This window comes from Scardinius erythrophthalmus, assembly GCF_964197995.2.
Source record: "Scardinius erythrophthalmus genome assembly, chromosome: 20".
NCBI lineage: Eukaryota > Metazoa > Chordata > Actinopteri > Cypriniformes > Leuciscidae > Scardinius > Scardinius erythrophthalmus.
The window spans coordinates 20,398,130-20,470,218 of NC_138240.1; the positions used below are offsets into that span (position 1 = coordinate 20,398,130).

Below are 72,089 nucleotides of genomic sequence, written 5' to 3' on the forward strand. Positions count from 1 at the left end.
ACACCGTGTTATCCTCTTTTTAAAATTTGCACCCTGTTGACTTCAATGGGGGAGCATTCAACCCTGTTTCCTGTTTTCGGTCGAAGTCCACAGTAATCGATTGTCGAGTTCACACGCATAGGTTTAGTTACCTATGATCACGCGCGTGAACTCGACAATCGATTACTATGGACTTTGACCGAAAACAGGATGTAAATACAGGTATGTGCGCTGGCCGAAATAACAAAATTTTTATTCATATCTTTCACATCAGTCAGATTCACTCGTGTTCACTCTGAAGGAATCTCTCACATTAGCTGTGCACTTGTAATGACACATCATGGATGTTAAGAGGCTAAAAGCAGGTTTAAAATTGCCCCATTGAAGTCAACAGGGTGCAAATTTTAAAAAGAGGATAACACGGATGTAGGCAACACAGATTTTTGTCATTGTTCTCTGTATTGACAGCACTCCAAATTTACAAAAAAATGTTAAAATTGACCGGAGTTCTCCTTTAATTAATAAACATAATAGTGCAGAATCAGAAATATTTAATTGATAATGATGGTGAAGAGGCTTATATCTGTGCCTCTAGACTAGAGCTCAGAGTTCAGAAGAGGGTGATGAAGCGTCAGATGGGACTGCACGCTAGTTTTGGGCTCTTTTTGAAGGGGTCGATTTCGATAGAGGCAGTTCATTGATATTCAGGGATTTGACCTTTTAACAAGAGCGGGTCACTGAGGTTAAAATAGCCACGCCTCTGTCCGGAAAGCTCTTCCTTCAAATGCACATACATCCACACACACCCTATTTCTCCCTATAATATAGTCAAGTACACTGTTAAAAATAAAGTTAAGTACAACCAACATGGGTGTTTAAGCCATTTCAACTTAAATTACATCAAACTGACTTAAAATATTTGCTTAACTTATTTTGATGAGTTAAAGCAATGTAGAATATGTTGTTTTAACTTATTGATTATATATATTTTACAGTGTACAGACAAATGAATAGTTTCAAATAGCAAGGATGCATTAAATTGCTATTTTACATGCATACAGGCAGAAATAGTGTGTGGAGCAAAAGACACTATTTGTCACTGTATTAGACTTTTCATCGACCTCCCTTCCTTATGTTCAATCTTTCTTTTTACATGCAACATGACACATCGCATAACATTTAACAAGTAAAATCTTGTTTCTTAAGAGATAATGTAAGAAGTAATAAATAAATTTGTAATTGATATGAAGTCGCAATTATGAGAAATAAAGTCACAATTAAAGGGATGGTTTGGAGTAATTTCAACCTAGGGTCCTTTGCACCATGACCTCGAGCCAAACACCCCCCAGAAGCTTTTTTTCCCCTTGGTCGAACATTATTAAAGTTAGAGCTTATTTCGAGATATCAGCTGTATGGCTTAGTGCAGGCGCTAATGGCTCCAAATTTGTATCTCGTAAATTACCCCACTAATAATGGAAGAATGGTACCAAACTTCTACAGTAGTACAAATAGGTTCTGTACTCATAAAACGAGGCATTGGGAAGTTTGTAAGTACATCAGGAGTTTATTTAAAAAACACTTGCCTGACGGCTCATGCTACTGCTAACCCCGATGCCGAGGTCACTTCCGTGATTTGGGAAAGCCTGTAAAAGTCCTGGCAGAAAGCGATGCATAAGGATGTAGTGTAACGACGACCTGTTCCAGGAATGCACTAATATTTTGTTTGTAGTACCAGTTTGCAACAATTATTAGTTAACACTAAGTTGTCAACACTTTGGAAAAAATACCAAAAAATATGGATATACCAAAAAACTTGGGTGATCGCGCGAGATTCCGCACAGAGCACGACATCTATTGCCGGAAGAGAATACCGGTAAAGTAGTGAAGAAGGAGCAAGAATCGAGAGAAGAGCAGAAGAGATCAACGAAATGGCAGAGTTTGAGTTTAGCATCGAACGCGACGATGAGTGGCTCAATTTCGAAGGTCGCCCGTACCTATTCGAGCCTGAATACACTGACGAGGAGCTACAACTAATGGAGGACTTTTACAGGCTTTTCCCAAATCACAGAAGTGACCTCGACGTCCGGGTTAGCGGTAGCATAAGCCATCAGGCTTCTGGGGGAGTGTTTGACTCGAGGTCATGGTGCAAAGGACCCTAGGTTGAAATTATTCCGAACCATCTCTTTAAGGAAAAGGGTCACAGAAAGAAAGCAAGCAAGAAAAAAAAAGATGTAATGAGAAAATGTGACCTTCAATAAAGGAACAAGAAATCAAACAGAATAGTGTGATGGAAGTATGCTAATAACGGAAGGCAAGCCATTACCCTTTGGCCTTCTGTAGTTTTATGTGCACAAATACACACTGACATGTGCACACAACACACACTTTGGACTAACAGAGCTGGCACTAGTTAAGAGGAAGCCGTAACAGCTGCTGCTGTGGCATCTGTGACTAGATTCCATTTTTCACTTGATTAATTCCTCCTCACAGTGGACACTGCACACACACACACACACACACACTCAGTCATTTCTCAGCTCTGTAATTTAGACTGCTGACAGCTTAATTGCTGATCAAATGAAAAACCATCAAATGTATTAAATCTGGTTGATTATGTTTTTGCCCTATCTTGTAAGTATTGTTTTACATAAGCCATACATCGTAACGTAGAAGCTTGGTTTTATTTGTTAAACTAATTATGTAAAATAACTAAACGAACACCTGTTCAGATCTCTACAGTAATGCTTTATTCTGGCTAGTGCTCACTTGAATGGATAACCGACCTTGAAGGAGTTGAGCTTAAACCTCGGTATAGACTCAGCTGTTGTGTTACATCAGCAATCCATTCTCATCCACAGATGTCAGTTTAGCATATGTGCTTCTCCATTAAGCTGAAAACAACACTCAATACCACTATTGTGAAGGAAGAGATTTGTAGAAATTTGAATGGAAGGTATTGTAATCTTCAATGTGGCAGCTGTAGGATGTGATTGGTAAAAGCAGCGTCTTGTCTTATTGCTCTAAAATACACGTGCATTAGAATGATTTAAAGAATAAATATTTCTTAAAAGATAAATTGAAATGTTATTAAAATATGCTTAGCCAATAATAATTGTAATTATAATTATATTCATTTATATTTAATCTAATTCAAATAATGAAAATGGTATTATAAATATATAATTATAACAAATTTAATACTAAATAAAAACTTTGTGCAAAACCACCCTGAAAATAACTGCACTAATTGGGCTGTTGCTTTTCAAAAGGAAGAAATGGCAGTTGCGATAGTCTTTTCTTCCCTACGTCATGATAGGGTGCGTCTCAATAAGCTCCCGTAACAGACTGGTTGTATAGACTACACTATAACAAAGATGAAAGTCAAAAGTCCTTAATTAATAATCCACAATGATTAAAGAAGATGACGACAGGCAAAGTAACAACCATCAAACATAGACAAGACAGGACAAAGACCTGAACAAAACAGGGAGTGCTTATACTAGAGCTAAACGAGGGAACTAATGAGATAATTGATGGCCAACAGGTAAATACAATAACTAAATCAAACACACAGGAAAACTGGGCCAAACTAGCAGACAACAAAGGTAGAGTCAAAACACAAAGAAACTTGACAATAACCGAACACACCCGTGACAGACAGCTCCCTATAGTTCAGTAGTCAGGGCACTGATCAGACCATTTAAGGGGTGTTTCAATCACAAAATCCTTCCAGTGCACTGAAACGTTCGCTCCCTAAAAAGTCCCACAATGCACCGTGAAAACCAGGGAGCATCGATGCTCACTGTTCCCTTAAAGGGATAGTTCACCCAAAAATTTTAATTACCCCATACTCACCCTCAAGCCATCCTAGATGTATATGATATTCTTCTTTCATACAAATACAATTGGAGTTTGTATTTGTGGAAAAAAATGCCCTTGCTCTTCCAAGCTTTATAATGGCAGTGAATGGCCGTTTCTGTTTTGAAGTCCATCAAAGTGCATCCACCCATGATAAAAGTGCTGCACACAGCTCCGGGGGGTTAATAAAGGCCTTCTGAAGCGAAGCAATAAGTTTGTGTAAGAAAAATATCCATATTTAAAACTTTATCGACTAAAATAACTAGCTTCCGGCAGACGGCATACGCAAGTCGACTTACGCCAAAAGAGTAACACTTGACGATGTATGACGTATGTAGGAGTAGCGTAGGCTTTGACCTCTCGCGGTTCAAACAAACAGAGCTGGGCAACAAACTCAAGCTCCTCCGACATTTCTCTTTAAACATTGTCGTTTTAGACTATTCACTGCCATTATAAAACTTGGAAGAGCCAGGACATTTTTTAATTTAACACCGATTGTATTCGTCTGAAAGAATTATGTCATATACACCTAGGATGGCTTGAGGGTGACTAAATCTAATTAAAATTTTTGGGTGAACTATCCCTTTAACGAAAGTTAAACGAAACTGCTAAACATAAATCATGTGAGCCAACTCACTACACATAATGACACATGGTGTTTTTAAAAAAATGCAAACCATTATTTAATTAAATTTTGTAACATGTAGTTCTATCACATACTGTATTTTGGTTCTGTTTTCACTGTTCTGGGGTGCGTTTCCCAAAAGCATCATTAGCCAACTATGGTCACAAGTTCCATTGAACTCTACTGGTAACTACGGGAACTTGCGACCATATAGTTGGCTTTGGGAAACGAACCCCTGGTTTGCCTGAATTCCCTGTGCTTATTAGGGTACGTTTACATGACAACGATATGCTTAAAACTGAGAAGTTTTTCGCGTACAGAAGACACCATTGTCAAACGATCCCCATTCACATGGATCCGCGAAAATGACTAAAAACGCTGTATTTTGCAGCCAGGCCATTAGCTGTGCATGATGTTATCATTTTCACAGTTTCATGTTTTTGTTGTTTACACAGAGACCGTTGTTTTCTGTTTTTAATTGAAAACCACAGAAATCGCCATGATGGCTTTCGTCTTGGGCAGCCCAAAATCGTACAATGTGTACCAGGCATTAAAAAGAGACTTTGATTGTGGCCATCTTTTTCATTTCTCTGACGGAGTGAGATCTGCTAGCGTTCAATGTGGCTTCAGGCACTGATGCTTTGAAATGAGTAAATATGCTTAAATTACCAAAGTTGAGGGTTCATCGAGAGTAGTATGTCAACACACCAAGACACGAGTCAAATCAACAGATATTACTTTCTTTTGTCTGTACAAAAGATGAGTCCCACTGATCCTCAAAATTATTACAGCTTCTGCCAAGGAGCGTTTTAACAGGTTCCAAGGACCACGGCTTACTTTTTAAATAAAACATAAACAAGGAAAATATCAAACCCATTAATCTTTCATTAAGCTAGCCTGGATAAAAAAGAATCGCTTAAAGTATCATTCGTTACCATCACTGCGAGAGCACATGCCCCCCTGCTAACTTCAAAGGCTTTTCTCAAAGAAAAAAGAGAGGATAGAAAGAGTGGATGAGAGAAAAAGAGAGAGAGTCAGTTAGCTAGCTGTTCGCTACTTTGTGTTTGGCAGCGAACCAGCTTGTGGTCGCGTTTTTATCTTCTGAGAGAGAGAAAGACAGAGAGTGAGATTGTTAGCCTCGTAGGAACATTATCAAGACAGTTCCTTATAACACACACCCACTATAAACAAAGCACAGCATATAGAGCCCAAAAGCAAAGACAAGCTGTCTGCCAGTGCCACCATAGCAATATAGATCTATTCATGTTAGAAAAGATGAACTTTTATTGCTTTGGTGACCTGGAAATTTTACATATGCATTTTAAAAAAAAAAATTATGTACAATTACACATTGTGTTCATTGAGTACTTCATGCGACCGTGTGTGTCTTTAATTTGTTGACCTCATTTCATACCTTTTGTTATAATTTCCTGTCTTAGCTCCACCTATTCCCTTTTGATTTCCAATTAGGAGAGATCCTTTTTTTTTCTTCATTAAGCTTGCGACATGTAAACTTTGTTGTAAACAAAGTTAGAGAAGTCCCTTTCGAATTAACCCACAAATTCTACCCAGCTACCTAAATAAATTCAACTGGACATTGATGCAAAGTGCACATTTTGTAGATGCACAGCTTTATATTCTTCTTTTTTATCTTTGACTTTTAGCAAAGTTCCACATGCGTAAGTGTAAATTCTATAAAAAAAAAAAAAAACATTTTATGGCATGTCTATGTCTGAAAACAAACAAAAATATTCTTATTTATTTATTTGTTTGTACGTTCATTCATTCCCCTTAAACTTCCATGCAACAGAGAGAACGAGAACCAAACAAAACACTTCTTGGTACCTACATTAATATTTATCATATTATCATATTGTAATTCTGTTTGCTATTGGTAATTGTATTAAAAAGTAATTCATTCAATTTAAAATCCTTTATATTTCATTTTTTTCTCTTAGTTTTTTATATATATTTACATTTCGGTTTGTGTGCTGTACAGTTTTGTAGCCATGGTCACTATAATTATGTCAGGGAGTGTGACGATTTTTTAATGTTGTTTACCTCATTAGATATATTGATGGTCTTAATCTAATTGTTTAAATTTGATATGGCTCTTTTGGGTTTTTTCATTACAAATTCTAATTTGTCTTATAAATGGCAAGTTGACTCATCCACGACTCACCATTTATTCGGATAAGTCCAAGAGTTATTTCTTTAAATCACGTTTTCTCAATCACTGTTTACTTAACACTATAACTCAGACTTAAATTTTGCCTCAAGAGTAGCTTGAATTTAGTAGCATGAGCCATCTCACTCTCTCCCTCTCTCTACAGTGCTTCCCTTTGAACCTTTGTCTCCATGTATCATTAAAAATGTAAATCAGACCCCCATCCTCACATGACTCTCACACGCCTCTCAACATGTTATGCGTTGCAGCTGTAATGGACTGGAAGCTGTGTTTCTTGCTTTGATTTGGCTCACAGACCGGAGAATGGGCAAACGCTTCAGCTATCACACCTGTGCCAGTCTGATACGAGCTGCTTGGAGTGCCCGCTTTGTAGCTGTGCCAGACTGGGAGAGATTGGGGCTCGTGCAGCAATCGTCCGTGCTGGTAAAGCGGGTAAGGTTATGATGCTCCTAGGGTGCCAAGTGGAGCAAAAGTGAAGTATGATGATCACTGGATGAGTGGTTATCCATGTCAGGCATTTTACAATGTCAAGTTAGCAAGTCTTTTTTAAGTGTCAGTTTACATGAGAGTCATCATATAAGACAGTATACTTTGTTGTAAATATCAGTGTTGGTGAGTAACTAACTAAAAGTAGAGATGCTACTAACTTAAGCTGTGTAGCACTACCAAACAAATATGTTTATAATGTCACATTACCATGAGATAATGAAGCACGCTCTCTCTCATGTAGTGCTTGTCAGTCCGAATCACAGTGAATCTGTTCACTCTAAACAGTCCTCTCTCTCATATAACTTTGGGAGGCCCAACTCTTTCCAGTGATTTGGTTCATCCTAAACTGTCTCTCTCATATTGAACAGTTCGATTCATTTAAGTGAATCAGTTTGTCATAAATGTTTCTTTCTCATATAACATTGTGAAGTCTGATTCATTAGTAATCAAGTTTGACCTAAACAGTCCTCTCTCTCTCTCATATTGAACAGTCTGATTCATTCTAGTGAATTGATTCGTCATAAATGGTTCTCTCTCTCACTCATTTATTGTTAGCAGGTCCAATTTATTAATATTGAATCAGTTTGCGCTCATATAGGTCAAGGTCAAGGTCACTTTTATTTATATAGCACCTTAAAACAACATTACTGCTGACCAATGTGCTTCACAAAAAAACAATAAAAATTACAGACGTAAAAAATTCATAGTATAAAATTTTAACTCACCAAGACTACATATCGAACACATATAATACGAAATACATATAGATTTGAGAAGGGTGATTCAAGTGATTTGGTTCGTCCTACGGGGTTGTTCAATCTTGCTCTTGGAGGGCCAACGTTCAGCACAGTTTATCTCTAAAAAGCTTCAACATTCTTGCCTGGAAGTTTCTAGTGAGTCTGAAGACCTTGATTATGTAATTTTGATTAAATGAAATACATTTTCTCATATGTATTTTCTCGTTATTTCATCTGACTCCATAAATAAAAAGGTTTTAATGATATCTGTGCATCATTAAATGTGAATGAATGTCTGACTATTCCTTTTAACTCTTTACTGCAAATAATGAGTCCGTTAGAATAAAATCAAATGTTTACAATTTATTATGTCAGGTAAATATATCATGCCAATTACAAAATCAATTCAAAGATAATCAATACAAATGATCAAATGCTCTGGAATAAAGAGAAGAGATGCGAACCCGACATTAGGAAATACATGATGCTGAAGTCTTTGAGGTCCTTCAACATCACGGGCTGATCTGAGGTACATTTCATTATATAGACAGAAACTTCTTTCACATGGAAACATCTGCTAACAATGGGAATTTACATTCAGAGTTGACACCTTTTGGGAGTAGGAGACCATTTGCCTAGAGACCACCTTCCTTTGTGTGCCAGTTATCTCTAAACTCTTAAAAACCTTATTACCTTTTGTTTTACTTATTTGGAAATGAGACATTTGTACCAGTCACACTGAGACATTTCAAACGATACCAAACATGTGTAATACTGTATGATAATTATTCACATTATAGATTCTTGGGTGAATTTTGGGGATCTCAGCATGAGGGATGGGGAGTGGGGGAAGAGGGGAAGAGGGGAAGAGATGTATTCTGAGGTGAGACTTTGTGTCTCAAATGGTGATGCTAACTTCACAAGAGTTCAAATGTTAATTTCCTTTGTTCTCTCAGAGGGGAGGTCGTTCTTCAACCAGTTCTTCCAGTTTCTCCAGCTTACAATTAGCTGGTTAAGGTGAGTTTAATTAGGGCTGGAGCTAACTCTGGCCCGCCAGGAGCAGGTTTGAACACCCCTGGTTTAGGAAGAACCAAATCACTTGAATGAATTGGCGTTCTCAATTCTATATGAGAGCAAACTGATTTAATATGAATGAATAGGCTTTATGTCAAATATCTCATGAACAATCAGGAAAACAGGTCTCATTGCATCAGCTTGTCTGAAAAAAGTGTTAACGGAAGTAAGAACTGACAGCAATATCTATGAACCACATTAAAGGTAATCAACTAACCTGGCTAGTTCTTTTTATTGTTGCGTTTTCTTCGATTTAAATATTGAAATGTTAGTGAGAAGAAGAAGAAAAAAACTTTTAGATATCAATCTGTGTGTGGACACTTATGCTCATCCTTGCTCGCTCCTTTGAATATGTTAAGGATAACGACTCTATATTTAACGAAGCACATGCGAAAGACCTGAATCGGAAGCGATGCAACCTGTTTAACAGAATACAGAAGTTTGTTGCGCATAACCCCCATCGGACTTGCCAACAATATATGAGTGAGAGAGAGATCGGTTTATGAAGAATCGATTTACTAGAATGAATCAGACTGTTCAATGCAATATGAAAGAAAGGACAGGTTAGGATGAACCGAATCACTAGAATGAATCGGACTTCACAATGTTATATGAGAGAGAACCATTTATAATGAACCGATTCACTAGAATGAATCAAACTGTTCAGTATTAGAGAGAGGACAGTTTAGTTTCTCTCAATATTGCTTTCATACATTAATTGATTCACAAAAACGGTGTTCTGTTTATGATTAAAAAAAAAAAGATTCCCCGGTTTGAGTTGCATTTTAGGTCTTTTTTACAAGCAATATTTAGTTAATCTTTATGTTTTCAACTTATAAATGTATGAAGTATATTTAATCAAAGTTTGTATCAATAAAAACCTATATTAAAGGTTTGGATCATATGGATTACTTTTACAATTTCTTTTTGTACTTGATGTGTGGAAGTTTTGGTTTCATGGACTTTCGATGGATAGACAAAAATGTGAAAAGGCCTACTCCTTTTATTGTAATTTCATTATTTCAAGTCTGATGTTGTAACCAGAATTGTTCATTCATTTAAAAAACTCATTATTTACTGTATATGATGTTGTACATAATAACAAAAGGTTACATTGCTCTTTATATCTTTATATCAGTCCTATTACACCTCCCATATACAAACTTTAAACAAAAGCATGTTTTCGTATGCTGTTTCAAATGAGGGGTAAGGTTGAGGGAGTGGACTCATCAGAGCTCACTGGATATTTCCTGTTTCTGATGGAGCTGAAAGTGGAAAAATGTTTTTGTGATTGACGCCCAGCCTCCATTTCAACACTATGATTAGCTCAAGAATGTGTTCGGTTTAGTCTTGGTTGTGTCGGATGGTTTTTGGTAGTTGGGTGGGTGAAAGGAGGGAAACGGAAGGGTGCTGAGATTTAATGAGATTCTGGAACAGTGGGGGAGATGGTTTTAATTACTGCCGAGGACTCGTCCGGAGGGGTGGAGGAGATGGGTGTGTGTGTGCGTGTGTGTGCAGGGGCTTTGCTGTGTGTCTTAGGGTGGTAGTTCACACACTGCTACAGGAGCATGCTGAGATCCACTGCCTTTGATGCTCACTTCTCTGTGGCCTTTCTCCGCTCTCTCCCACACTTTTTTCCTCTTTTGCCCTGTCCTTCGTACCCTGTCTCCTTACAGCTCATTGTAACTTCACAAAACTTTGCTAAGGCCATGGTTTGGACTAAGAGAAGAGACATAAAAAGGCTTAACTTCAATGACCTCCAAGTTTCTGTCAGTACTTTGTGGGGGACAAGAAGAAATCTACTGGTTAAATATACAGTTTAAAAAACTTGTCAAAAAGGGCTTGTTATATGTTGAAAAGACTAGCAGCTCATGGGGTGCTAGATATCTTAACTATAGATACACCAGCAAGTATTTATTGGTCAACCAGCTTCACCAGAAAGATAATGCTGCTAAATATTTTTGCTGGTGAAAAGTGTGACTATGATCCACTCGAAACCACCTCTAACCATCATAAACCAGTCTGAAAATGCTGATCTAAGCTGGTATTTTTACACAGGATGGAACTTAAAAGGTTTCAAATGTAGAAGCACAAACATTTTCATGCTCTGAAGGCACATTTATACCACAATATTTCAAAATGGCATGCCCACATGAGCCATAAATCAAGACTAAAAATCCAGTGTGTCATTTCAGATGAATCAAAGTGAATCAAACTGTCTCCTGCAGTACAAAAAGCTCCTAAACAATCTAGCTGACAGTTGATTCATGTGAATTGGTTGCGTAGTTCAGTCCCAGTGCCCTCAGCAGGAGTCTGTTGCTACGCTCCGTGCCTCTGTTCCCCTCTGCCGCCCAACTGTGTCCCCACTCTTTTGTTGACTTTGAAAAAAGATCACATAGCTTCCCTGCTCAGCGTGGGGGGAACAAGAGAGAGGAGGGGGGCACGGCAGGGCTCTGCTATGGTCAACATGAGATCCTCCATCCTAAGCAAAAACTCGCACTCCTTCCCCTCTACACAAAAGAACAACAGTGAAGTAAGCTAATGTTTGTGCATGCGGGCCTCTATTTGAGGTTAGAGATACCAGCGTGGATAGGATCTCATTAGGCACTTTCAGCGTTTCATCAGACTCACCAATCAGGTTCTCAAGTTCTGAGGTCACATGTCTTGAACGTTTGAATTGGAGCAAGCGGGTAAAGGTTTGGATAGTTAGCACTGAAGTGTTAGCTCCTGCTGGTAGATGTAGTAACTACATCCTCTGGTACTAAAGTATCTTGTTACATCCTGTTTTCTGATGAACATTATTTTGCAAGAAACATTTACTTTGACTCTTGTATTATACATATGTGGGGGGTATGTATATTTGCTTTTTGAATAATAAATTTTTTTTTGAGCACCAGATATGCATATTAAAATGATTTCTGAAGGATCATGTGACACTGAATACTGGAGTAATGATGCTGAACAGTCAGCTTTGCCATCACTGGAATAAATTACATTTATAAATATATTAAAATAGACAAAGTTATTTTCAATTGTAATAATATTTCACAATATTGTGTTTTTACTGTATTTTTGATCAAATATATCATAATATATTATATAATAGTAAATATTTTAGCATTTTATTTTATTTTTTATTTTATCTATTTATTTTTTTATGCTGCTTAGTGCCAATTTTGCAGATTTTCTACCATAATACAAAAAAGGGCATATTTTCTCTGTTTGTGTTTAAGCTTAACAGGGGTTTTCAACTTTTTAGATCAAACTCACCGGCCAATACATTTCTAGTAATCCTAAAGCTTGATTAGCTTGTTCAGTTGTGTTTGATTAGGGTTGGAGCAAAACTCAGCAGGAAAGTTGAGAACCCCTGGCTTAAAATTTAAAAGACAAATGAACAAAAAACCTCCTCAAACCATGTTTGTTTTCCCCCGAGGGATGTAGGCACCCATATCAAAAGACTCAACCCTTTCTACTTTTGGCAGATGTTTTGAACTGACATGGAGTTACCCTGTTTCTCAACAGCAGCTATTATTAAAGAATGACATAACTGATCTCAGGTCAGCCTAAATAGGGCATAAACACTCTATAAAAGGGTGACCTTCTCTGGTCTTTATCTTACTCTCCCCTATTCTCAACGCATCCCTCCTGCATGCCCACAGACCCAGAGCTGGTCAAGGGCACAGTGCTGAAGGAAGTAGCATGTGCCAAGAAAAACATATTTTATCTACAGTTGAGGAAAGCGTGCACTTGGGCGAGCGGGCCCGTCTTTTGTTTGTGTGTATGATTAAAAACATTTCCAGTTATTTCAATAAAAAACATTAAAAACATTTCAGTGGGTAGAACATAAAGACCGATAATTGCCTTATCTGTGAGTGCAACCCACATTGCAAATCCACCCCCCAGTGGTAAAAGCCAGCAGGACATTTTCATTAGCTGAAATATATTCTCAGATAGAACAACATCTAAAGTGAAGCTGTCTGAAGCTGCTATAACATGGAGCAGATTACTGTGGGGTTCTGTCAAAGAGCACAGCTTGTTTCTCTTCCCCCCACCCTTACTCTTCTTCACTTTATATTGAGTGTTGCTAATCAGACTGACACCTTGAATGTGCGGTGATAGCCGAAATCTGTCATAACTGATCAGTTTCATCCTCATTTGGGTTGTTAGTATTGCAACCCCACTAGCAGGGATTGTATAGCAACAGCTAAACTGATTCCTAGACTAATAGATTTGATGTATTGCTTTAGCATTTGGTGCACTCATTATATTTCCCCTCTGAAAAATTTTACATAGTATTTTTTAAAATTTTAATATTTGAGATGAAATGAAGACCCCAGTCATATCAGGAACCTAATAAAAGCTGTTTTGTTTTACGTCTCCTTAATGGTGGCACCAGCTGAATTGGTAACCATCCTGTTGTTGCATGTTTTCCTTTTGTGGAATTAATTAATTAATTCTGACTGCAAATAGAGTTTTATTCAAAGACATTGGTAACCAAAAACGTCTGCTTTTGCTTTCCTGTTCGTCAACATGACAAATCCACCTGAAAAACTTGAACCCATTGCAAAATCTGCATCGAGAGATCTTTCGCCCTCCTCGTGTAGATTACTATTCCTATTGAAATAACTGGATTTCGCCCACAAAAATTCACCAAACAAATGTGACCGCACTTTAAGATCGACAAAAAAATTACTGAGAGCACCTTTAAGAGTATTCAAAATCGGTCAAAACTGGATTGGTCCTCTTCTTTTAAACATTTTGTAAATTAATTCCTCATATGACATCAAAGTTAACATACCCAAAGTCAGTTAAAGGGATACACACACACATTTTGTGTAACAAAACAAAATAAATATGTTTTTTGTTATATATCATGGTGCTACGTATAAAATGTATTCATACAGTTTTTTCTTCCTTTATAGTGTTCATATAGTAGATGTAATGTGATTTATTGAAAGCAATGTGATTCCTTGTATCTAGTGCCTTACAATTACTCACATTACAAGTAACTTTCAGAAGAAAATTTGCTTTTAGGATCATGCTAACATCCATCAAAGCAGAGTCATTTAATTCAAACAAAAGCATGGTGAATTAACTGAACTTGGACATATTAAGAGTGTCCATTGTAGTCATCAGCTTCTAGGAGGATTTTTATCTCAAAGGCCATTTGTTTCCACTTATTAGTTCAAAGAATCCCCTTCATGTTGGTCATTGCTGTTCAGCATGAAGATAATGCAGTAATTTGGTATTTTTTTATAGATTAAAGGCAAGGAGCATTTGGCTTATCTTGCAAATTCTGCCCTTTTTCCATGTTTTTTTCCTTAATTTTTAGAGGTTTTGCTTATTTGAGAAATGGAGCATTTGATCACACGGTGCTTAATATGTATTAGGAAGGCAGAAAGGATGATGTCTGTGTTTTATTCTGCATAACCACAGAGTGCTTAAATATTTAAGATTATAGAATACTTAAAATATTTTAAATGCAACTTTTGACCACATATGATTTTGAGAGACACACAAATAAATGAGCATACATTGAGATTTGACCATGAGACATTGTGCCAGTATCAGATAGCATTACATCAGGCTACAATGGGACCTGATTTCCATTAGCTGATTAATATCACCATCTACAATCCAGATCAAGCCAGATTGCTATGTTAATCAAGCTTTTGCTCTTATTATTTTATTATTATTTATATACTGTTATAGTTTTTATTAATATTTTAAATATGTAGCTTTGATATTTTCAGTTTTCCTTTTTATTTTTGATTAATTTTGTTATGTGCTTTTGTCAATTTTATAAGTCTTCGTTTTTTTTTAAATAATACTTAGGAATTTATTTCAGTTTCAGCTTTAGATTAATGCATTTGGCAAGCGCTTTTATCCAAAACAACTTAATATTGCATTCACGGTACACATTTGATCAGTTCTTGTTTTCCCTGAATCAAAGCCATGACCTTGGTGTTATAGCGCCATGCTTTAGTCTTTGAGCTAGGATGTTTTTGTCAGGTTTTAGTTTCTATTTATTTAGTGTAATGCTTCAACTTAAACTTTTTTGTGTTTGTTTTAAAGGCAACATTTCTTTAAATGTTTAATCTAATATTTATGCTTTATTTTATTAAACTGATATATTTCTAATAATGTTATTAGATAATTGTTTTAGTTAATAACCCAGCTGACCAGTTCGTCATCATTGCATTGAAGGACCAGTGTGCATTTTATTTCAGCAGAGGACTCACTAGGGACTAGGGATATTGAATATATATTGGTAATAGATAGATAACCAATAGATATTGGTGTGTTTTTTTTTTTTTTTTTGGCAAATCTGGCTGATTGGTGTCATGGGTTGCCATGTAGTTAAATCCCAAAGACAATGCGTGATGCAGAATGACCCTACCACTTTTAATGAACACAAAGATATATAAGACTACACATAAGTCACATTACATTGATGAGAGACAATGAATAGTGGAGAACCGAGGGCTTAAATATGCTGAGGATGGTAATCAATGGAACACAGAACAGGGGGCGTATTACCTAAACTTTCTATCTTAAAGGGATAGTTCACCCAAAAATGAAAACTCATTTACTCATTTACGTCAAACAGGTTCGGTTGAGCTTGTTTATGTTCGCTGATCAATGTTTATATGTGAATAAAAGCCTAAATTAAATCTGTTCATCATATAAAGCAGTCAAGTCTTCTCTGGAAATATGGACTAAATCGTATGGACCAAATATTCATATGGATTTGTTTCACGATCTCTTTATGAAATTTTTGAAGCATCAAAGTTTCAGTTGCATAGCCATCAATGGAGGGACAGAAAGCTTTAAGATTTCATCAAAAAGATCTTCATTTGTGTTTTGAAGATGAACGAAAGTTTTACAGGTTTGGTGAGTAAATTACAGAATTTTTTATTTTTGGGTGAACTAACACTTTAAATGTGGTTTTATGCACACTGCAGTGACCAGTAATCTGCAGCTAACAGCAATTTGCGCTCTTTTTTTCCACTTAGTAAAGCACATTCCAAAAACATTGCAGTCCTACTGTACGTTTACTAGAGATATAACATCACATATAAAACATTATTTACAAGACGAATGCGATAATCCACAAGAAAACTGAGTGTAACGTAAACTGACGTCACTGCCATTTTATGATGGTGCCTCACATGATTCAAGTTAGCCGTTACGCGTTTTCCAAGCCACAGACCCTCTCATCTCCCAATAATTGATTAATAATATAATACTGAGTTACTGATTCGTCAAATGTGAATGTGTTTCAGACAAGATTACCACTAATTTCCATTACTGACATAGTCATAGCTTTAGAAAAATCACCTGGCTTCATTTGCACGTTGGTGGGACAACTTCAATCCAACATTCCTGTGTCTTTCTCTATCTCACTTTTGGACTGGTTTGGGGCCTGGGAGGCATTCATCATCCCACCAGGCAGGGGGCACCTTTACTCTACGCCTACTGCTGCTCACGCACTCTCCTCTGTGCTTTTCTTCTTAGCTCTTTTATTTTCACTCCTCTTTAAGGTCTTGCCTTTTCGCTGTGTTTTGAACATTTTAGGGTAAGTGACTAAAATAGTGCATTATGTCTGCTAGGTTTTCAAATCAAAGAGTACTGACCCATTTTACACACCCATTTTGCTAACTCTATGTCTAATTAGAATATAGATTAATAATGTGTTATGCACCCTATGTTTTTAATGTCTCTTGTTCTTCTGTTTCAGGTTATACATGTATTAAACTTACGTCTTCAAGATACCGTCAGAGGTCTTCTCTCTCAAATCAAACGAAAGAAAAATCATTACAAGAGATCGAAGCTGTCCTTTTTTCACAAATAGCATAAAACCATATAACTTGTATTGCCAACATTGGTGCGTTTTCTGTCATGTCACCAAATAAAGAATTAGAAAAAAACCTTCATTACTATGACTATTTCCAATGTGTGAGTTTGTGTGTACTCACATGGTGACATTAATCTACTGTATCTTGTTGTTGGTGGTGGTAAATAGTGATGGGAGATTTAGCTGTCTAGCTGAATCCCACTGGACTGAATCACTAATCATTCTTAGATCTTGACATGAAAGCCAACCATAGATCTGCCTCCAAAATGCCCTTCAAGATGCCAAGTTCCCAGTCCAAAGGATGAGGGTGCGAAACTGATGGACGAGGGTGTGAGGCTTCTCTGGAAAGGAGAGAGAGAGAGAGAGAGAGAGAGAGAGAGAGAGAGAGAGAGAGAGAGAGAGAGAGAGGTTGCAGAATACTTAACATTTGAATCATTAATCTTTCATCAAAGTCTGAGAGGCAAAAAAGAGGCGGGCTACATATACATCATTATGAAACAGAAAGCAATGGTTGAGATTCAATAAAGAATAACTAGAACATGAAAATCCATTTATCAGGTAGTGGAGCTTAATTCAAATACCATTTATTAGAATGTAGAATTTGTTGGTTTGTTTAGAAATGTTCTGGATGACAATTGAGCTAGCACTTTGTTCCAGATTGGTTATTTTTAGGGAAAAAATCTTTCTTTGGAACTTAGGAACATTACTTTTGGATTCTATTTTTAACCATAAACTAACATTTGTAAAACTTTCTGAAAGAAAAAAAAAAATACGAGTTCACTAGGATACTCTTACTCTAAAAAAAAAAAAAAAAAAGAAGAAGTTTGCAGCTTTAATTGATGGAATATATTTTTGCATCCAAAAACATTAATCAGGGCCAAATGTGCAATTATGTTGCATACATTATTAATCGTGTATTAAACCTCACAAAGCAGCATCAATACAGCAGTGAAAACAAGATGCATTGCCTGATAAATGGCAGATCTCTCATGATACATGCTATGACCTTTTTTTTGTTGTTGAAGATATCAAGGGAGAAATCATTCAGCATTTGTGTCAACGTCTATTTTTGTACATCCCAGATCTTTTTCTGATCTAGCTTAAATCAAAGCAAATGATGGATGATGTAGCCGATACAGACACCTTTACACCGCAGGAGCACGAAAGGAACATTCTGTAACTGCTGAAATCTTTTGGATGAGTGAATGATACATTCAAAGTAAATAATTTCTTAAACGTTTTATAAGGAACTTAGAAAGTTTTAACCCTCAATACTGAATCCGTTTTTTAAAGACATCTCCGAAAATAGAAATCAGTCAATATTACGATTTTCAAAGCACGTTTTTCCTCAAATTTAATTGTGATATCACTCTGTGTTGACTGGAACAATCAATTGTTTTGTGTATTTGAACGCCATCTTGTGGTGAGTGACGTGATTTACGTGCGCCTTTCATATTAACGGGACCAGGTGACCCCCGTAACAGGTAGTTTTTTGTATCCTTCCAGATAAAATAGTTTTCCTCAACCTTTCCCATTCCATTTTCATCTAGCATTTCTATCAATAATAAGTAATTGAGACTTGAAAATACTGTAGAACACGACGAATTCTGAAAAATAGGAACTAATAAAAATTATGAATCTATTTAGCGGCGGAGGGATACAGGTGAAATCAGGTTAACGAGCTGACTGAAGTTAATTGAACGTCATTTGGCGCTGATCGAAGAGAGGGTAAGAGTCAGTCGACGATTTCTAAGACTTCAATGACTTTATACATATATAATTAGACAGTGTATTGCTCCTAACAGTTGCTAAATTGTTTATTTTCTTATAAACAATGAAAATACCTTGTAAACTGTCTTAAACCATCAAATTTAGATTGTCATGTTTTGTCAGTTTCTGGCAATCAAGTCATTACTAACGTTACATCAATTGCACTAAATCATATACACGATGATAGAGCACTTTCATTAAGTATTTAGGTGATATATATGCATTTCGAATCGTTCAAGTTAACTTTTTTCAGCAAATAAAACTTTTTTTTGCAAGCGCAGCAAATCCTTAATAACGTTATAAGATATTAACAAAAATAAAATATTTAATTAAGTAATAAGGTTTAGTATTTCTTTTAAAATACAATAAAGTAACAGTGTATGATATTTACGTTAAACTATTATGCCGTGCTTATGCATTTTACAGGCCTTGACAGGCCTATATAACGTCACTCATTAAGTGCGAACTTGTCAGAGAACTCGTTATAACTTTGACAATAAAAGTGCACTTTTTAATATACAAGGAAAATTAAGTTAATAAACGTTAATGTTGTACTATTCAAGAATTTGAATTTAAACAGACATTCTCTGGTTTAAACCTAATTAAGACATGATTTGAATGTCACGTGGCCGCTGCGCGCCATGCACGAGAACATGGATGAATCACGTTTTTGAATTCATATCGCAAGAATCCTCAACGCATTATATAAATGAGCTCGTTGTTCGTGGCATATAAAGCCTTAAAGTGTCAGTTGGTTGTAGATAATAACTTTGACGATGAAATTACTCTGCAAGTATCCTATTTTTTTATTTTATTTTTTTGTGCCGAGGCCCGAGAATAGGCCTACTGCGTTTTAGATTATGGGAGGCACTTCCAGTTTGGGGAAGTTCCACTCAAAGACTGAAACAAATTATTTCAAATCGTAAGGTTGCGCATGCAAATCATACTTGTTCGTTTGAATGAGCTGTACACTTTCCTTAATTTTCTATTTGCAGACATCAGAAGAACAACGTAATGCTTGGAATAATGTGACATATAACAAGAATATGTATGGAAAGAGCTATTTTCCTCCTGATACATTTTTTTTTTCACGCTTTTTATTCCGATGTAACAGTATAAAAAGGACAAATATACCACATATTTGTGGTGTACTCTCCCGATTTAATTTACAAAACCATTAATTACCTGGAATGCTTTAATAATTCATCCTTTTCTCCCCAAATCCTCTTTTTTAGGTTTGTTTCCACACCGATGCCATACATTTTAATTGTCTCCCCTTTTCACTTATATTACTAATTAGCAGTGTTTACTGAAGTGTTTATAGCATGTAAATACTATTTATTGTCAGTCAAAATGATGGCAATCACTTTGAAATATCGCTCCATGTTCCAGTTAATGAACATTTAGTAACACTTAAGTGTTTCATTAAGTTTTCATTAGTTAGGCTTAAATACTTTAGTTGACAAAAACTAAGAATGAACAGTACTTCTACAGCATTTATTAATCCTAGTTCATGTTAATTTCATCATTTACTAGTACATTATTAAAATCAAAAGTTGTATTTAGTTATTAAAGGGATAGTTCACCCAAAAATGAAAATTAGCCCATGATTTAGGCTACTCACCCTGAAGCCATCCTAGGTGTATATGACATTATTCTTTCAGATGAAGACAATCGGGAGTTATATTAAAAAATGTCCTGGCTCTTCCAAGCCTTATAATGGGAGTCAATGGGTATATTTTTGTTGGAAGTCCATCAGAGTAGTGTAAGCTTTGACGCATCTCGCGGTTCAAACAGGGCTGGGCAACAGTGTTCGTCATTACGTTGTGCATCAAGTTCAAGGGCTACTCTTTTGGCACAAGTTGACTTGCGGACGGCAGTCTGCCGGAAGCTAGTTATTTTAGTTATTTAAAAAAATATATATATCCATTGACCTCCATTTTAAAGCTTGGAAGAGCCAGGACATTTTTTTATATAACTCCGATTGTATTTATCTGAAAGAAGAATGTCATATACACCTAGGATGGCTTCAGGGTGAGTAAATCATGGACTAATTTTAATTTTTGGGTGAAGTATTTTATGTTAAAACTAAGAAAATTATGTTAAAACTTGTTTTTTGTGAAAAAAATCAGGGATTTTTTTTAGGCCATATCGCCCAGCCCTATTATCAAATCAGGGCTTGCAAAATCGCCTGCCCGACGTCCCGGGGCTATTGTGTTTTCCAGTCGGGCTACCAAAATGCATAACCAGCCTGCCCGACGGGCTGTCTGAAATAGTGTTCGCTTCAGTCTTGTTATAATCAGATTCAGCGCGTTCTTCATCTTCAATCCGCAGCGCCGAGCAGAGCGCACGTCAGAAAGTGTGTGTGAAGCCGCTTGTCCATCAGCGTCTCGATTTCTGACGCGACGCCAAAGCCCATTCATTTCCTATGGAACTACGTCAGGCAGCAAAAACGCCCCCGCAAAGCATAATGGGTCGCGTCGCGTCGATTTGGTCAACAGCGGCGCTGCAAAAAAGTATCTCGGTGGATACTTTATGCAAATGAGAGCATCAAAACGCGGGGCAGCAGCCAATGGAAACTCGGCGGCGAGAATTTGTGTATGGGCGTTGCTATGGTTTCATAATACAGGCATTGCCCTTTGTGTTTCTTGTTCATTGTCCAAGTAGCGAAAACGTCACAGGCATCGCGTCGGAACAAAAATTTATCGGACGCTGGTGGACAAGCGGCTTGAGAGTGTTCATCTGAGTCTCATTGGTCTGCGTCTGTCACTCATTCGTCTGTGGTGCTCGTCAATGTCAGAATATTTGAGATGACCAATCAAATCAAAGTAGGCGGGCTTTATATACACAAAAGCTGCTGAGCGCGATTTTGAGCAGAGCGACTCAACGCTTCAGTTTACGGTCAAGTGCGAGATAAGATGCAAGTAGCTAAACTAAACACTTTTTATATTTGACAGCTTTTTTAGGTCATAAATCTGAAACGAATGACAAAAATAATCAGGCAAATGAATACACTTTTGTCAAATTTCGCCATTTTGAACTGAAAATAGGCCTATGTAATGTGACTAATAATTAGTTTACTGTCATTGTGAAGGGACATTAGCATTAACAAAGCCGTTTTCATCATAGGCACAAGATTAATAATAAATGTGTACATGTTGAGAATTAATATACAATTTGTAGCCTTCAGTAAATTAAAAAAGTTCAGCTTTAGATGGGGAAGAGACAGGGCAAGATGAGGAGACTGAGAGAAAAAGAAAGAGCGATGGATAAGAAGTGAGAGCAGGTATCATCTACTGCCTGCTGACATGGTTTTAAAGCTATTTCTTATCCTTTTTTGGCCTTCAAACGTCTTGAAATGGACATATCAGAGAAATAAAAAATTTGAACCCCCTAATAACCTTAAATGTATGACCTCTTTGATTATAAAGCCCTGTCTACGGCCCTGTATTAGGAATAAGATCAATAATGAATGTGTACATATTGTGAATGAATTTAATAAACTTAGTTTGGATACCTAGCTTTCGTAACTCTCAATAAATTAATGCATCTGAGAAAATGATTCATAAATCAATCTATCAGTTGACCCTATGTTTTTCTTTCTTCACTGACAGACAAAAATGAAAAGCCTATATCAGTCAAAGCTCAGCTTTAGGAGGGGAAGAGACAGAGCAAGAGAAAAACAAAGAGAATAGGAGTGTGATGCTGATGAGGAGAGAAAAATAATCAGCTGCCCCCTTACATGGTTTTAAAGCTATTGTTATCCAATTTTTTTGGCCTTCAAAACATCTTAAAATGCACATATGTAGATAGGGTTGGGTATTGGTTGGGTTTTATCCGATACCAGTACCTACTCTGTATTTTTCAAACGGTTCCGGTGCTTAAACGGTTCTTGAAACGGTACTTAAGAAAACTAAACCACACACACTTTATCAAAAAATAATACCTGTGTGTGTGTGTGTGTGTGTGTGTGTGTGTGTGTGTGTGTGATTTTCTGAAAAAGATTTTCTGATTAAATGAAAAATTGTGCCGTTTAAAAGGCTACTGATTTAGCCGAAAACACTTGAGTTAAGATCAAAATTTTGTCTTCTCATATTATGAGTTTTACAAAACAGAAATATCTGACACTGAGCAGAAATATTTAACACACACAGTATAGCCTCATATAAATATACTTGATATTGATATAGCCTACTTCATACATGATATGCAAGATTTGCAGTTGGCATTAAAAACTTGCAGCTGAACTTGAACTTTACTCAAGCGTGTCAGAGGTTTTGGGTTCTAATCCGCATTCGTATCTTTTTTTTTTTTATTTATTTTTTTTTTTTTTACGATTATGCTCATCAGTGGTTGAATATCAAGCAGGGACACTTTGTTTCCATTATATTTTGTGAGACTTATATATATATATATATATATTTATATTTATATTTTTCAAACTTCATTCACGCACATATGAAACCCTTGCATACATATAGCCTACTAAGTAGTCACACATACATGTATACTGCTGAATGCTCAAACTAATACATATGAAATGCACAACGTCACATCTAAAGTCGCTCACGCACACACACGCAAACTCTACACACACGAGACGCGCAGAACTCTCCGCGCACATACTCATCTGAGACGCGAGCACACACACACAAACTCTCCGCGCACAAACTCATCTGAGACGCGAGCACACACACAAAGTCTCCGCGCACATAATCATAGACGGTCGGCGCCTCATAAATAGATCGATCTCCGCAACGTATTGAAGCCTATTTTTTACAGTCTATGATTGAAGCGCGTGTCCGAGTGCAGTGCGGTGTGCGCGAGCCACAAGAGAAAACACTGTATCCGCACCACTGATCGCAGCGGCAACGAGCACTTTGATCACTTGATTTAAAAAAAAAATAACACATTTCAGCGCTAGATCTCTTATGTAACAAACGAACTAAATGAATGCTCTGCTGGTTAACTGGAGATGTTTTATTATTGGATCATTCGTGCCGTGAGATGTTTTATAGGGGGCGGTAAAAAACGTCAGGCACCGAAAGTTTCGTTCTTATTCGGTCTGGTTACTACCGTTTACGTCGGAATCGGTTCCCTATTGGAACCGAGTTTCGGTACCCAACCCTATATGTAGATCAGAGAAATCAAAATTTTCTCGGGGGTGCCCCTGAACCCCCCTAACTAGCATATCTCACATTCGGGACCTCAGTGATGAAAATACCCTGCCATCTGCATGTTTATAAAACTAGTTAATAGCGAGTATTAGACCCTAAACTAAAGAGTTAAATTTTTTTTTTTTTTTTTTTTTTTATCATACCCTCATTGGGGGCTGAGCCACCGACACAGACTGATTCCTGTTCCATACTGGTCACACAAATTTCAGTTCAGTTAGAACCAGATGCATATTTGTTGATATTTGTGTTTTGAAAAAGGTTTTGATTCATTGTTTTGACTCCTAACCAATAATGTACAACAATTATATGGGCTAGTAAAATTCATTTCGGGCTACCAAAACTTTTTTGAAATTTTGCGAGCCCTGCAAATGTAAAAAATAAAACACTGCATTGTCTTTACGTGAATATAATATTCATTGGTTCATATTAAAGGTACAAAGGTTATTAATAAAACGCAGTTACTTTCGCTTCGCTTCTAGGTGCAGTTGAATTTTTATATTGACAATGCTTAAAAAGGTGCAAATTATTAACTTTTGTGAAGATGCAGCACTGGCCCGTTTGGGCAAGTGACTGATCCGTCAACTGGCCCGAGTGTCTTTCACGCTGGCCCCGGGCCATCGGGCAGTCCTTATTGTCGAGCCCTGGCTTCTATTAAGCTTTAAGGATCGGTATCGGCTGATCATGATGACAAGAAATCGGTAGTCTGTATCGGCTGCAGAAATCCTGATCGGAGCATCCCTAATGGTGATTATAACTATACTTGTTTACAGCACTTTGAATTGGAAGTCTTCAAAATGACGGGACGAGCAAGAGCGAGATCAAGAGGCAGAGGCCGTGGTCAGGAGCCTGCTGCTCCTGGCGCGGTGAGTTTATTTATAATTATTTGAATATGATAAAACTTAATTGAAATAAACGTGTTAATATTCCAATTCATCTGCAGCAACCACCATTATCACAAGAGGCTGCAAAGCCTGTTATGCCCACTCCACCTGAAGGACAGCTGGTGGGCAGAGGGAGACAGAAACCTGCACCTGGAGCAATGTCTGAAGAAGGTTAGTGCATTAGAGCAACAAGTGGAAATATATACTCTGTACTGTGCTATAGTGTACTATAACATTCACAAACCCCATTTCTTGGTCTTTACCTTGTTTCTTCCTGTAGTGATGCTCCAGATTTCGGCAGGCTTTCAGCAGGTAAAGATAGGGGAGAGAGGTGGGCGCAGGCGGGATTTCCATGATTCTGGTGTCCACACTCGCCAGCTCATGGAACATGTGAAAGAGTCCAAATCAGGTAACACCAAAATGTTAATGAGCATTTTTGCCCCTTTGCAAATGTCAGGGTTGGTATTGGCACTGGTTTCTTGATTTGAGTCTGTTTAATAATTTCTACTTGATTATAAATTAGATTAAGTTAGATGAATCCTTTAGATATGGGAATATTTCAGTTCAAATGACAAAATTATTTTTAAAAAAATTCAATTTAAATGTTTTAAACTTTATATCCACAAAAGTATCAAGCAGCAAAACTGTTTTAACATTAATGATGAAAAGAAATGTTTCTTGAGCTGCAAATCATCATATTAGAATCATTTCTGCAGGATCTTGTGACACTGAAGACTGGAGTAATGATGCTGAAAATTCAGCTTGGCAAGCACAGGACAAAATTACATCATAAAATATAATAAAATTAGGGCTGCACGTTTTCAAGTTTTTCATTAACCGTTAACCGAGGCCCTTAGCGGTTAATACTCGGTTAACCATAGTGTGCGCGCCGCAACCCCGAGATAGGCAAAATTTGCGGGTGGGACATGTCCCCACCACTATTTTCTAAGGTCGATATTGTCACCACTTTTGAAACATCTCGCGGCATGAATACCAATACAAATAAACAAAACATCTTCAGTTAACTAGCAGAGCATTCATTTCGTTCGTTCGTTTTTTTTTTTTTTTTTTAGGCGATCTAGCGCTGAAATGTTTTGTTTTTTAAATCAAGTGATCAAAGTGCTCGTTGCCGCTGCGATCGAGAAGGGGCTTGTAAAACGTGCTGAGGTATTATTAATTCGTGGCCACAACAATTCACCTGATACTGATAAATATTCACCAATTCACAAAAAAAAAAGGAATAAAAAGCTGTAGTCGGCCTTCACTGAAGAGCTATCTTCACAGGGACGAAAAACAGTTTAATAATTATTATTAATTCGTGGCCACGAAATAATTCACCTGAATATTCACCAATTCACAAAATATAGGTCTTTAGCATTCACTAATTAATAGTATCAAACTGTTTTTGGCCACGTTAAATCAAAATGAGGGAGGGAAATAGTTCAACGTGTCCACGATTTATTAAAACGAGGGAACAAATAAGTCGTCGTAACAACTAATTATTTAGATCAGTGGACAGGGCGCATAAGAACAAACAGTGAGAGAGCCCCGGCCGCGCGCGCGCGCACTCTCACCGCCTTCAAACAACACGAGCGCTGTATTGCTCTCTCTCCCTCGCGCATATCAACACAGTAAAAGGTCGGAAGACCGATTGTGTTTTATAGATTAGTAGTTTGTTCATATAAAGTGTTTGATTAGCAAGTACATGTTTAGGAAATGCATAATACAAATTGTATGGGTTAATGTAACGGTAAACGGACTCTGCGGGTAAAACTGTTGTGATGAAACTGCGCATGCGCGGGGTAAAACTGCTGGTGTAAAGCTGTGGCTCTGCGGCTCTGCAGACAGATATTATTGTGCTGCGATCAGTGGCGCGGATACTGACTGACTATATTTGTTTCTGGCTCGCGCACAGCCTTCATTCTCGGACGCGCGCTTTCTTTGCCCGCTTCATATTAGAAAACTGGTCTAGCGGTCTCTGGCGGTGCAAAAATGTATTACAACTAAATTCAATGCACACCATTGACGCCACTTAACCGAGCAAAATGTTTCACTCGGTTACGCAATTTTTAACGGTTAATCGGTTAATCGGTTAACCATGGACACCCCTAAATAAAATAGAAAACATTTTTGTATTTTAAACATTTTACAACATTACTATTTTTACTGTATTTTTGATCAAATAAATGCAGCCTTGATGAGCATAAAGAGAATTCTTTCAAAAGTAATAAAAAGTCTTACTTTACTTCAACCATTGAATGGTAGTGTATATTTCCCACATTCATGTTCTGGTGTTCAGTTGTATTAATGTGTGATATTAGATTTGAATCTCTTCCTGTGACAGGTGTTTCAGGCACTGCCATTGAGCTGAGGGCCAATTTCATGCGCCTGATTTCACGGCCTCTGTGGGCTCTGTATCAGTACCACGTGGACTACAAGCCACCTATGGAGTCCCGACGCCTGCGCTCGGCTTTGCTTTTCCAGCATGAGGAGACTCTGGGCAAAGCACATACCTTTGATGGAGCAATTCTCTTCCTCCCAAACAAACTGCACAATACTGTATGTTTTTACATTGTGCTCATTATTTAATTTAATTGCTTTTTGTGAGGCTTTGGAGTGTGGATTTGATTTGATGGTCAATAAGTTGATTTGCCCGTAGGAGACAGTCCTGTGCAGTGAGACCAGAAATGGGGAGAAGGTTGAGATCACTGTCACACTGACCAATGAACTCCCGCCATCCTCTCCTGTATGCCTGCAGTTTTACAACATCCTCTTCAGGAGGTAATCACAGAATTCACTCTGTTTGAAATACGGCTGTTATGTATGAGGTGTTTAAACTTCCAGTCCTGTTTATTTTGTGTTGTAGAATCCTGAGGATACTAAACATGCAGCAGATCGGACGCCATTACTACAATCCTGATGATCCATTCAACATTCCCCAGCACAGGTTATGAGAGAAGTGTGTTGTGTGTCTGTGCACACATACCCGCTGCTGGAGAATGATTGTACAATGGACCATATCTGTTTGCAGGTTGACAATTTGGCCTGGCTTTACGACCACCATCCTTCAGTATGAGTCAAGCATCATGCTGTGCACTGATGTGAGCCACAAGGTTCTGCGCAGTGAGACGGTCCTTGACTTCATGTACAGTCTGAGGCAGCAGTGTGGAGACCAGCGATTCGCTGAAGCCTGCACAAAGGAGCTTGTGGGCCTGATCATTCTGACCAAGTAAAATGAGCATACACTTACATATAGTCTGCCGGTCAAAAGTCTTTTATCCTCACCAAGGCTGGATTTATTTGATCAAAAATACAATAAATCAGTCTTATTTTGAAATATTACAATTTTGAAATATAAATGTGAGTTTTTCTTGGATGGATTTAATACTTGAAAAGTATTTATATAATTTGTAAAAGTGGTTTAACGTGAGAATGTACAAACTAATGGTGTTTAATAAATGATTATTTATAGGTACAATAACAAGACATACAGGATCGATGACATTGCCTGGGATCATACCCCTAACAACACATTCAAGAAGGGAGATACAGAGATCTCGTTTAAGAACTACTTCAAAACGGTAGCTTAATAATATAGGGAATTATTTTGACACCAGTTGCAGAATTTTATGGTTGTACTCAAGTCACTCTCCTCCTCTCCAGCAATATGGTCTGGACATAACAGATGGCAACCAGGCTCTTCTGGTTAGTCATGTGAAGAGACTTGGCCCTGCAGGACGGCCTCCACCGGGACCTGCCATGCTTGTTCCAGAGTTCTGCTACCTCACAGGTAGGTCTTTTAAAAACTCATTAAAATGGTTTGAAGAGTGCCGTTTTCTGTCATGTGATGTATCTGGATGCACTGCATTAGCCATAAAAATGGACTCATCATTTTTTAATAGCCAGTATCCTGTAGTTTATTGCAATCAGGGTTTGTACAAGGTGCTTAATGCTAGAAGTACTTGAATTTGACTTTTAGAAATTTAAAGGTACAATTTGTTTTCACCGCCAGAGGTCGCATTTTTAAAACGATAACAAAGACGAAGCTTGATGACGCTATGAAGGAGAGTGGAATGATGGGAGATGTCGTTTTCACCATCCAGAGATTCACGAATCATATAAATTACATCAGCTAATAAATTACTGTACACACTATTTTGTGTATTACACTATTTTTTTGATCACACTATTTTATGTCATCCTAATGAATTATCTGTGAGGCATGTGAAATGTAGAGACCTGCACTCCCGCGGAACCCAACGTAACATAGTGCGGCGCGGGACTAGATTTGATGGCCGGGCACGGGCGGTAATGCACTTGTGTGTGTGCGGGTTGCGGGAGCATAAAACGATTCGCAGGACTCAGAAAGCTTTGTTTACAAAAGAAATAATAGGTTAGCAATTAAATGTTTAACATCGGAGCCATGGAAACGTTTGGATTCATGACAAATGAGAGAGTTGTGCGTGAGCCCATAAATGTAAGCTTTGGCGGCTTTGTATTATTGTTTTGCGATCTAGTCACACGATTATCAGCAAATTTAACAATATTCAATTAGTTATTCCACTGGACATGGAATCTCTTGTTTCTTTTTTCCAAATCTTCACTCATTATAAACGTTTCTTCCTTTGGTTCGCTTTTAAAGTGCCCCTAGAATGGATGTTTGAAAATGACCTTTCATGTATTGTGTAACATATCTCTAAGGGGCTGTTTACACCTGGCCACTTCATGCGTTTTCTCAGATTGGATAGCTATCCGATCGTGAAAAGACAAGGTGTAAATGCCCTCCGAAACGCATTTGAGACGGATTTGAATCCGATTGCTCAAACCACTTCAGGAGGTGGTCTGGGCCGCATTCCAGATGAAACTGGACAAGTGTAAATGCGTCTGGTTGTTGAAACCACATATGTAAATTGTACTCCTCCCAAAAATGCTAAAAAAATAAACGTGTGAGAGCGTGTTATAGGCTATATGTTATAGCCTGCAGATATGACGACGCTACTGGAACACGCATCACCGCAGATGAGAAGCTGAGCATATATTCATTAAGCCAACGTGCAAACTATCGCAAATCAAAGTGAAAGTAAGTCGCAGGCGCTTAACACACAATCATCATCATTAAAAGTAAAGAAACGAAATGATCTTACCAGGGCTGTTGCCGCTCTCTCTTATTGCGGTCTTTGATTTTGAAATTTTAGCTGATGATCAATAAAATGCAGCTCATATCTGTTGCTTTCGGTGACGTGCACTCCTTTACATCTGTATATATTGCGCGGGAATTGAAGATCGGATTTAAATTCGTTTCACAAAAACACATTTATGTGACCAGGTGTAAATGGAATCGCTCTGATGAATCAGAAAGCTATCCGATCTGAGAAAACGCATGAAGTGGCCAGGTGTAAACAGCCCCTAAGTGAATGAAAACATCCTGCAAAGTTTTAAATCTCAAAGTGCACCGTATATAAAGTTATTGTCTTTCAAAAAAAGAGTCGACTGAGTCAATGAAATAAATCGTTTTTAAAACAAGTCATAAGCCGTTTCGTTGTGACGTCAAGACAAAGCATTAGCATATTGCCCGCCTACTTATTGCGCGCACAGACACCAGGGAAAACTTGAACCCCCTCAAACCGGCAGCTGATTTCTGTGGATACTGGATAGCATCATGTCGAGAAGATGCTGTGCGCTACACGACAACGAGAGAGGATTTGTGAAGTGCAGTGAAGCAATGCGACCCTATAAGTCATGTGACAACATGGCTAATGCAGTGCATCCATATATCATTCATACTATATAGAACATATTATTTTAATGTTTGAAGGTTTGTTCTTTATTAAATTTCAGTACCTACTCAGTAAATGATTTGCTACTTGCTTAAAGTCAATGGCAGGTGGTATTTATATTAAGGTGAAGGGGAAATTTTTGTTTTAGAGACTGTTTCATTTACCTCAAGGTAAAAGGTGATGACCTCAAAACTAATAGACATAGAGTAAAATATGAAACGCATTTAAGTTTTGTTTTCAAGTGTAAACAACTCCCTGACCTGTATGCATTTGTTTGCCTTGAAGGTTTGACAGATAAGATGCGAGCTGATTTCAACATCATGAAGGATCTTGCCTCGCACACAAGGCTGAGTCCTGAACAGAGAGAGAGCAGAATTAACCGCTTAATCTCCAACATCGACAGGTTCTATACCAGCCCTATTGATGTGTTTTGTTTTTTAATTATGAGTATTTATATATTTTATTGGTTCTCACATACACTAGAAATGGAGACGTGCAAAACGAACTTACTACTTGGGGTCTGAGCTTTGAGAACCGACTGCTGAGTCTGAATGGAAGAGTTCTGCCCTCTGAGAGGATTATACAAGGAGGCAGAGCGGTAAGACAGAGAGTTTCACATCCCAAAAGGCACTCATAACGTAACAGTTTCATTGAAGGCTTGATTGTTTTCTTTCTTTTTTATCTCTTAGTATGAGTATAATCCATGGGCAGCTGACTGGTCTAAAGAGATGAGAGGTCTCCCTCTGATAAGCTGCATAAATCTGGACAACTGGCTGATGTTCTACACACGCCGGAATGCAGAAGTTGCCCAATCTCTGCTCCAAACTCTCAACAGAGTGGCTGGGCCAATGGGAATCCGCATGCAGAGGGCCATCATGTGAGTTGTGTGAAACATTGAATGTCCAAAATTTTCCATTCAATTTTCATGTTAATAAGCATTTCCTGCCCAAGCAGGATTGAGTACGAGGATCGTCAGGAATCTCTCCTAAGAGCCCTGCAACAGAACGTATCACGTGAAACACAGATGGTGAGACTAGCAATCACATTCATGCACCATTTGATATCCAGACTGAGCTTTTGTTTCAAACTGCTTCTGTGCCTTCCATAGGTGGTTGTCATCCTGCCCACCAATCGAAAGGACAAGTATGACTGTGTGAAAAAGTTCCTGTGTGTGGACTGCCCCACTCCCAGCCAGTGTGTGGTGTCTCGCACCATCAGCAAACCTCAAGCGCTTATGACTGTGGCCACCAAGATTGCTTTGCAGATGAACTGCAAAATGGGAGGAGAGCTGTGGAGTGTAGAAATCCCCGTAAGACACTCAAATGACTGTGGCTCTGTTGGCTTGTGCCAAGTGTCCGATTCCAAACTTAATCTTTGTCTTTCAGCTCAAGCAGCTGATGATCGTAGGCATAGACTGTTACCATGACACCGCTGCTGGGAAGAGATCCATCGGAGCACTGGTGGCCAGTCTGAACCACGGCATGTCCAGGTAACATAATGATTTGAAGACGGCACTGTTTAAACAAATATAAGCTTAAAATTCTGTGCTCAACATAATGTTGGACTGGTTAGGCAATGAAACAAAAGTCTTACTGTGAATGTTTTTCAGCAATCTGCTAAACATTTGAAGTAGGTGAAAGTCGAGTTTTGAGTTAGAAGGGAACCTTGCATTTTGGTTATTGGTGGACTAGATAGGATTTCTTAGTGAAAATAATACTGTTGTCATGAATAATTCTGTAGTTAAAAGATTTCAGAATCAGATTATGTGGCTGTATAGAATTGTTGTATAGTGTCACTTTTGTTTTCTTTTCAGGTGGTTCTCCAAGTGTGTCTTGCAAAACCGTGGTCAGGAGATCATCGATGCACTGAAAGGGTCGTTGCAAGGTGTGAAATGTTAAAAAAATATTTTGGTTATTAGTTTCACCTTGCTGCTTTGCCTTTTCTTAAAATAACTTAAATTAACTCGCTGTGTCATTCCAAATCTGTTTGACTTTAAATGAGTCTGGTGGGTTTTTGGTTAAATGCCTGAAATAAGGTTTATGATTAACACAATCTCAAGATATTAAATACAACAAAATACATCAGTAATTTTTTTTTTAATTAATTAATTATTTTTACTTCTGAAAAAGGCAGTTGCTAACAAGTAGTTGAATGGCACTACAGAGTTTGTTGGTGACATTAAACTTCATTCCACAGAAAAGGAGAACTCCAATACTTGCTGGTCTACTTTCACAGCTTTGTTTATGGTTTTGCAAACTATTCTCTCTCTCAAACATTCCAACTTATAGATTTTAAATGAGATTGAAAGAGTTGTTGGAAACTTAGTGGGGGTTCATTTCTAAAATCTTAATTCATAGACTAACTTTAACTTTAGCTTTATACTTCTGCCTATTCTATTTAGGCTTTAAAATTTGTGAAGGTTATCGTGCTCAAAATGCAAGAATTCAAATTTAGTTTTTCATCACCAGGGTGATGATGCGAAATTGCAAGTTTGCTTACAAAATACATCATCCCTATACTGAAGCTGTGTGTCTCTTTAGCTGCTCTGAAGGCCTATCTGAAATGCAACAATTCCCTGCCCTCGCGCATCATCGTGTACCGAGATGGAGTTGGAGACGGCATGCTGCAGAGCGTGGTGGACTATGAAGTTCCTCAGATCATGCAGTCCATCAAGACCATGGGGCAAGATTACGAGTAAGCCACACTTATGCAGACACATTCACACTATGGGGATGTTGAATTTCCTTGGTTGTATTCACATTTTTGTTTTGCATCCAGGCCCAAGCTGACAGTTGTGGTGGTGAAAAAGCGCATCAGCTCCAGATTCTTTGCCCGGATTGATGGCAAAATTGCCAACCCTCCTCCTGGAACAGTCATTGACACTGAGGTCACTCGTCCAGAGTGGTGTGTATAGATTCTACTGTCATCACGATATTGGAATTTATAACTTCAATACAGTACCTTAAAATATATTGATATTCAATACCACAGGAAAAAACTGATATATACTGCCATACAGATTTATTTTGTGATTATATGGATTTGTTTTGAATGGACACTTGGCATTACACATTTATTTGTGCAGATCATAAAGGTTTTAAAAACTCTCCAGATAGCCTATTATCCATTTAGTATTAGTACAATAATGCAAACCGCTCATCTTAATGCTACGTCTGCTTTCAGGTATGATTTCTTCATAGTAAGTCAGGCTGTGCGCTTTGGTTGTGTCTCGCCTACGCACTACAATGTGGTGTTTGACAACAGTGGCCTCAAGCCAGATCACATGCAGAGACTCACCTACAAACTCTGCCACATGTACTACAACTGGCAGGTAACAACCAATGTAGATCAGTATCACACGACTGCTAATAGCTCTACAATACTGTGCCGTCTCATGTATTCTTCATGGCTCTCTTTCTTCTTACTCTGAAGGGGATTGTCCGAGTGCCTGCACCATGTCAGTATGCCCACAAACTGGCCTTCCTGGTTGGGCAGAGCATTCACAAGGAGCCCAACATGAACCTGGATGACTTCTTGTACTACCTGTAACCTGCTTAAGTGATTAGATGGAGGGTCTGGAAGAATAAATCGGCCATTCTTAGTTTCTAAGTTGAATTAGTTGAGTGAAAAGGTATATTATCAGGATAACATTTGTTTATATTCCTACATATAATGTCTTGAGAGAAGCAGGTACAAAAATGTTTGTTTGCAAAGGAGAAATGCATATAGTCCTACTTTTTTCTTTTAAATATTCCCTTCTATTGTTCTGATGTCTTGTGAAGATAAAGTCCCTGTTTTATGTAAAGGGTTGTTCAAATCGCAGATTTCTTGTTTTGTGTTCAGAGGCTGTTAATTGAAGTAAACATTTATTTTCTAGTTTCCAATATAAAAGATGAAGAGTTACATTTGTAGTGAATGTCTTAAGCGTTCATGTACTGCATTCATTAATGTATGGTTTTCGTGTTTCACACAATTAAATGGTAGCGATTGAAAAAGGAAAAATTTCCATGTAAATCAGAAATATTGGAAAGAGCTAAAGATGAGAAAAATAAAGTATTGATGTGTTGTTGAAATGCATCAGGATTGAGTCTTATTGCAGGGCACTGATTCGAAAAGAATAAAGCTCAAGTTCCTATGGCTTGCTGTTTTTGTTAAAACTTAAATTAATCAAAAAAATAATTAGTACCACGGGGTACAGTGCAAGTGATTTGAGAAAACGATGGCATTAATGGGAATTCAATATACCATTTCGGAAAACATTGGCGTGAATGTCATGAATTTTCAAATTTCACTTCTAACGGTTTACTATGAGAGAGTAACTGCAGGCGGCGCATGGAGGCTCAGTTAAACCCAATACTCCATTGAGTCGCATAGAAATCTTATTTATCTTACATCTTAATGCAGACATCAAACACATTCAAAGTAATTTATTGAATCTAATATCTAAGAAGAATGAGTCTTGACATACAAGTTCATTGACTCTATGTAAAGGCTAAATTAATTGGTGAATGAAAATGGTTTTGATTGGGCCTTTTTGCCGAGCGCTGAGGAAAATAACAGACCCCACGTGACAGCGTCATACACGCGTTACTTCGTCAGGACTCAAATTTACCCCAGAGAATGACAATGAGAATCGTAATATGCATTTAACTGAAACAGCAAATAGTGAAGAAATAATAAATAGAGGGGAAAAAATAACATGACAACGCATTGCTGTTTCTATGGTTACTACCACCCTGTTTCGTGTAGCTGCGCCCATACTCTGATCTAAACGCGCAGAGAAGAAGTGAGCGTGAGTTAAAAGGATGGCAACCAAACAAACACGCACCACTTCATAACTGGATTAACTTTGAACGTTAAAGTCTTACTTATAAGCGTTATTTTGACAAGTTACTAACTCCAAAGATCAATTCATGTACTTTCTCCGATACACTTTAGTTTGTCGTGATCTAGTCAGGACTTGCAATGGACTTTAACGCGCGCGGACCGCGACGGACGTGTACAATCAACAGAGGATAAACGACGGAGCAACGGCATTGTTATGAGGGACAGACTGGCTGATTTAAATCTGGTAAGTGATTGACAATTAACCAGTTAGGCTAACTATTGTTAACCGTGTCAATAACATATGGAGATCAATGTGTTTTAGTAACACAAGTACCACATTTTTCATAAAACTACACGTACATATTTGGGGGGTAACTCTCCATTGTTTATGTCTTCTCATGTTTGTGTCAGTGTATTGGTCCTTCTCCTCCTCCTCCGTGCTCATCTGTATGTGTGTTTTGTTTTAGGGCAGGCAAAGTGCCAGTGAAGATGGGGATGTCATTGTGTCCATGGAGAGAGATGACTTCATGCAGAACTTTTTCAGAAAGGTACAGTTATTCATCTTTATGATATAGGTGTTCCTGAACGACTGAATTTTTATTAACTTACAGTAACAAAGATGAATAAATACTGTAACAAAAGTTTTGTTCATGTTAGTTTGGGTAATACATTAAGATTAAGTAATAAAACATTGTAAAGTGTTACCTTTATTTCAGTTATCAAAAATCGTGTAACAATTTACCACTTTAGACATTCTACTAACAATAAGTAACTTGCAACTACATGTCAAAAACCAGTCATTACAGTATTAGTAGACTGTCTGCTTAATATCTGCTAAACACTTTATTTTGATGGTCCCTCAACAGACATTCTACTGACTATAGTAACTTTGCAAGTAACGTTGACAACTTATTCTACTAACCCTGACCCTAACTTAACAGTCTCCTATTAATACTCTAATTATAGTTAGTAGAAAGTGCACTATCAAGATAAATTGCAACCTTAAATTGTACCACTGATATTAGGTATCACACCATCATAATGTACAGTATTACATTTATAAGAAAGAAATGTGTTGCAACATGCATACCCAGCAGTTCACGTCTAGAAGCCACTTAAGGTTTGTGTTGAACTACGTTTTGCTTTATTTCAGGTGGAGGAGGTCAGAGGTGTCATTGATAAGATCTCCTCCCTAGTGAATGAGGTGAAGAAGAAACATAGTGTGATCCTTTCAGCCCCAAACCCTGATGAAAGTAAGTCACCCCTTCTGGAAAAAGACTGTGAAATTTGAGCAAATGAAACAAGTAAGAACTAGTTTCTGAATGGTCAGGTTAAATAGTTTTGAATGACAAGGTGGTCAGGTTAGCAGATCGAAGGTTCAAACCCTTTCAGGGGTGATTTATGAACCGTCGCCATTGAGCCTTTGAGCAAGGCACTTAACCCCAGTTTGCTCCAGTGAGAGCAGTAAGGGGCCGTACACACTGAACACATTTTTCCATTCCACTGCACTACGTTTCCTTTACCTTCCCATGTCCATGAGGCTTTCACACTATATTTAACTCTGGATTTATCTTTTTTTAAACTAGTTAAGCAATGTTTAACCTTTATCATTTTAAAAGTGGGCTAAAATGTGTTAATATGACACTGAGGCTAGTTTACACTGATCGATATTTGAGTTGTAAATTTGAGTTACTCACTTCAGTTTAGCTTTCAGCCTCTTTGTTGTATTACCCAATAAATGACAATGACTTTGCGTCACACTGCTGTAGTCTTTGTCTGAACCCACTTTCAATTTTTCCGTCATTCATATCCACACGCGCACACACACACACACACACACACACACACACACACACACACACACACACACACACACACACACACACACACACACACACACACACACACAAAAACAACTGATGCTCAGGGTTCAGTCACGAACAAAGAAACGATTTTATAACCCTCGTCCCAGCGGCACATAGCCTTATAATAAGAGGAAAAGACTATGGGCTTCCTCTGCCGGAAATATCACATCACATTACTCTACACAAGTACACCAGGAAAATGCTGTAGGGTAAACATTTTTCACATGCGCACACATACTTATGGGTAATTAGACCTTTTGTGTCTTGGCAGTGTTCATGGGGGTGAATGGCGTCTGCTCACAATGAAAAATGTATAGAAAATAATTTAAAAAAATGGGGAAAAGAGACCCTTTAAAATGTACTATAGGGAGTCAAGTTTGGGCATGCAAGGAATCATGGTTTCCCCCATCCATCCTTAATTTTAAGTCAGTGTGTTTAGCTTTGGCTGTTACTTGCAGGGCATGTATAGGACATGCAGGCAGGAATGTGAGATTGAGATAAAGACATCTGCAAGGGTGTGAGTGTTTCTGCGACGAACTCTATGCTCTGTTTTTCTTCCCCACATGTTATATCGCGGAGATGTATGAAGTTGATAGTAAAATTGAACGATCTGTTTGAGGATTGTGATATTTCACCTATTTAAGAGTGAGCATAGCCATCTACAGTCACTTTTCATCTGTATACCTGCCTGCATTTTATATTCTTCTCATAACTCACCACGGTGTTTTTCCAACATGTCACATAACTAGTGCTGCACAGGGGCATATTTTTTCCAAAACGGTTTGTTAAAAAAACACACACAAAAACCCCCCACTAACTTTGATAGCCAATGGTTTATTTAATAGTCTATTATATGTGAGTTGTATATCAAGTGAATGTCAGGCCCTGAAATATCAAGAAGGAGCCTTTGCATTTATTTGATCAACATACAGTAGAACAGTAACACAGTAGAACAGTAATTTACTGTATGTCTCAACATACAGTAAAACAGTAATATAGATGCATACAGTAAAACAGAAAGTACAAGAATTGCACTTATTTGAAATAGAATCTTTTGTAACATTATTAATATCTTTACTGTCACTTTTGATCAATTTAATGCATCCTTGTTGAATAAATGTATTAATTTCTCTTATCCCAAAATATGACTTTGCTATCAGAAACAAAAGAGGAGCTGGAACAACTCACAGTGGAAATCAAGAAACATGCCAACTTTGTCCGGACCAGCCTCAAATGTGAGTTTGACGTCGAGCTGCTTCTGTCTGTTGATGATAGTAAAGCAGAGATCACCAATGAAAAAGGAAAAAGGAAATAAATAAGGTCTGATCTATTTTCTCCTCAGCAATGCAAAAGAATCTGCCTCCAGATGAGCAGGAAAATGCAGTGGATGCACGCATTCAGAAAACACAAGTGAGAAATTTCTCTCTCCTTTAAAATCCTACCATCCTGTACAGGCATATTTTCATCCCAAACTGATTTATTGCTCTTTTTTTAGTACACTAACTTGTCACGCAAGTTTGTGGAGGCAATGACACAATATAATGAAACCCAAGTGTCCTTCAGAGAGAGGAGCAAAAGCAGGATTCAGAGACAGCTGGAGATCAGTGAGTCGCACATGTGTACATTCATAAATTCGCAAACACATGTACATATGATACCTGTAAACTAGACTATTGACAGTTGACAGATTTCCACTTAAAATGACCCTAACTTATATATTTTCATGCATACACTGTATATTAATAAAAATGGCCCACTTATTCCCTCTGAGAAAGCGTTGGCGCTGCTTTTTTACGGTTTGCATATCTGCAGTCCTAGTTTCGGTTTCCCTTTTTGAATGGTGAATATAGATATATAAAATATAATATATTGAAACCTGCTGATATAGACAGTTATTTCCTGACTGTCAGCTGTAGTGTTTGCAGTGTGTTTTTTGGCCCAGACGCAGCCGACGCGAGCCGACGACACAGTCAGCTTTTGTCACCAGTCACCACTAGCTCTTTGACGTCGGCTGGGTGTGTCATTGCTAGGGATGAACGATATTAGGCCGGTGTTAGAGATTTTAAAAACATATCAGTATTGGTTGATATTAGATATATATATTAGCTAAAATTGGATATTTAAATGTGCAACTCATCTCTTATATTTTTACATTTAGATTACCTTGGCCTTGATCCAAGACTTACTTAAAATTAATCTTTAAAAAAGCGCTATTATTTAATAGTTAGTAATTTAATAATTTATTATTAACATGTGGAAATGATATATAAAATGTAGTCTTTAGCCAACCTCATAATGAATATCCATTTTTCATACTGTACATAATGTTGTGATGCCTAAATACACTTGTCGCATTTAAAGGTTGTCTAAGCGATGTCAGGCCAAAACATTTTTTGTTACATACAGCAAACATCTCCTCACTATCTGCTAGCTGCCTGTCCCCTGAACACACTGTAAAAAAACGCGGTCTCTGTAGACACCACAGGCTCCACAAACGGCAACAAAAACAAACTGTGCTCACCCGCACCCCGAAACATAACAAACAGAGCTCCAGCCAATAACCGACAAGAAGTGTTGAAGGGTGGGGTTTGCGCGTTTGCGGGGTTAGTGCGCGTGCACATGAGGTGGGTGTGTGGAGGAGAGAGATGAAGAGGGAAGTTTGAATTATGGCCGACTTACGACCAAATAGACGACGTTCCGATGAACAGAACAACTTGCAAGAGGGACAAGGATAAGGAACGCGCGAAGTCCCGAATTTACATCGGAAAAACCTTTGAAATGTGGCGAGACCTCCGCCGGCAGAAGGGATTAGCTAGCAGCTACTATCCGACATTCAGTTGCTCTGTTTTTGCAGAACAGGTAAATCCACTTTTCTTTCTAAACTGACGTTCATGTTCGCCAAACCAACACAAGGATGTAATTAGCTAGATTTATGCAGTCAGCGTTAACTTTGGTGAATACAACATGTATGTTTCTAGCAGCGATCAATCTCTATTGTAAATGATCAAGCAAATTCACAGTAGGGCGACAATTTGTGTAAGTTAAGGGTTGTTTTCACCCACGGTTTGTCGTGAATTTGAATGTTCATTTATAAGCTATTGACAACTTTGACTAAATTGGTTTACAACGCCGCCGTTGTTTATGCTCACTGGGAAACGCGAAGCTAACGTTATCTTGCTATCATTGCGTCCTTGTATGGGAGCTATTTATAACCTCAGGTGGCAAAACGATTTTAAGATAATTTTTCTCTTTTTCTGCATTCTGTTCTGCAATATATAAAAGCATTTATCTAACTTGGCGACATTACACATTGAATGAAGTATCAGTAAAACTTAACTTTGTAGTGACTATTTTGACTTTCCTTTATGCCGGAAGGGAGGGGAGGAGACGGGATGAGGAGGAGGGAGGGTCTAGCCAGCCTCCGTTTTGTTTGACAATAATTCGAATGTCAACAAGAAGAAACGTCTCCCGGGATCGCTTAGACAACCTTTAAAATGATTAATTTTAGTTTTAGCGCTTTATTTTTATATTATTTAGGCAAAATAGTATGAATTTGGTGCAGTATGGGCAAACATGTTTGCCTAATCATTGTTTTCCCCTCTTATCACATGACATTCTGCTCCTGAAATATAGTTTGAGTAATGTGTGTGTGTGTGTGTGTGTGTGTGTGTGTGTGTGTGTGTGTTAATGAGGTACTTTCTTTGCTTTATGACACATGAAACGGAGTGGTTTGTCACCAGAGACTGTAAGGCGAGTGTTACCTGGGCAACAGGCCTCCAGAGATCCTGCTGTACCTCTGCCCAGTGGGCCAATGTCATGTGATAGTATAGTGAGTCATAAGTCATGTGACTGTTGTATTTGCATGAAGACCCAGTTATCTCAACTTTGCATTTGAAAAAATTTAATCCATGAAAAAGGTTTTGTTTTGCTAGAGGACTTTATTTCAAAGCTTTATGTATTTGTTTTGTGCTATTTGAAGTTAGTATTTGAGGTCCGATTAGAATGTTGTGAGATATTTATAAGTATGAATATGTGCACTGGTCCACTGCTAATTTTTTGAATGTGTGTGTATTTTTCCAGTGGCCTTTGCATTGATGGTTTCAACCATTCTAATGCCCCATCTCATTTTCCCAGCTGAATCAATATAGTCCCCAAGGCAGACTTAGCATGACCACACACACATCGCAGCCATTTATCCATTGAGAAATGACAAATTCACACACAGGCAGTCATTTATCAAACAGATAATAGCCTAAACAGGATCTTCCAGTTTGTGAGAAGAGTGTTGTTGTTTTTTTCTGATCTATTGCACTCTCTGAATATTGTAGCTGGAAGAATTACAACTAATGAGGAATTGGAAGAGATGCTGGAGACTGGAAACCCTTCCATTTTCACCTCTGATGTGAGTTTGCTTCTCGAAAATGCTTATTTCCAGTCTTACTCTAGGCTGAAGGAAGGACTCTCATCCAGAGCCATTTTCCTTTGGCCTCTCATCTTACTGTTTTTGTGACATGATATGAGGGAGACTAATCTTTTCAACAATTATGCAGAACTAGCACCCTCTGTTGGTTGTTTCTTTGTATTGTGTGTAATGGTCGGTTTAAAGCAGGGATGTCCAGTCCTGCTCCTGGAGGGTCACTGTCCTGCAAAGTTTAGCTCTAACCTCAGTTAAACACACTTGAATAATCAAGGTCTTTCTAGAAACTTCCAGGCAGGAGTGTTGAGGCAAGTTGGAGCTAAACTCTGCAAGACAGTGGCCCTCCAGGACCGAGTTTGGACACCCCTGGTTTAAAGGGACAGCTCTACCAAAAATAATAGTTCTGTCATCATTTACTACATTAATCGTGTAGTTTTAACCCCATATTGCTAACATGGAGTACTAACTGAGAAATTTTGAACAACATCTTTTTTTCTTAGCAATTAAACTTCTATTCAAAAGTTTAGTGTTGATAAGATTTTTTTTTTTAAATAAATATCTTATGCTCACCAAGGCTGATAAAAAAAATACAGTAAAAACATAATTTGTGAAATATTTGTTCAATTTAAAATAACTGTTTTAAATGTAATTTATTCATGTTTCAGCATCATTACTCCAGTCTTCCCTTCAGTGTCACATGATCCTTCAGAAATCATTCTAATATTCTGATTTGGTGCTTAAGAAACATTTCTTACCGTCTTTATTGTTATTATCGGTTTTCAAAAAAAAAAAAAGAGCAACGTACAGGTTTTTAACTTGAGGGTGAGTAAATGATGACACAATTGGGTGATCTGTCCCTTAAATGTTCATGCAGCATTGTCACTGTTTTTATGTTCCTAGAGGCTGTTAAAAGATATCCTTTGATTTCAGATCATCTCCGACTCCAAGATAACTCGACAGGCCCTCAACGAGATCGAGTCTAGACATAAAGACATCTTGCGGCTGGAGTCCAGCATTAAAGAGCTACATGACATGTTTGTAGACATGGCCATGCTTGTTGAGACCCAGGTACAGTATACAGTAATCACTAATGTTTATTGTTGTTTGTTCACTTATTTAGTTAACCTTTATTTAATGAGGCAAGTCACTTAAGAACAAGATTTTATTCTCAACAACAGCCTGGCTGGAGAGTTGAAATCTCCTGAAAGACATACAAACACACATTGCCATGAACACACATATACATTCAATTAAAACATTTACAGGCTGTGATTAAAAAAAAAAACACTCCCTATTAGTTTTTTAAATGCAGAGATTGAAATGTGTGTCTCTCATTTCAATGACTTTTGTTGCACATTCCAATCATTTGGAGCAGCAAAACCAAAAGCGGAACGACCATAAACAGTTTTCTTATTAGTTAGCATATTGGTTTACTTGTTAGTTGTTATTAGCACTTGTAGTGCATTAATTCGTTGATTCTCTCATTTATGTTGCACAGGGTGAGATGATTGACAACATTGAAAAGAATGTAAACAATGCAGTCGAATACGTCGACCATGCTAAAGTGGATACCAAGAAAGCTGTCAGGTACCAGACACAGGCCCGCAGGGTAAGAGAAGAAAACCACACAGTTAGCTCTGAGATTAAGGGCTGGAATGCACTACACAACAGATTTTAAAACACTAGACATCACACATTTGCCATCTTTGTAAATGGTAACAGAAAACATTCGGCATCATACTCTAAACCATCTGAGGATCACTAGCCTGGTTAAAACCAGACAATTCTCAGTAGTAACTGAGTTATGGTCTGGCAAAGCTTCATTAATAACTCATTTCCAAAGGGGCGTCACCAACGGACGTCGCTCAAATGCCTCTGGGCGCAATTGGATAGACCTAAAACCAATCAGAGCGATCGTCATCGTGTAAAGCCATATGCTGCGTCCCAATTCGCCTAAGTTACACTACGCCATAAAAGTATGTACTCTTTTTGTGAAGAAAAGGTATTTACTTTTGAATGTGTAGCAAAAAAAGTAGGCAAGCTTTGGGACACACTACTTCGTCATCTTTATCGGACGGATCTGTCGCGTGCATCCTGTCACGTAAACTGCCCTGTCAATCATCTTGTCACAGTTAAAATCCTCTATTAAATCTAATTTAATTTCCTACCGTTTCGGAGAGAAATGTAGTAGCACGTTCATCTGCCAGTGGGTCTTTCATGGAGACTGTCCTCATGTGTTTGCAATTTGAACATAATAATGCATTTGATTTTAAAAGTTGGTGCGCTTCACCAACGGACGTCGCTCAAATGCCTCTGGGCGCAATTGGATAGACCTAAAACCAATCAGAGCGATCGTCATTGTGTAAAGCCCGCCTCAACGTTTCTGATTGGTGCCGCGATTTCGACGGATTAGAAATCGGCTTGAATGAGCTCTTTGCCAGACTACTTGCAGAGCAAATCTAAATTTGCCGGAAGTTGTCTGGGTTTTCCCAGGCTAGAGGATCACAACTTTCAAATTGTTCCAAACACAACAAACTCAGGCAGAAACATGCGCCTTGTTACTAGGAGACACACAACAAACGCAAACAATAATGTGTTCGAAAATCGGCTTAAAATATCAAACATGTTTGACTGGATGAAATCAAAGTCTTAACGCTAAAAGAGGCTTTGTCCATCATACACTACATGATTTTATGTGAAATCTGTTAACTCCCACTGCCCAAAATCTGCTAAATCTGGCTCTGACTTCCAGCAACTAGCATCAACTCCTCCAGACATTAAATCGACATTACCCATGTAGGGTATTCCAGCCTTAAGAAGCCACATTATCCCCCGGTTTCACAGCAAAGTTTTAAGCCTATCCCAGACTACAATGCATGTTTGAGCTGTTTTAACTGAAAGCAACTTGCACTGGTATATCTTAAAATATATCACTGCTATTGTTTCGTCTCAAGATGCACACCAGGAATGTTTTTTCTAAGTCGTGTTTATAAAAGCTACTTCAGACATCCCAAGTCTCCCGGAAGTTCTGGGAGTCTTCCGCATATTAATAGCGGCTCCCTGATGCCCGCAATGTAAGACAGAGAGCATCCTGATTGGCCTGTTTCGGCAAATCAACCAATCAATTGTCAGTGTGGGCGGGATTTTATCTCTTCTTCCGAATCAAATTTATCAGTTATGTCTATCTAGAAACAGGAGCACCATGGCATAGGGAGAATGCCACAAAAAAAAAAGTATAAGACACATTTTACGGCAGACTACACGAAAGTGTACCCCTGTCTTATAAGTGTCAAACATAATGACAGTCTTGCTCGCTGCACTATTTGTAACAGCGACTTCAGCATTGCCCATGGCGGGTTAAATGATTGCAAAAGGCATGTTGAGGTGAGTTCAACAAGTTTCATTTCATGTGCATATTATTCAGGCTAGTTGCCAAGGTTACATGAAAACAACAAACTCCTTAGACCTGTTTAAAGTTGCAATGGAAAATAAATAAAAGCAGTTTACATAAATAGTAAAAGTAATCTACATATTTAAACATAATTATCGAATAATTGCATAGGCCTATAGCTTGTAGAAATGATATATTATGCTTTTATATCTTTTAGGGACCACAACATGTTAGGGAGGATAAGCGCAGAGAAGGTTGCTCCAGTATATCTCAGGTCTTCCCTTCAGATAGGCAAAGTCTCACTGAGAAGGTGACTGCAGCTGAGATGTATTTCACATCTTTTATTGTGGAACATAACCTGCCATTCCATGTGTGTAGGCACACAGGAAAGTTATTTAGGAAAATGTTTCCTGACTCTGAGATTGCAAAAAATGATGCCTGCTCTTCCACTAAGACGGCAGCTATGATGAACCTGGTACTGGAACCTGCCAACATATTCAACTGCATTGCATCATCCATGCATGACAAAGGCCTTGAATGGTCTAATTGTGTAGGATTCAGCAGTGACAACTGCAATGTCATGATTGGTAACAACAACTCTGTCTTAACAAGAGTGAAAGCACAGGCACCTTATATATACAGTGTTGGCTGTCCAAGTCACTTGGTTAACATATGTGCCAAAACGCCTGCTAAAGAGCTCTCAATGTCACCTGAGGAATTGCTAATTGATATCTACTACTACTTTGAGAAAAGTTCAAAAAGAAGAGAAGACCTTAAGGAGTTTCAGGACTTTTGCAATGTAGCCCAGCAGAGAGTACAAAAGCACTGTCCAACACGTTGGCTTTCTTTGGGAAAAGGTTTGGACCATCTGCTCAACCAATGGCCAGCCTTTAGTTCTTATTTTGAATCACATAGTGAGAATCAGAAGTCCTGTGACATTCAAAAGAGGCTGACAGACCCCACTATGAAACTTTACACTTGTTTTCTCCACAATGTCACATAGTGCTTTGATAAATTTAATTAGATTTTTCAAAACAAGACACCAGTTCTTTTCAAGTTAAATGACAGCGTAGAAGAACTCCTGCATGACATAGCAAGCAGATTTATTGTGCCAAAGGTATTGAGAGAACTGAAATTGCAGGAGATAGATGTGAGCAACCCTGAAATTCACTGTCCAGATGAAGAACTTTTTGTTGGGTTCATCGCTTCGGGATACCTCCCTGAAATTACTTTTTGCATGTTGGGATGTCTGCTACTTAAATGTCCTAATTGAACTAAGGCCTATTCCTGGCTAGAAATAATAGAAATAATACAGCCCTAAAATAAATGAGACTGTTTTATAATGAACACATTTGGAGGGTGTAGAGCTCTTGAGCTTTATTCTGTCACAATATGTACTACAGGCTTAAAGGAGAACTCCGGTCAATTTTAACATTGAGCTCATTTTTTTTTTTGTAAATTTGGAGTGCTGTCAATACAGAAAACAATGACAAAAATCGGTGTTGCCTACACCGTGTTATCTTCTTTTTAAAAATTTTACCCTGTTGACTTCAATGGGGCAAGTTTTAAACCTGCTTTTAGCCTCTTAACATCCTTGATGTGTCATTACAAGTGCACAGCTAATGTGAGTGATTCCTTCAGAGTGATCACGAGTGAATCTGACTGCAGTAGATGTGAAAGATGTGAATAAAAGTGATGTTAATTCAGCCAGCGCACATACCTGTATTTACATCCTGTTTTCAGTCAAAGTCCACAGTAGTCGATTGTCGAGTTCACACGCATAGGTTTATCACGTGCGTGAACTCGACAATCGATTAAGAGGCTAAAGGCAGGTTTAAAACTTGCCCCATTGAAGTCAACAGGGTGCAAATTTTAAAAAGAGGATAACACGGTGTAGGCAACACCGATTTTTGTCAATGTTTTCTGTACTGACAGCACTCCAAATTTACAAAAAAATGAACTCAATGTTAAAATTGACCGAAGTTCTCCTTTAAGAACATTTTTAAATGTTACAAAGTGCTTAAATAAATGCAATCATTATAACACTTTCTTTTTGTCTTGTACAGAAATACATCATTTTTGCTCTTATTGTTTTGGCCGTGCTTGGTGTGGTCGCACTAATTGTTGGCTTGTCTGTGGGCCTGTCTGCTAAAACCACTACTAACTCCGCCTCCTCCAGCTCTAACGCAGCCAATCCTGTCTAAGCATGGTTCCCAAGGTAACAGCCACTACCCAATCACTAACAATCTCATCTAGCCTTTTGAATCACAAAGTAATTTTAAAGGGTTTGAAGAAAGATTCAAATAATGCCAGTTTATTTGCTTCTAACAAATAACAAAAAAGGTAAATTTACATTTAGTAATTTTATACATACTGATACTTTTTCTCTGTTGTTCTTTATCTCTGTGTCTTAGAAACTGGTCTATGTTGGCATTTGTGGAGCCGTGTGCATCATCATTCTTCTCGTCATTGTCGTTGCAGTTTACAGCGAAAACAAATAGTTTTTTGTCCTGCTGCATACAACACCACTCTTGATTTTATTACCAGTGAATTGTGGTCAAAGACTTTCCTCTGACTTGTATGCCTTGCCACTTACTATAGAAACCAGAGGTAATTTTCTGTCTTTTATTTATTCAGTGCTGGTAAGTCAATTTTGTATAATTGAGTAATGTTTTCTAATATTACAATATGTAACTTTGGTTACTTCGTTCTTTGGGAGGTCTGACTGACAACGTGGAGTTAAATGCAATCCAATAAAGTGCACTTAAGATATGCTTTAATAAAAAAAAATATATATATATAATTAAAAACGATTATATTCAAGAGTCAAAAGTTCAAAATAATTTGTTTCAGCTTTTACACAATGGTTTGACTGTTCGATATGACCGTTGTCTCCACACAATATGATGTCAGATCTGTGAACAATGTTACAAGGTGTTACAATGTTTTTCTTTTTTGTCTCTTTCATATGACTGTATCCGAAAGGAATGTTACCATATAGTCAAATGCTCACAAAGTATATTGTAAAATAAATTAGTTGCTCACTCTGCTCAAAACTGTATCCTTCTGTTATTGGTGAATGTTCATCACATCACAAGTACAAAGTTTGTACTTTTATTCAGCAAGGATGCATTTAATGGTTTTTACTGTCTCTTTTGATCATTTACATTGTTACAAATATTTAGCTTTCTATTCATACTGAAACTTTAATATTGATCATATTTAGAAATGTTTCTTGAGCACAAAATCAGACTATTAGAATGATTTCTGAAGGATCATGTGACACTGAAGACCGGAGTAATAATGCTGAAAATTCAGCTTTGCATCACAGAAATAAATTACATTTTAAATTACATTGAAATAAAAATTGGCTTTTACAAATTGTAATAATATAATATATATATAATTTATTAATAATAATAAAACACAAACTGTTTAATGGTAGTTAAATATCGCTTTCCCTACCGTGTCAAAATTAAAAATCATAAGCTTCATTATTTACATTATCTTCTTTTGCATGGTATCGATCAACTGATAATTCCATATCCAGAATGTCCAGAAAACACTACCGTTGTTTTTAATGAGAAGTCCTCAACACTCTTTGTTGATGACATCATCCTCACCGTTACCATGAGAACCTCAGCATGTGTGACAAAGCTGAAGCAGGTGCATATATTAATGCTCATGGGATTTTACCCTGGACGCACAGCAGCTGGGGAACACACTCACACACACATTAGACACTCTAGATGCTGTCTGTGAAATCCATATGCACATACACGGCATGATGAAAGCTGAATAAATGCCACTCATGACATGACACTTTCAGGACATCATATCTCTGCTATTGGGCTGTGAGTGGGCAGAAGCACAGACATTATGTAACTCAAATGTTCCTGCCTCAGAGAGAGTAAAGAGAGCATCCACACACACACACACACACGCACGCATGCATGAGAGAGAGCCAGTGAGAAATAAATAAATGAAAATCTCACCTGACCTGGTTAGGGTGAGTGAATAAAACGATGAAGCTGAAAGGGGAGACAGTGTTTGTAACGGTGATGAGACAGTCAGTGCTCCTCTCTCATTCTCTGTGTGAGTCACTGGAGCAGCAGCGTACTGTACTGGAAACCACAGGGAAGGACACCTAGGAAAACGTGAGTTCATTATAGGTATGAATGAGTATTTTCATTTTGAACCCCTTTCAGAGAGATTGATTTTCTGTTGAATGAATCCAATGGCTAACAAATGCTGCGTAAAATATACACTCTTAAAAATAAACGTTCTTTATTGGCATCTATGGTTCCATATGATGAACCTTTAAACATCCATGGAAACTTTTCAGTGGATAAAACGTTCTTTATTGTGAGAATTAAATTGCATTTCACACTAAGAAAAAAAAATGGTTCTTTTAAGAACTGTTCACTGAAAGGTTCTTTGGGGAACCAAAAATTGTTCTTCTATGGGATCAATGTAAAAAAAAAAAAAATTTGGAAACTTTATTTTTAAGAGTGTAGCCTTGATTATTATGTTTGACGTTTTAATTTCATTTGAAGTTTAAGATCAAGACGACTCTTCAACTATTGCTGACAACTATTCAAATGAATCGTGGAATAGACATCTTCACACGATTCATCTTCACTTGTTGACTTAGTATTCTGACTAGGATAGTTCTTTGACATGACGGCTGTTTTTTTATTTCTAATATTGAATAGAAAAGTTCCTTTTAATATTTAGACAGGGAAGAATACATGAACTGAAGAAAATGGATTAAAGTCATTATTTTTTTTGGACACTCGTGAATAGTGCTGGATTATTTATGGATAAACAAAAGCATGGAAGTTCCAGTTAAAAGAAAGTTTCAGAAGAAAACGTGCTATTGTTTCACAGAATATCAGTCAATAACATGGGCTTCACAAAATGGTATATTGTGAAACGACAGCTGAAAGACTGTGTAACTGATGTGTTGTTCAGTCTATCAGTCATAGAAAATATTTAATCCTTAATGACTTACTTTGTGCCATCTCAGATTTATTTATTACATTCATTCAAATATTTTGAGATATACACTACTGTTCAAATGTCTAGGGTCAGTAATGTTTTCCTTAAGCAGTAATGAAGCATTAAGCAGCACAGCTGTTTTCAACAACAAAAATAAATGTTTCTTGAGCACTAAATCAGCATATGATTTCTGAAGGATCATGTGACACTGAGTTATATAGCGAATATTTTGCTCTTACAGTCCTTTTCATTTATGACTGTAACAGGGCTGATTTTTTTGCTAATACAGCACGGAACATTTGGGGAAACTATGCTGGGGATAAAAAAAGATGGACATAGAAAAAGAACGGAAACGAATTTTACTGGATTGTTGTCAATGTGCTAAAAAAATGCCTTTAATAACACATGCTGTAGTGAAATGAAATGAAAATTGTGTCATTACTTACTCACCCTCAAGTTGTTCCAAACCTGTATGAATGTCTTTCTTCTGTTGAACACAAAAGAAGATATTTTAAAAGAATGTTGGTAACCAGACAGTTGATGGTAGCCATTATTTACTTCCATAGTAGGAAAAAAATAGTATACAATGGTCAACTGTCTGGTTAACATTCTTCAAAATATTTTCTTTTGTGTTCAACAGAAGAAAGAAACTCATAGAGGTGGAACAACACGAGAGAGAGTGACAGAATGACATTTTTTGGGTGAACTATCCCTTTAAACCTGGTGTCAGTGATTTATTGTTTACACGCATTTTCATGAGGAACACAAAAGCGGCCATTTTGTTTTGGAGTTACTTTTTATATATAATCAAACATACTCTGTTTAAGAGCAAAAATAAAAGTAGGCTGAATATATACACAAATACAAAAAAATAAAAATGTGTAAACAAAAGTTATTGCAAAAAAGTCTTTTAATTACAATAACAACGTTCTGTAATAAGTGGTATCAAACTCATTGCAGTGTGTGTAAATCACATACACAAAAATCGCTCTGTTCTGTTGTCAGTGTCAGTTGTTTAATTAGTTTCAGTGTGTGATTGTATAAAAAAAAAGACACAAAAGTGCTTGCATATTTCGTGGCCTGACCCTTGTAAAGCTACAGCGGGCTTCTCTGTAGGCTCGGAGGGGAGATTGTTCTGCTGTTCTTGCCTCAGGCAGCGTCCTCAGTTTCCAATGGACTGCTATCGAGTGACTCTATTCATAGCCCTTGTCCTGTCCCGGGCAAACCGTGTGGCCTCTCAGCAGTACTACACCGCACATCTGTCCAGAGTACAGACGCTTGCCAATGCTTTCTCCATTATCATTTAGTCACACTCATTTAAGAAGCAATACTATCAGAGGGGATTATGTACAGTCCCTGAAAGGGCTTCTTCCTTTCCTCTCTCCCCTCTAGCCGCTTTCTTCACAGCCATTTTCTGTGTACAGTAACACAATATAATCCAGCGCCCGTTCTTATGTAACTTCAGAGAAGTGCAGACATTAATAATCCCACGCGGCCTGCGGCACGCGGGCTCCGTGACATCACCGTCAGCAGCAGTGGAGTATGATGACTAGAGGACTGTGGGTAAACACGTTTAAGAGCAGGACATGATGGAGCGGTTTGCTGGAGTTCACAGACATGTGTAGATTATTCAGAGATTATGGGCCATGGTATGTACGGATGTGTGGATTAAGACCTAATTGATTTGTAGATTGCAGCATGTGGATTGAGTGTCATGCAGTGTAGGTTACATTAAATCTTAGGAGATGATTTTAAACGTATTTGTATCGTCTTTAGGTTTTATGTTTGCATTTATTATGTTTGCTTAGGTTGTTAGGGATTATTGGATTAATAGGGAATGGGAATGTAAAATATCTATGTGTTTACAAGAATGATTTATGTTGTGCATGCAGGGGACAGTTAATGTTCATGATTATGTATGGCTCAGTGGTGTGTGTGTGTTTGACTGCACCAGGGGTCTGTGCATGATGTCAGACGTCTGGGGGGGATTTGTATGCATTATGTAAAAAGTGTTTGTATATGTATGTGTGCACATTTTTTGCTTGCGTTTGTGTATGTGTGGGTAGGGGAGACTGGGGAGTGTTGTACCATTTTGTTTTTCCGTTACTGCTATGTATTATATTTAATATGCCTTTCAAATGTTTGGGTAAGATTTCTTAATGTTTTTTATTTTTAAAGAAGCAATTTATGCTCACTAAGGTTGAATTATTTGGTTAAAAATACAGTAAAAATTACTATATATAAAATATTCCTGTGATGTCAAAGGTGAATTTTCTGCATTATTAATCCAGTCTTCAGTGTCACATGATTCTTCAGAAATTATTCTAATATGCTGATTTGGTGCTCAAGAAACATTTTTTATTACTATCATCAATGTTGAAAACAGTTACACTTTTTAATATTTTTATAAAAAACCATGATAAAAAAAAAATCAGGATTCTTTGAAAGAAGAGTAGGCCGAATATTCATAGCATGTTCAAAAGTGTTCAAGAAGATTTATTTGAAATATAAATTGTTACATTATCTCTTTACTGACACTTTTGAATAAAAGTAGCCTATACTCTTTCAAAAAAAATAAAAAAAAAATAATAATAATAATAAAAAAATCTCACTGACCCCAAACCTTTGAACAGTAGTGTATCTACAAATTACTATAGAAATGTCAAGCCCAACGAATGCTGTTTACATTTTAAGTTAGTTCAATTAGTTAATGTCTTTGTTGTTTTAATTGACTTATTCAAAATAGTGATAGTTATTGTTCCCTGTCCCATTCCACCCGTCTCTTTAATTTAACATATAGGAAACATTATAAAAATGGGAAGTAGATTTCAGAGCAAAATCTTAAATCAAATGATAAACAACTTTGGTGTGAAACAACAGCAGTTAATGAAAATCTTCATGCACCCACGCCACTAGGTGTCAGTAAAGAGTCCACGACAACTGGAATAAAGAAGAAATAAGCGCACCTTGTGCTTTAATGTCATAAAGTTAAATAAACAAGAGAATGTAGGGCTACTATTAGGCACTTTATTACGTTATTTAGCGTCCATTGACATCAAATTATAACCAGATGTGGAATTTTACTTGTCCCAAAATTGTTTGTTTTTATTTGTTTATTTTACTAAATACTATTGGTTTGTCTTGTAAATCCTCTATATTTGAAACTAAGACAGATTTAATACTTGTACTGTCACACCAGGATGATAGTGAGCATGAAAAATAGTAATTTTACCCCTGTTGCACATTTTCCAGTCTAGTTAGCTAAACTGCTGGTGTTATGACTCTCCCTGGCCTATGGATGTTTAAGTGATGTGTATCTGTCCTGTAGGAGATGATGGGGGTTGAAAGGAAGTGTGAGGTGGAGGTACTAAAACAGCCCCAAAAGGAGTTACAGTGGGTCCGAAAACAGCTGTCAGTCAACTCTAGCAGAACCAATGGACCAGGCAGGACCAAGGATAAGGTAAGTCTTTGGGTTAATAAAAAAAATACACCACAAGAACAACATAGATTATCATGAATGGACTTGAATGCAAGATGTGTGTGTTTATATTAATCATAATGCGATTACTTCAGTGAAAGGTTAGAATTTGTTAATTTTTTGAATGAAAGATCAAAATGATAAACAATGCACATTTATTTTTAAAGCCTACTTTGCTCATATTTACCAAGGGGCGCAAATAATCCTGACCTGGACTGTGTGTATATATATATTTGAGATTAGCTAAATTTAGATTTTAGAATTGAAATGAAGGATGCATTAATCTGCTAGTAATGTCGTAGTTTTTCAGAGCTGTGGCCTGGGCATTATTGGATTAGTCTGTGTCCTGATCATGGTTTGGTTTTCTGAGGACTTGGCCTACTCCCTCTTCAACCCTTTTCCACCCCTCCTTTCCCTTGCACCCTCCATCTGTTCATTCACCAAAAAAATAAAAATAACGATCTGAAGTCACTTGATGACCTGTTGAAAGCTTTGTAAGCAGTTAGAATCATGGGAAAACATTTAGGAGCACCTGCGGCATTTCTTTGAGTAACAGATCAACATTCATCATTTGACCTTATCATTTGGAGCTTAGCGAAAGATCAAATTGTACATACCATTGGGTCTTTTTGTGGCAAAGTAGCCATTCAGTCGGCTCCTCTCTTATTTAACAAAGGTGAAATCGATCCTTCACTTTAACCTACAGTGCTTATGAACAGACGTTTTCTCCTTCAGATCTGAAGAGGATGGAAATTGCTCACTTATACTCAGGGCAAATAACATTTACTTGGCTGGAGTGTTTTAGAGATGTTAATCAGTCCTGTGATGTACTTGGGGCCTAGGTATGCCTTTTAGAGATTGGAATCAGTGCAGGTTTATATAGAGTGTTGCCATATTTGGCTGTGGTATGCAATGCTAGATGTCCCATGAGACAGCAGAGGGCTCTTTTGGGAGAGGCTGTGGGAGACAGAGGAGAATGACAGCCCACTTAATAATTGTTACGGTTGCCAGGCAGCAGTTTAATGAGTATCCAAACAAGTCAAGCTTGTTTTCCCGTCTAGTTTGTAATTGTATTTCCATGTATATTTCTTTCTTGAATCTCATCATCTTTGCTGGACACGCTGCTGGATTCATGCACTGTATTCGTTTGTTTCTGTTGGCATTTTAGTAATTGTGCAATACCGGTGAGAGGCACAGAGGGCAGTCTTGTCCTATTGTTTCATTGCCATGTCTGGGGAAACCCTGAACCATCCAAATAATCCTCCTTAATACCCTGCTGCTCCTGCATCCCTGATCTCTGATTGGCCGCGGCTGCTGGGAACGGTCCTGCCACTGCACAGTGGGAGATAAACGATTGGCCAGACTCACTCACTGGTGGAAAGAGTAAGCGAGCACGCATGAGAACAGGAGAGAGAGGGTTTACAGGGTTTCTCACAAGGGATCCTCATTAACAAATCCGTCTTCTGCAGTCAAATCGCAGATGTGTGTTAAAGAATGTACTGTAATACGCAGACATAAGCTGAGTATGTACTGAATTCTCGACCATTGATGAAGCATGTTCCTTAGATTTGCAGGTGTGTAGTATAAATACATTTCCGGGCCTAATACATCCGCCATGTTGGAATTGTCACCTGACCCGGATGTTCTTTGACCCATGGCATCATGGGATAGTAAAGTGTCCACTTGTTGCACACAGAATCTCTGCTGAATGCTACTACTATTCAGACACCCTTCTGATTAGTCATACTGATTTTTGAATACTTCTGTATATATATATAGTAGTATTGTGTTTATGTGCAAGAATATTCTAACATTTATCAGAATTTTGTCATTATGTAAGTGTCACATAAACCTGATTTCCATAATTAGATGAATCCAATATTCCAGTTTCTAGAAATCTGAATCAGACCACTTGCATATGCCTATATTAATCAGAATTTTGGGTCGTGTAAAAAACGTATTTGTGATATCCATTGTAACTCAACATTAATCCGCCTATGTCTCAAGAAAGGCAATTCTGGGTCATAAAGAAACTGAATAGTTGAGCTATTGAAGAAACACATTTTTTTGAGCAAGGAGGAGGTATGCTAAAGTCCCATAGTGACAGATCTTAAGAAATTGAATGAAAATCTTATTGAAAAAGAAAAAATGTAGGCGGGGACTTTGTTCAATCCATCAGTTGTTGATTGGATGGAGGAGGATCTGAATGTGAGCTTCCAGTCAATTGTAAGAAAGGGGCGGGGTTTAAGCGGACTAAATGATTGGAGAAGTCTGGCATACATCACCAGAGACAAGTCTGTCGTTTTCACTGGATAGTTGAGTTATGACATTTTAATCAAACAGTAAAAAAATATTAAAAATAATCATTTTAAACATATACATGGATGAATTGTTCACAATAAGATTAATAACATTCATTTAAAAAATAGAGTGAATTTTTATTTTCATCCTTGAATTTTCATCCTTGAGACGTCATGGAGACGTGATGGACATAAATGAGAATTGAGGTGTTTGAATTAATCTAATGTATTTAGGATTATTCTGATAGCTGTGTAACTTGGCCTAAGGTTTAACTACAATTGACCTCAATGAGAAAATTATGTTTATGTAAATGTGGCCAGTGATGGAGGAAGGGAGTGTGTAAGAGAGAATTCAAAAACACCTTATTTGACCTTGTCAGCTCCAGTCATGGCCCTACAGGGCATGGGTGATGCTCACCTGGAAGATAATGCAGATGCACAGCATTTGGCATGAGAGACGGGTATTTACATCAGAGATATCAAAGTGAACCAACGCACGACTGTTCTGCTTTAAGCTGCACTGGCTCTGCACTTGTGCGTGCTTCTGTGAGTGTGTGTGGTAAAGAGAGAAGGAATAGGCCAGTGGTGTTCACATATCTTCTGATCCAGCACACAGATACAGATGAAGAGCGCTTAAAGCGCGCGCTAAATGCAGAGTGTATTCGTGTGCTGCGCTCTTCCAGCAGTGTGTGTGAGTGAGTGAGTGAGTGCGCGCGCGTGCGGTCTCCTCAGTACCGCCCGCTCGAGCGCTTTTCCCTTCCCGACGGTCGCTAATGAACCGTTTTAAGCCCGGATAGCACGGACAGCGGACCGGAGCCGTCAGCCGCCCCTTAATATGACACAGTTGGACGCGGCTGTCTTTACGGGAATCATCTTTTAACGGAAGAGCGCCGAAAGAGGTAGAGTCGCTGTCCATCGCTTGTTTTCGTGCACGCGCTCAGCTGATTTGAGAGCATGTTGTGTTGATAGGTGAGATATTGGATGATTTGGTCAGACATGTCTTTACATTTGTTACAATTTGGTTGTTTAGTCGGTTAAATGTTAACGTTGCTGCTTTGGTTGTAAATGTCATGATGGCTCGTGCTCGTGCGGTCGTCTGCACTATAACCTTATAAATACAGACGGTAGTCCGCATGCTGTATTAAATGTGCTGAAAACATTATTCAGGATTTCTCTGCTAGTGAAACACATGTCTGTGTGGGGTAGGTTTGTCCAAAGCCATTTTAGATTGCAGCAGTGCTGAATATCTCACAGTAGCTTGTACTATTAAAGAGATAGACCATCACTTCTGAGCTCTTCAAACTCCCTCTAGATTTCTCTGTCATAATCAGATATAGTTCTTTATTTTAGTGAACGTGTTATTAATTTTTAAACATTCTAAAAGTGATATGTGACGCCGGGGCTAGTTGTCACATGGGTTACTTATGTCTCAGCCAAAAGTCCAATAACACAAATGTGTTTTCTCTTTGAATGTTGATTTCTAAACCCTTCTTAAATATAAAATTATATATATATATATATATATATATATATATATATATATATATATATATATATGTGTGTGTGTGTGTGTGTGTGTGTGTGTGTGTGTGTGTGTGTGTGTGTGTGTGGAGAATTCTTCACTTGAAACTAAAATTCTAAATATACATTTATACAATTTATTAGAATTCATAAGCGTTTTACTGACCAATATCAAAAAAGTATAGATGTGATATATTATTAGTCACCATGAAATCAAAATTGACAATTCTTATTTTTTATGCAACATTGCTGTATTTATTATAAATGATTTATCTGTGCACATCTTTATTATTATTATTATTATTAGCCTATTATTTTAAAATTCATATGCCTACGTAATCTTTAAATATCAAAATAATCTCCCCTCCTTCTTGCAGCGACATCTCTTCTCTTCTCTGATGACGTGTTTACTGGCGAAAGGGCGGGACAACCTGTCAATCACATGACATCACTGCAATAGCAAACCACAAAGATACAATCAATTCCAGATGGACTAAAAAAAAGTCCCGCCCTACATATTTTCTTGTTGCTGTTTCGCTTGGATATTTGTCACAATAGGGAAGAAAAGACTATTGCTACTTCCATTTCATGCTGACTTTAAGTACTTTAATATAGTAATCGTTCAGTACCATGATAATTATGAAAGCACCATAATCATGCAGCGTGATGCTGTATGAGTATACTTTTTTGTAAAGGGATTTCATTTTTAGCATCATATCAGTTGATGTCAGATCGATCTGTTTTGACAACGAATTTGTGTCTAGGGGAAAGGAACATGACACATATCCTGCACAATTCATGTTATCCTGAATTAATTTCAATCAGCAGCCAGTTTAATGGTTTTTCTATTAATTCCAGTTGCTTTATATCAAATGCATTTTGTCTAGCCGCAAAAAAAAAGCCATTTCAAACACATGCAATCACCCATGTGCTTTTTAATTATTAATACAGTCGATATAATAACATGGTGTAATATGTCTTCCTGTAGGTTGATTTACATCATAGTATGAGGAAGGTATAGATTAAAATAAGAATATACTGCTTTAATGAAAAGATTGTACAGATGGTATTGTTTTGTGGTCTTTAACTCCATAATAAGGTAAATGCAATTAAGCAGGGTTTTTTTTTTCTGTACTAATTGACATACAGTAAATTAATTCCAAGAACAATGATGCAATGTGGTATTATATTTCAGGGGCACAATGATGATAGTATTGCATTCTCAGTAAGTTTTCACATCTTGGATCTTGCCTTGTGGAATTGAATTTGTAACCTTCATGCAAGCTTAGTATTTAGGTGAAGCTGCTATAGGCATATTATCATACAACACTGATGCTTTTTCATTTTTTCATTTTAAAATCCAGTGTTTATTATTTAGATTGTATTAGAAAGATGAATGTTGTTGTGCTGTTGTAAAGCACTTTACGCCAACAGCCTAAATTACGTGAAATGTGTTCTCTCAGAGCTCATAGAATATTAAAAAGAATATAACACCCTTCACACACAACTTCAGCCTCAACCATCCCAGCATTCTCTCTCTGTCTACAAACCCACACTTTTTTTTTTGTTTCAGTCATGTCATCAGTAAAAATGAGTTCAGTGCGTTTGATTTGAGCATTGCAGATTTCAGGTGAAATATGTGATTTTGTGCACCACTAATGATGCATGTTTCAAACAGCAATTTAAGAGTCTTTTTGAGGTTTAGCGGGTTTTACTAGAAGATAACTACACACACTCTTTATGTCTCTTTCACAATTCTTTGCAAGAAACATGTTTGAACTATTGCAAATATTTATTTATATTATAGCAGATGTTATACTAATGCCCAATTTTGCTTTGGAGGGCCCTTAAAAGTGCAAAATGGACTCAAATTTATCCTTGTCTGCTGTCTTTTACGTCACAGCTCAGGACTAATGAAGGGTTTGGGACTGTGCATGTTCTCATCGGCCAACCAGCTTACAATAGCATTCTTTAGGTATTATAGAATACCTAAAAAATAGGTATTATAGAATTATTTTCTCCATTGGGAATTGATTTTAAACAATAACTTATAAACCTTTAAAGACAGACCTACTGTGAGCTACTGTATGAGGTTATTGATCAATGATATTTGCCTTTGTCGAAGCATCAGTCCACATTGTTTCAACTTATTTTTAAATATTTGTGTTTAACAGTATAATTCCTAGTGAAAAACTACATTACCCATGATTCTATGAAGAACTCCCCATCAATCAGTGCATCAAAACAAGCAAATTGCACCAAACAAACTGCAACACTCAAACACTCAAATATTTGTATGTATGGATATTTTGCAATGAACTTAAAATATATTGATTCTGTATATTTGTAATCAACATGTTTAAATCAATAGTTTTATATTTCTCCATAGTTTTTAATCCGATTGTCAATTGCAATGCTTTGTCTTTTTTGTCCAATTTACAAATACCTTTTTGCTTCAAATCAATCAAAGTGTGTAATGTTGTGATTCACCTCATATCTGACTCTTTTGGTTTTTGGCTCATTACACAGCCCCGCCCATGACATGTGGAAGAAAAAATGGATATTGTTTTATTACGAGCTCTGCTGCGTTCTATTTTTGTAAGCAGAAGCTTCTCTGTTCTGTGTTTTAAAAAAAAAAAACAGGCAATTCCCCAGAGGTTCGAGATTTAGCGTGCATCAACCTTTCTTACTCGTTGTGACAACTAAACTATACCACTCACACATGCATCAAAGTAGCCAGAGCAACTTTTCTATATTTACAGGTGTGTCGAAACATGCATGGACGGACAAATGTACAAAATTTTGCGCAAAAAGCATCCCGCTCGACCTAAAATATAAACTCTTATAACGATCTTACCATAGTGAGTCAGGGTAAGACAAAAACACGATTTGGAAGAAGGATTGATGGTGTATTGACTCTATAAAAATTGTGTTAATTTTGAACAAAAAAAGTTACATTGTGCATCATCAATTAATATTTATTAATAGAATTCCCTTCCTTTAATTTAGTTAAATAATGGCCTCAATATCTTGTTTTCTTGAAAATAAAATTAAAATTCACTCTATTTTTTTTAAATGAATGTTATTGTATAACATTGTGAACAATTTGTCCATGTATATGTTTGATTACATTTTTCTATTAGTATTTGTAGTAATTTGTTACTGTTTACTTAAAATGTCATAACTCAACCTTCCAGTGAAAACGACAGACTTGTCTCTGATGATGTATGCCAGACTTCTCCAATCATTTAGTCCGCTTAAACTCCGCCCCTTTCTTACAATTGACTGGAAGTTCACATTCAGATCCTCCTCCGTCCAATCAACAACGGATTGAACAAAAATATCTCAATATCTCCGTAGCTTATAACGCCTTAATAAGGACATTTTTTTAGTCCCTATGGGAAAAATATATTGGAAAAAGTACTTCTGCAACCTCTTAAAAATTATTCGGGCACTGTTGCACTCTATTATAGACCTTTTTGGTCCTTTTACTAGTAGTTAATGAATGAAGGAGGCAGGATGACTGGTTTGGATATTAGGTCACATAAACTGTGTTCCTGACGCTTCAGATGTTTTTTTTTTATCTAATTAGGTTCAGAATCTATCACAATTTATTCAAGTTTCGTGAAGCAGGTGTGTGAGAAAAATCGTATTAATTGTAACAATAGCAGAACATGAGCCTTGTACAAGAGTAAAGAACCTTAAACCTCAACACAAAGAACCATTTCAGCATAAAAAGGCTTCGTTATGTAGATATGATTTTAAATTGAACTAATAATATCATTAAAGAACCTTCATTTTGAGACTACGCTGTAATATCTGGATTCTGGTGATGCTTAGTGCCCTGCTGGCAGTGCAGGGCACGTGTCTTTCTCTCGCTCTTTTTCTCTCTCTGCCTCATTCCCTCCATCCCTGCCTTACTTATATGAACAGCGGCAGTCATGTCCAGATTACATAACTTGCTTCCCCCTCCCTTGTTTGTGTGGTCCAGTAGATGGAAATGCTCAGCGGGATTCTCATTATGGTGTTGTTTGCCAGGGGTTAAAGTGCATTCTGATCATACATGTCCTTTTTGGAACTGTTTGCCCATCATTTGAATCTCATCAGGCAGGTGCTTGTCACTACGTATCTATCGTTCTTTCGTTTTGCCTGAAATGTTTTGGGGATTATATTAGATTATTCTACAGCGAAGAGGATTTAGATTTACTAGTGTCCACTCTGTATGTGTGCTGACCTGTGATCTTTGTGACAGACAGCAGTCAGTTTGCAGCTGCTGGGAAAATGGACATGCTTTTGAATTATGAAGTATGTGTGTGCATGTGAGAGGAGGACAAGTTAAAAGGAAAAAAGATGGAGAGCCAGAGAGGAAGAGAAAGAAGGTGGAGCGTTAACACCAAGAGAAGACAGATGCCAGTCAGTGGCTGCATGGGGTTTGCATGCAAATGAATTTGGAATATAATAGAGGATGCTGTATTTATGTGTACGGACAGATGTTTTAGTGTGTAGGTGTGTTTCTGTGTTCACGCTTAAAGGAGTAGTTTACCCGAAAATGAAATGAAAATGACACTTCATGACATGTTGTTCCAGACATCTGTGGTTTCCTTTCTTGTGGAACACAAAAAGAGACATTTTGAATAATGTGCTAGTCACTCTTTTTAGTGCAGCTACAATGAATGAGGACTAAAGGCCTGTTCACACAAAGAACAATTACTACAAAGATAACTGTAACTATAAAGATAAGCATTTTATTGTAAGCACGCTCTTCAGTTATATCTTCTGTCACTTTAAATGCTCAAGCTCATTAGAGGGTGGATTCTGATTGATGTTTTTGTTGTTCATCGAATGATTGTTTTTCCTCTGTGTCATAATAGTTATAGTTGTGGTGTGGATTTCCCTATTTAGGTTCTGAATCTATCAGTTTATTCATGTTTCATGAAGCAGAAGGTGTGTGAGAAAAATTCTCAAATTAGAACGATTATTAAAGGCAGAGGCTATTTGCACTAAGTGAAAATTTTCTTTGTGCTGAGTGTTGTTAGATGCCATTTTATATTTAGTGCAAATAGTGGCAGATACTACAGGTGCTGGTCATAAAATTAGAATATCATGAAAAATTTGATTTATTTCAAGTATGCAACTTAACAGGTGAAACTAATATATTATATAGACTCATTACATGCAAAGTGAGATATGTCAAGCCTTTATTTGTTATAATTTTGATGATTATGGCTTACAGCTTATGAAACCCACAAAATCAAAATCCCAGAAAATTAGAATATTACATGAAATCACACAGTAATTACACAGTGATACCATGGTCATTGAACCAGGTTTTGGTTCTTTTGGCAGTGTGGGCAGGTGCAAATCCTGCAGGAAAATGAAGGAAGCATGAAGTGCTCTGAAAATGTCCTGGTAGACGACTGCGTTGACTCTGGATTTAATAAAGCACAGTGGACCAAAGTCCTCTTTTCTGATGAGAGCAAATTTTGCATCTCATTTGGAAACCAAGGTCCCAGAGTCTGGAGGAAGAATGGAGAGGCACACAATCCAAGATGCTTGAAGTCCAGTGTGAAGTTTCCACAGTCTGTGTTGGTTTGGGGAGCCTTGTCATCGGCTGGTGTTGGTCCACTGTGCTGTCCACTCAACGCAGCCGTCTACCAGGACATTTTCAGAGCACTTCATGCTTCCTTCATTTTCCAGCAGGATTTGCACCTGCCCACACTGCCAAAAGAACCAAAACCTGGTTCAATGACCATGGTATCACTGTGTAATTACTGTTTGATTTCATGTAATATTCTAATTTTCTGGGATTTTGATTTTGCGGGTTTCATAAGCTGTAAGCCATAATCATCAAAATTATAACAAATAAAGGCTTGAATTATCTCACTTTGCATGTAATGAGTCTATATAATATATTAGTTTCACCTGTTAAGTTGAATTCTTGAAATAAATCAACTTTTAGATGATATTCTAATTTTATGACCAGCACCTGTATTTATAATGTTTTTTTTTTTTATAAATGCCTCTCCGAGCTGATATTTGATGGGTAAAGGAAGTTCTGAAAATATTCGATCTGGATCTTGGAACAAGGTGGCTATTTTGCACTTGGTGTAAATAGATACTCCGATTATTAAAGCGTTATCGTTATCGTTATCGTCCTTGGTGTGACCAAGCCTTAAGACTTTTGAAATCGTCATGAAATGAAAATTTCAACAGATCTTTTTTTCATAATTGTGATGTACACTGCTTTCTCCCAGATGTGTTTCTTTTAAACACTGTAATTTAGCTCTGCCTTCCCAAGGGCTTCCATAATGAGTTTATGCACCATATTCGTCTTTCGTACTTGTGGGAACACCCTAAGTGTCCAAGGAGCTCATATCACGTAACACTCTACAATGAAACCTGATGTTCATGATAGTGTAATAAATCGAGCCTTGACCTCGCTGTAATTTCCAGCTGTTTAATTGGCTTTAATTGGGACAAATAAAGCACACCAGCTCAAGTCTGCATTACTGAGAGATAACCTTGACATTCTATTTAGCCCTGCTGTCTCACAGTCCTGGGAATTCAGCCCAGCCATTCAGCTTGCTTCATATCTGACAGTGGAATAGCCGCTCTTCGCTTCCAACATCACCAATCTGGACTGTCATCAATCCAAGCAGATAGATTTAAAAAAACAAAGACAGATTATATCCAGGTTCTCCTCTGAGAGCCACGATTCGCTTCTGAGTTTTAATTATACGAACACAACACAGAGGCAGTGATGTTCTACAGAGGTCTTCAACAGATCTGCACTGCTATCCAATTATTCATGGGGTATTAACACTCACTTTTGTGACAAAATGAAAATTCAAGGCTAACGATAAATGTTTAACTGTCCTTCTTGCTTTAATATGTGTTCAAATGCAAGGTGTAAAATTATACTTATGAATATTTTATAATGATTATTTTAATTTCTTTGATCGTGTAATACTAATCTTTATGGATGCTATTAAAGAACAGACTTAAATTCAAGACTCAGTCTTGTAAAAAATATATATATATAAATATAATATTTATATTTTTGATTTATGTATTTTAATTGCATTAAACATCCCATCCATTTGGATTACACAGTTTTAACATGAACTAATTAACTTAATGTGATGTATATTTGTCCGTCCCAGTTCTGTCTCCATGTCCACTGATATACAGATGTTGTAGTTTTTAAGCTCAGGTGTCCTGTTTGCTATTTTATTATTCTGAAGGACGGTGTACGACTACTCATTCTGGCCAAGAACCACCCACTCCGACAGGACGAGGCCATCTGATCAACCTGTAAAGCGTCCAACACAGTTTGTAAATGACATTTAGTGCCGGGGATTCTGAAACACAAAAATTGACTGCTGGTAATAATTGTGTGCCATATATTGATGTAGCCATTACTGCAAACAGTTGTACAGAATAATACCAGACAAATTAGCAGATAATGTGCACTGACTATCAGAAACTCAGTAAACACAGAAGAGAATATACAGTTCTTCGCATAAATATCTAGTGAATATTTTATATCTCTTCATCAGACATGCTTATTGTATCAGCCCGGTACATTGTAAATGTAACTTTGTTAGCTTTCTTATACCTTCCATCATGTTATATACCTTCTTGCACTTGAAAAGGATGACATAAAATAATGTGACATAAAGTAATGACATAAAATAATGTGAATTTAAGTGCTCAAGAGTAATTGTTGTGTTGTGGTGCTCGGTCTGATCCACTTTCAACAGTTTCTCAGAAATCACTTTTAAGATGATCACTATCTCTTGCCGCATTTCTGTGTCTAGTATGAACGGCAACAGGTCCTCATTTAACACAAGTCTGGGACCCTGAGAATTGTGCCCGTTGCAATCACTTTTTTTGCTTGTGATTAGATGAACACCAGCTAGTTTTAAAGGCTTCATACGAGACGGGATTTAGTTCTCCGTGTGATTGCTTATGACCTGAGCATATGAGAGCAGAGGACCTGTTGATCCAATCATGTGGGGATTCACACTAATATGAAGTAACCCCTTTCAAAGCTGAGCTTGGGAGGCTGCCTCTGTTACCCAGTGATGTTTTCAGTGACAGCCAAAGCTTCAAAGCTCACCCTGTAATCATCCAAAAACACCCACCCCATGCGATGACATCGGACATCTGGTGTCACATTCGGCGATTTTTTGGACACAGATGGCTTGTTTTTTGTTCATTGTCTTTATAAGTCAGAACATTTATTTGTTTATTGTCATGTTTGCTTGATATTTATGTGATTTTATGCTTAAGTAAATGTTTCATCAAAAGTAATTGCTGCATCAAAGCATATAGCTCATTTCTATTTATTAGACCTCTGTAATTGAATGCAGAACACCCACAAGGGAAACTGAAAATGGCATTAGGCATTATTAAGAGTTTTAAATGAAATATAATTACACAGAGAGTAAGAGACAGGCTACAGTAGACATATCATACATTCTTTTTTAGTATAGTATTTTTTTTTTGTCCTGGGGTCCATTGTAATATTTTTGTTATTGTTCTTTTTTTGCTTGTAAAACATAATTTATTTTTTCATGGCTATTTGTCCACCCTCTCTTTCATGTTTATTTTTCTCATCTTCCCATTTTGTTTTTGTGCCTTTAAGGCTTTTATGTACACTACCATCCAAAAGTTTGGGGCCTGTAATATTTTATTGTGTTTTGAAAGTCTCTAATGCTCACTGTGGCTGCATTTATTTGATTTATTTAAAATTTTGTAACATAATACATTTTACTGTCACTTTTGATCAATTTAATGCATTCTTGCTGAATGAAAGTGTTTATTTCTTTCAGAAAAAAAAATAAAAAAAATGAACTGGCCCCAAACTTTTGAACGGTATAGTGTAAATGTCCTTTTTGCATATGAAATGAGCAGCAGCATTTACTCGTGAGCTGCAGGTTTGGGCAAAGTTTGTTCTGGTAGTATGTAATCTTTTGCTTATAGATTGACGGGTTTTGTCATAGAATGTAGAAATTATCTTTTTGAGTTCTATAAGTGACCGTGTGTTTTAGTGCATTGACTTTTTTAATTTCTAAAGATCAAGGAAAGTTTGGTTCCTTTAAGAGGAGTAAAATTGATCCATGCTGGCTGGCCTGCTGTGAATGTGATAACTCTGGATTGACAGTGATGTGAGTGGATTAGAGGAAAAATACCCTTCAATTGCTGCTCACTGAAGTCATCCTGACAGTCCAAGCATATACATGCTAGCCTTTAGCCGTCATTAGGGAAAGAAAAAGAACAGCACATCTCTGCTTTGCCACTATACAGGCTTCTCAAAAGCTGTGCTGGAATCAAATCTGAGGTGTATTGGAGATTTTCTGAGAGGTTCATTTATAAACAAAGTCTACTGTGAGACGCCGGCTGCCAGTATGCGACTTCAATTGTAAAGTTTCTTTGTGTTTGTGACTTGAGTTTTATTTCCCTGAGGATTCTTAACTATTGAGTATTGTATATGTGTGTGTGAGAGAAAGCATTGCTTGGCTTTAGTTCGGTGAAGTGATAGGTCTGCTCCGAGTGTGTTGTAATGTGAAATCTGTCCCTGAATTGCCTCCACATCATCTTTTTGCCATGCAAAACTTACCACCTATACGGAGTTATGGATGGTTGCTGGGGCGTTGCTGTGCGGTTGCTAAGGTGTTATGAGTGGTTATGAGGAAGTTTCTAGGATGTTCTGAAGGGTTGCTAGGCGATTGCTTACTGTCAAAAGAACCAAATTCTTGCCCAACCCTCTATGTTATTCCGGGGCCGGATGCACAAAAATTCACAAGAATAAAATTCTTCTTAACTGCTATTTTCTTATTATTTCCTAACATAAGAATAAAGTTAAGAATATTTTGTATTCCCAAAACCTTCCCTATGAATTTTCTTAAGTTTTTTCTTAAGAATGCTCTAAAGACAAACCTTAATAATTTGAATTCCTGAAAATAATTTTAAACTTCTAAATTTTAAACATAAACTTAAATATTCTTCTAAATAACCTCTTAAAGTTAGGATAACCTCCAACTTGTCTTAAATCCCCAAAAGTAAGATGTTTAATGAATTCATTGGGTTGTTTCAAATATGAAGCACAACAACAGAAGACTAGGTACATATAATACATATGACTTTTATAGGGATGTGCTTGAGTACTCTGAAGTGATAACTAGGGCTGTGTATTGGCAAGAATCTGGCGATACGATACGTATCACGATACATGAGTCACGATTCAATATATTGCAATATATTTCGATACTGTGCATAAGGCGATATATTGGGATTTTTTAAAAGTAAAATATATTAAAAATATTTAAAAAAAAGACATGATGTGCATAAAAGTCAAAGAAGTTTACTTTAGGTAAACAAATCAGTACACAGAAAATCAAACTGCCAGTTTGGGCTTGTGGTTTACAGGTTCTTAGTGAGCAAATGTTTATATGCTCAAGTAGGCCATAATAAAAGAAAATAGGTACATAGCCCCTGTCACAATACAAAACAACAACGTGAACTGGACGAAAATGAATGAAAGTGGATGAAAGTGAACAAAATAAATGTGTCATATTGAAATCAAGTTTTATGTGATAAAAGATTTTAAAAGAACTGGACGCGCGAATGAGGCGAACCGCGCCGCACTAAACGCCTCGTGCCGCAGGACCCCCAGACGCGCGTAAACGCGTCTTTGCATTGACTTAACATTGCAATCACTCGCGCCAGATGCTCTATTCGCGCGTTTGGTGTGAACGATGCACGCGATTACATTTAGAAATAGACAAGCTTTGTTTCCAAATGCACCAAGCAAAGATATCCTTTCAGTTGTATAAACTTTTATAAAACCAGCCAATATAATCACAATAAACACATCCAAAATGAAATATTTAACATATAGGCTATATAACAACTGCACAACGTCTAATTTGTAAACAAAATGATTTACGCACTAAATCCAGCATAAACTCCGGCACAATTTGCATATGTTTAAACTCTCAAGGTAGACGTCACATCCCGAACCTCACAGCAATTGGCTGCCGACTGCGTTTTTCGCTTGATATTTGTATAAAGGAACTGCCCAACTTTTTGACGCTCTCGGTCGCTCTCAACGCTTTCTCCGGTCCGCTGTCAATCCTAAAATGTCCAGTGGACACGCACCGTTATAGGCGAGCCTGGCGAGGACACTAGTGGTGCGTCTCAGCATAGCTATCTAGTGGTAGGGATTTAAACAACATAAACGTGAACCACTGTCTTACGGTCTTACCATGAATATTTTTGGACGTAAAAAAAAAAAAAAAAAAAAAAAAAAAAAATCGATATTGCGTTTTTGAAAATCGATACAGTATTGCAAAATAAAATATCGCGATACTCAAGTGTATCGATTTTTTCTTACACCCCTAGTGATAACATTGATCGATAATGTAAACAATGAATTGTTATGGTTACGCTTGACATTACTGTCACGGTGCGATTGATGAGGATGTAGGCGCAAGTGCAAAGTAAAAGAGAGTTTATTATAAACAGGTAAACACACAACACAGAAATGAGGAATGGTGTAATGTCCAGATAGCAACAACGATGATCAAAGGATAACGGTGGTGGAGAGTGCTGGATGATTGGTAGTGGCGTTGGTGGAAGATGATCAATGGTGAAAACCAGGAACAGACCGGAACATCCACACGGAGACGACACGAAGAACAATAATCCAAACACGAGACAACACGGTAATCCAAATGAATATAGTAAATACATAAAACCACAACACCATTAACACAGAAACTTGAATTCAGACAATGAACCAGCAACTGACACAACACAAGACAGAATATATATACACATGACCTAAATGAGTGGCAGCTGGAACAATGGAAGCAAGGAACAGGTGTAATCAGAGTTAATGAGTCCAGGTGAACACAATCAACACAGAACCAAACACAGAAAACACAGAACACTGTATATACTGTGACAGTACCCCTCCTCTAAGGAGTGGCTTCCAGACACTCCCAAAGAAAGTTCAGGTGGGTGGAAGAACAGAGGTGGATCTGGGGGAGGGTAGGCGGGCCAGGTCCGTGAAGGGCAGGCAAAGCGGGCAGGGCAGGAAGCCAGGGCGGGGCCGGCAGAGCAGGAAGCCAGGGCGGGGCCGGCAGTGCAGGAGGCCAAGACGGATCCACAGGCAGAACCTGAGACCAGGGTGGAGCTGCAACCCACGGTGGTGCCGGCGGCAACAGGAACCTGGGTTGAGGGAGAGAGCAGAAAGAGGCCCTCTGGCCCAGGTTAGACAGGGCAAGGAGTTCAAATTCAGCCATCTTGGGCCAGGCAGGAAGTTCAGGGAGCTCGGGATCGGCCATCTTGGACCAGGCGGAAAGTTCAGAGAGCTCGGGATCGGCCATCTTGGACCAGGCGGAAAGTTCAGAGAGCTCGGGATCGGCCATCTTGGGCCGCACACTAGGCAGTTCACTGGGCAGCACACTAGGCAGTTCACTGGGCAGCACACTAGGCAGTTCACTGGGCAAGACAGAGAGACTTTGAGAGTCGTGCACGAACATTTTGGCAAGGGAAGAGAGTCTATGGGGCTTGGAAGCGACCATGTCAGCTGACCCACAGGATACTAGAAACTCAGGAGTAACCATCTTGGCCATCACAGGAAACTCAGGGAACTCGGAAGCAGGCCTTATGGTCAGGACAGGAAATTCAGGAAACTTGGGTTCAGCTAACTTGGTCGAGATCAGAGGCTCAGGGGACTCAAATGCAAACCTTTCTGCCATGATAGGAAGTGCAGGAGACTCAGGTTCGGACCTCTCAGGCGTGACAGGAAATGCAGGAGACTCAGGTTCATGGGTTTGAGAGACCTCTTGTGAAACAAAAGAGCAGAAAGCCGACCACACACACCACAGAGCCATAGCCAACACAGGCAGCACAGAAGTCAAAGGACATACCTCAGGCACTGTAGAGACCACAGAACTGGAAACAAACGGACTTAGGATCCCAGCCGCCCGTACCGACATCATCTGGGTATCCACCAGACTAGACATTAACCTCTGGGTCCTAGTATGCACTGGAGAGGTGGGTGAGGCGGTCATCTTGTGAAGTGGCTCGGGTGTAGCAGCCATCCTGTGAAGTGGCTCGGGTGTGACAGCCCTCTTGTGAAGTGGCTCGGGTGTGACAGCCATCTTGTGAAGTGGCTTGGGTGTCGCAGCGGTGGTCCTCCTTTGAACAGGCTCATGTGTAGCCATCTTGAGGATAGGTACAAGTAAGACAACGGCCCTCTGGGGAACGGATGCAGGTATGGCGACAGCCCTCTGGGAAACAGATGCAGGTATAGCAACTGCTGTCTCAAACACCGGCGCAGGCATGATGACGGCCCTCTTGAGAACTGCCACCGGTTTGGAAACAGGCACCATCGACTCAGGCACTGGAACTGGCACCAACGGCTCAGGAACAGGCACCATCGACTCAGGCACTGGAACTGGCACCAACGGCTCAGGAAAAGGCACCATCGATTCAGGCACTGGAACTGGCACCAACGGCTCAGGCACTGGAACTGGCACCAACGGCTCAGGAACAGGCACCAACGGCTCAGGCACTGGAACTGGCACCACCGGCTCAGGAACAGGCACCATCGATTCAGGCACTGGAACTGACACCACCAGCTCAGCAACTGGAACAGACACCACCGGCTCAGCAACTGGAACAGACACCACCGGCTCAGGAACTGGAACAGACACCACCGGCTCAGGAACAGGAACAGACACCACCGGCTCAGGAACAGGAACAGACACCACCGGCTCAGGAACAGGAACAGACACCACCGGCTCAGGAACAGACACCACCGGCTCAGGAACAGACACCATCTTTAAAACAGGAGTTGACGTGATGGGCCTTGTGGAGAAGGGTGTTCTTCTAATTGCCAGTCTAGAACCTCGCCCTGGTCTAACTGGTGTGATCGGTTCTAGACTGGCCCTCCTAGGACTAGGAGTAGGACTGGCAGCCATCTTAAGAACAGGAGCAGCAGTGGTAGCCATCTTGTTAACCGGCTTGGATCTCCTTTCCACCTCTCTCTCTCGTGGTCGACGCTCGGGAAAGAGCGAAATGATCATGTCCATCGCACTCGCTACATCCATGATTGGCTGGTTCATTCTGTCACGGTGCGATTGATGAGGATGTAGGCGCAAGTGCAAAGTAAAAGAGAGTTTATTATAAACAGGTAAACACACAACACAGAAATGAGGAATGGTGTAATGTCCAGATAGCAACAACGATGATCAAAGGATAACGGTGGTGGAGAGTGCTGGATGATTGGTAGTGGCGTTGGTGGAAGATGATCAATGGTGAAAACCAGGAACAGACCGGAACATCCACACGGAGACGACACGAAGAACAATAATCCAAACACGAGACAACACGGTAATCCAAATGAATATAGTAAATACATAAAACCACAACACCATTAACACAGAAACTTGAATTCAGACAATGAACCAGCAACTGACACAACACAAGACAGAATATATATACACATGACCTAAATGAGTGGCAGCTGGAACAATGGAAGCAAGGAACAGGTGTAATCAGAGTTAATGAGTCCAGGTGAACACAATCAACACAGAACCAAACACAGAAAACACAGAACACTGTATATACTGTGACAATTACTTTTTGCTAAAGTTCAGCAACAAGGCATTTAACATCCTTCTGCATACCCCTCTTCCACTTCCACTATTCCACCTCTTCCACTAAGGGACAATATTTGGCCCCAGTGCATTTATGTGCAATTTGCAAATAATGTTTTAAATAAAAAATGTTCAATAGAAAAATATGCAATGATGTAGCCTGGCTAACGTCCAATAAACGTCTCAATGAGACGAGGT

At 38.0% G+C, this 72,089-nt stretch overlaps 2 protein-coding genes across 4 annotated transcripts; both read left to right on the plus strand.

Annotated features, from left to right (window-relative positions):
• Nucleotides 1–18,479: 18,479 nt before the first annotated feature.
• On the plus strand, nt 18,480–34,559 carry piwil1 (piwi-like RNA-mediated gene silencing 1). Its single transcript, XM_081348343.1, has 21 exons — nt 18,480–18,536; nt 24,526–24,618; nt 24,696–24,807; nt 24,917–25,045; nt 26,981–27,195; nt 27,296–27,417; nt 27,503–27,583; nt 27,668–27,865; nt 28,109–28,217; nt 28,300–28,426; nt 30,699–30,816; nt 30,897–31,011; nt 31,103–31,290; nt 31,368–31,440; nt 31,522–31,722; nt 31,799–31,902; nt 32,227–32,297; nt 32,954–33,107; nt 33,192–33,317; nt 33,597–33,744; nt 33,846–34,559. The coding sequence occupies exons 2-21, from the start codon at nt 24,550–24,552 to the stop codon at nt 33,960–33,962; spliced, it is 2,577 nt and encodes an 858-aa protein (XP_081204469.1). The 5' UTR covers nt 18,480–18,536; nt 24,526–24,549; the 3' UTR covers nt 33,963–34,559.
• A 393-nt stretch (nt 34,560–34,952) lies between these two features.
• Nucleotides 34,953–47,965, plus strand: stx2b (syntaxin 2b). Of its 3 annotated transcripts, XM_081348470.1 has the most exons (12): nt 34,953–35,205; nt 35,352–35,484; nt 35,708–35,788; nt 36,394–36,493; nt 38,266–38,340; nt 38,448–38,515; nt 38,601–38,709; nt 41,434–41,507; nt 42,453–42,590; nt 43,021–43,131; nt 46,980–47,131; nt 47,328–47,965. In XM_081348470.1, the coding sequence occupies exons 2-11, from the start codon at nt 35,455–35,457 to the stop codon at nt 47,115–47,117; spliced, it is 924 nt and encodes a 307-aa protein (XP_081204596.1). In that variant the 5' UTR covers nt 34,953–35,205; nt 35,352–35,454; the 3' UTR covers nt 47,118–47,131; nt 47,328–47,965. The 3 variants fall into 3 exon arrangements, with proteins under 3 accessions (XP_081204596.1, XP_081204595.1, XP_081204597.1); XM_081348469.1 differs by having other exon boundaries at nt 35,178–35,484; XM_081348471.1 differs by lacking the exon at nt 46,980–47,131 and having other exon boundaries at nt 35,178–35,484.
• Nucleotides 47,966–72,089: the final 24,124 nt, after the last annotated feature.

Excerpts from the sequence above, each read along its gene's own strand:
- piwil1 (XM_081348343.1), top strand. The coding sequence starts at position 24,550 with ATGACGGGACGAGCAAGAGCGAGATCAAGAGGCAGAGGCCGTGGTCAG. Across the intron at positions 31,012-31,102 it reads TTATACAAGGAGGCAGAGCG|TATGAGTATAATCCATGGGC; the intron begins GTAAGACAGAGA and ends TTTATCTCTTAG. Across the intron at positions 32,298-32,953 it reads ACTGAAAGGGTCGTTGCAAG|CTGCTCTGAAGGCCTATCTG; the intron begins GTGTGAAATGTT and ends GTGTCTCTTTAG.
- stx2b (XM_081348470.1), top strand. The coding sequence starts at position 35,455 with ATGAGGGACAGACTGGCTGATTTAAATCTG. Across the intron at positions 35,789-36,393 it reads TGCAGAACTTTTTCAGAAAG|GTGGAGGAGGTCAGAGGTGT; the intron begins GTACAGTTATTC and ends GCTTTATTTCAG. Across the intron at positions 41,508-42,452 it reads CTTCCATTTTCACCTCTGAT|ATCATCTCCGACTCCAAGAT; the intron begins GTGAGTTTGCTT and ends CTTTGATTTCAG.